This window comes from Arvicanthis niloticus, chromosome 29 (genome assembly GCF_011762505.2).
Source record: "Arvicanthis niloticus isolate mArvNil1 chromosome 29, mArvNil1.pat.X, whole genome shotgun sequence".
NCBI classification, from domain to species: domain Eukaryota; kingdom Metazoa; phylum Chordata; class Mammalia; order Rodentia; family Muridae; genus Arvicanthis; species Arvicanthis niloticus.
The window spans coordinates 10,625,319-10,697,407 of NC_133437.1; the positions used below are offsets into that span (position 1 = coordinate 10,625,319).

At 38.8% G+C, this 72,089-nt stretch overlaps 1 pseudogene; it reads left to right on the forward strand.

Annotated features, from left to right (window-relative positions):
* Positions 1 to 1,700: 1,700 nt before the first annotated feature.
* On the forward strand, positions 1,701 to 21,787 carry LOC143440240 (Y-box-binding protein 3 pseudogene; annotated as a pseudogene).
* Positions 21,788 to 72,089: the final 50,302 nt, after the last annotated feature.

Consider the following 72,089-nt stretch of genomic DNA (forward strand, 5'->3'; position numbering starts at 1 on the left):
GTAACAAGAAAACTTCACTGTCGTAACAACCCATGGTCCATCTTTTCTTCTAGCTCAGTTCTGCTTGCTGCTTTTAACAGAGCACCTTCCTTTAAAAACACAAACCCATATTACATCACTGCACACATTTGGAAATTAATTTTCGATCAGCAGGAAGGAACTAGTAAGTCTATTTGTAAAGTGTGGATATGTGTGTGTATGTGTGTATGATATATATTCCCATTTGAAGTGCCAGGCAAATCTGTCCTCTGTTCTTTAACTACTGCTTACATACTTTTAAAGTAATTTATTTGCATGAGTGTTTTACCTGTATGTATGTCTGTGTACCATGTGTGTGCATTGTCTGCGGAGTCCAGAAGACATTGTGTATTTTGCATAGAGGCCAGAAAAGGACTTAAGAAACTGGAGTTGCAAATGGTTGTTAGCTGCCATGTGGGTACTGGGGATTGAACCCAGGACCTCTAGAAGAAGAGCAAATGTCCTCACATGTTGAACCATCTCTAAGCCCCCCTCCCCACTTTATTGATCTCTGTTGTCTTCTATGTTTTGTGTCCTTTTAGTGTGCCCGAAACTAATGTTCCTACTTCATTTAGTTTTATCTTTGGCTTTTTTTCTTTTTCTACTTCACTTATTTTTTCCTGCTAATTTCTATTTCATGTCGTGCTTCTGTGTCTTCTTATAACCCCCTAAATTCTCTGATGCAAATATACTTGAAGCTTCATGAGTCAAAAACTGAAGGACAACTTTTATTTAAGAAATGGAATTATTTGTTTGGAGAGGGAAATGACAAGGATTCTGCAGGAACTGCTGTAAAGTGTGATCTTATGTAACATCGGTTAACAAAGGGAAGTAAACAGTCTTAATTAAATTCACAGATAGTATGAAACAGAGGGGTGCTGGAAGGCAGAGCAGCTTTTACATTCAGTAAAATAATCCATTACATTTGCGATTTACAAAAAATAGAGAGCCATTTAGTATTAGTAAATATATTTAATGATAAATCTTAAAAACCTAGGAAAAGACATCCATAAGGAGATATTGAAAGTTTGCTATCATACACATTTATTTATTCTCATTCCGTTGCCAACTTGGATATTACTGTAATTCACTCCATGTTACGCCCACTCTGTTCCGCAGGTCAGGGTTTAGCAAGAGAGAGAGTGCGAGGAAAAAGAGGAAGGGACTCGAAGAATAGAGACAAGCCAAGAGGATCTGTAGTCAAGTCTCCTTTACTGTCTCCCACAGACTATATTCACACCTCCTACTGACCACCACACACACACCACTACACCTACTAATACTACACCACACCCTTACAAGGAAATCCTGGGTATTTATAAGCACAAGCAGGAGAACACAGGTGAAGACATTTTACCACATGCACCATGCAGCTGGGGTCACTAAACAGCAAAAGAAGCTATGTGGGATAAACAAAATATTTATCAGAGTGTGCTTCAGCTGTTGTAGGCTATTGAAAAACAAGTCTCTCATCAGGGTATATGGCTCCAGATGGCTGCAAAGTTGATAGCTGCTTTCTAGCTGCTTTCTGATTAAAGTCGGCTCCCAACAACTCCAACCTATTTTTGCATCATCTGTATATCAAGTGGATAGAAAGCCATTGAACATAGCAGAGAACCTGAATGTGCTTAAGCAAATATAGGAAGAATTGACGGTGGGGCAATTAGGTAAGAAGCAGTACCATGCTTACATCTGTGGTGAAGAATTCCACAGTGTGTCCACGACTCAGCACATCCTCAGCTGTGCCAACTGGCTCCTATGTGGGTTTGATGTCAAAAGATTTCATCGGCTCAACTAATGTGAAGAAGGAGCCCTTACTTCTAATCCTAATATTTTTGGATGCATTTATTGACCTCGAGTACTGTCCCTCAGAGCACGTTTCCTAACCAGAAAGATCTTTGAAACAATCTCTTCATTGTAACCTCCTGTAAAAAAAAGCAAATTATATACTTCGAACATGCAATGACACAGAATATGCATTACTATTTCAAAAGCTGAGGAACCACAGCATAGTGAGACTTCCTGCCCCCTGAGCACATCTGGTGAGAGTGATGAGAATTATTCTGTATGTTAACCTGTATCCCTACAACATTATTGTTTCAAAGATCTTCCTGATTAGGAAACGTGCTTTGAGGGACAGTACTCGACTCGACGTCAACAAATGCATCCAAGGATATTAGGATTAGAAGTAAGGGCTTCTTCTTCACATTAGTTGAGCCAATGAAATCTTTTGACATCAAACCAACATAGGAGCCAGGTGGCACAACTGAGGATGTGCTGAGACACCAACACACTGTGGAATAAGCACTTTATTGCTTCTTGCTTAATTGTCTCACCATCAACAGCTTCACTGTTTCTGCTTTGAACTTCGAGCCATCTTGGTTCAGAGAAGCCCAGTAAAAGGCCCTTGAATAATATCACCTCTCAAATTCAACTTCAGTTCCTCACTGTTCAATGGTGGATCTTGCTATACCTTTACAAAGAAGAAGAAGAAGAAGAAGAAGAAGAAGAAGAAGAAGAAGAAGAAGAAGAAGAAGAAGAAGAAGAAGAAGAAGAAGAAGAAGAAAAAGAAGAAGAAGTCTGTTACTTTCAATTTAACCTCAAACAAATCCTTAGGATAAGAGCCAAAAAGCACATTCTTTGCCAGGTTATCACAGCACTAGTTTCCAACCCAATTTGAATATTGTTTCCCTGTAAAACCTCCTGATCTGGACCTCCACAGGCTGTCAGCCCCTACTATCTTCCATGGCCTGACTAGGATGTCCCACTAAGCCACACTTACCAGTTCAAATGTTTTCCTTGTACAAAGTCCCAAACTCTCCCACATTTCTTCAAAGGACCATACATACTACATGGTCAGATCTGCTACATCAATAACCCCACTTCCTGGTAACTAATTTTGTCTTAGTTATTTTTCTATTATGGTGACAAAGCACCATGACCAAGACAGCTTATAAAAGAAAGCATTTAATTGGACTCAGAGCTTTAAAGGGTGAGAGTTCATAATGTCTGAGCAAAGGTACGGCAGCAGGAACAGCTGGGAGCTGCAAGTAGGAGCCGGAGAGAAGACACACTGGGAATGGAGCCAGTCCCATGAAAACTCAAAGCTTTCCCCTAGTGACACACCTCTTTAACAAGCCCATACCCCTTAATCCTTCCCAAACAATACCACCACCTGGGGATCAAGTATTCAAATATATGAGTCTATGGGGGTCCTTCTATTTCAGAGATAATATATAACTTATTGACTATAAAGGATTTATAAAACACAAATGTCATGGAAAAAATAAAAGAATAGTTTGATCTCTGATGCAATTAAGCACACTTCAAAGAAATTAACACCCCTTTAGAGCATTCCTGTAAATATTTGCAATTCACATGTTCTCATAAAGACTTTAAACTTTAAACCCAAACACACACACACACACACACACACACACACACACACACACACACGTTTATTCAACATATACATGTAAGAAGAGGTGCTGATACTATGGTCCGGTTCCCTAATTGTTTCTTGACTTGTTAATAAAATAGGCCAGGAGCCAATTGCTGGGTGGAAGGGACAGGTGGAACTTCCAGGAAAAGGACACAGGGAGAAGGGGTGGGGTTTTCCTGCCATGCTTTGAAATGAGGAGCACACAACAATCATGTAAGATCTTGGGGCAGCCAGGACTTAAAGCTCTCCTGCAGGTGGTTTGTCAGAGATGTCTGGCAAGGGCTAATTGGGACAAGCCTTCAGGCTGAAGGAGAGATAGAGATAATTAATTGTTATGGAGATGCATTTCCAGGCAAGAGATATTTGCACCCAGCAATTGTGCCAGCAGGCAAGTTTTAAAATAATAAAGCTGAGTGTGTGTTTTTTATCAGGGGATTCAAAGATCTCGGGTGGGGCTGGTAACTGGACCCCTCCTCGGGCAAGGGTTTTGGGAGTGGGCTGGTGGAGTGGTCGACTCTGAAAGCAAGGTTGGAGGGGAGAGAGAAACCTGGTCAGTGCTGGTGCCTTGGAGCTAAGGGGAGGAACAAAGGGAGTCAGGAGGGGCTGGCAGCCCAGCTCCCAGGCTAAGGCAGTAGAGTGTGTGATTTTAAAATTACATGCAACATATACATGTGTACTGTTTTATTCTACATTAAGCTTTAGTTGAAGAGTATGAACTGTGATCAATGAAATAATTCTTTAAAAAAAAGACATCACATTAATGAATACTAAATTTCAAAGTTAATAATGTGAAATATAGTATATGAAACTAATAGCATTGTTGGGGACTTCCTTCGCTACAGGGAATCCATCTTGTATATAGCTGCATTCTAAGAAACAGTTGAATCTCTATAAATGGCATTGGGCCTTCCGTGTTCTGGATGAATCTAGGCCATAATATCCCACCCTGTGCTTTATTGGTTAGTTCCCAGCAGAGGACCTTTCTAACAGGACCCTCAAGGAAACCAACTAGGACACGTGTTATAAAGAAAACCAGATGAAATACCAGGTGTGAAGTACCCAACGTATGCATGAACTTGATTGAACGCCCCTTGCCCCTCCTCATCCAAGGTTTGGTTGGTTGGTTGGTTTTTGTTTGGTGTTTTGTTTGTTTTAAATGTTTGTTCTGTCCTGCCTGCCTGCTGACAAGGTTTGGATCCTAAATCTAACTGTCTCTCTGATATATCAGCTTTTCGAATAAAGATACTTTTGCTGGCTTGAACTTGGTTTTCATAATGGATTATTCCCAAATTCTCAAACCCTAACATTCATAATGAAATATAGCAAAAGATTGTGTTTTTCCATTTAATACACATGTCATTCAAAGTATATCTTTTTATTGAATATAGGTTTTCCCTTGGATCTCAACGTCTTCCCCATCCACAGCAGTAACACTCTCATGTCTGTCATAGCCTCTAATCCATCACCTTCAGTTCTGCCTATCTCCACCAAACCTCTCTTGCCTCTCAGACAGTGTCAATGCCCCCATACCATCCCCATGCTCCTATCTGCTGGGTCTCTAGTTTCACTAACTTCTGCTGTGTGCACGCACACTCACAACCTTACTTGGCCATTTTTTTTCCTACTTTCACGAGACCACTTTTTAAAAGGATATTCAGATGAGACCTGCTTTTTTATTTTATTTTTATTATGAGTATTATTGTTATTTTTTAGTTTTTTTGGAGATGCTTCAAGGTAAGCACACACATCTTCTGCCCACTGCATCTCACCTTGGAGCCTCTGTGGGTCTCTCAAACTCCTCAGAGATAATTAATTGAGATAATTAATTGTTATGGAATTGTTATGTAATTGTCTGCTGTCCTGCGGGTGACTGTGGGCACTGCCATCTTGAATAGACCACTTGACAGGGTGGTATGCAGCAGCCTGGAGCTTGGGCAGGCCCTGCCCTAAAACTCACTGTCCGTTCCCATAATTGCCCTGGTTCTGAGCACTGACAGGATGTCCATGATGGAAAATGGTTCATTTTCTAAATTGATCCTCCTCAAAAGACCTACATGGTCTATACTGTCACAAGAGGCCATGACTGTGTCTGTGATCTGCTCTGCTGCCAGGGTCTATATCTCAATGTCCATGGCACATGGATACCAAGTTGATGTTTGTGGTCTGTGATACCTCCTGAGAATGTGTTGATATCCGAGGTCCATGCCAACGTGGTCTGTGTTGATGCCCATCAGTGTCACTTTCAGTGAAGTGATGAGACAAAAAATTAACATAGGATTCAGTAGTCTTTCTATATACACACTGAGAAAAAGACAGGGGAAACGTAACCTAATAGACACAGTAGCCTAAAATTTATGTCTAACACAAGAGATAAAGGAGATTCACAATGAAAGCTTCAAATCTCTGAAGAAAGAAATTACAGAAGACTAGAAGATGGAAATACATATGCTCCCAGATGGGTAAAATTAATATTGTGAAAATAATCATACCAAAACCAACTTACAGATCCAACACAATCCAAATTAAAATCCCCGTGCCATTCTTCACAGAAGTAGAAAAGGCAAGTTTCAGTTTCACTTGGAAACACAAAGATCCAAGGCAGCTAAGAGATTCTGAAAAAAAAAAAAGAATAATATTATAGACATTTCTGAATCTGATCTCATTATACTGCACAGCTATAGTAATGAAAAAATTATGGTACTTGCACAAAAACAGACACATAGATCAACAGAAAAGAAGAAAAGAGACAGATTTCAGTTCATACAGCTAAAGCAACCTGAGCTTATAGCCATCAGAAATGCACATTAGGAGAAAACTGCATCATTAACAAAAGGTATTGAGAAAACTGGCTGTCTACATGTAGAGAAATTAAACTATATATTATATCTCACCTTGCAAATGTCAACTAAAAATAGATTAAAAAAAATATAAAACCTGAAACTCTGCAGTTGCTAGAAGAAGAAGGTGGGGTACACGGTATAATATAGTGGCCTTAAGTGAGACTTTCAAACTAGGGGTCTGGCAACTGGAGAAATGAACAGAGGACATTTCAATAAACCTCATGAAACTAAAAAGCTTCTGAAAATCAAAAGAAACAAAATAGCAAAAGAAGCTGTCAATCAAAGGAAGGTGCTGCCTACAAAATGAGAGAAAAGCATCAAACAGAGAGTATTAGAACACTTAAAGAATGTGGGAGGGGACATCAAGACAATAAACCCAGTAAAAAAAAAAAATAGACTATAGAGATGTCTCAATAGAGGAAGTCTGAATGCCTGATTGGTTAGCACTTTATAAAGTGCTTGATATCATTAGGTATCAAATTAAAACTATTTTGAAATTCCCTAAATCAGAATGGCTACCACCAAAAAATCAAACAGCATAAAATACTGTAGAGCATGTAGGAAAAGAAGAACACTTATTCAGGGGTTGTGGGAACTCAAGCTGCTGTAGTCACTATGGAAAACAGGGTGGAGATTCCTCACAAAGCTAGAAATAGAAATACCATATGACCCAGAGATTCTATTCCTGAGCCCATACCAAAGGACTCCATGACTTACTATAGAGATTCCCTTGCCCATGTTCATTGCCACTGTGTTAATGGTACATGGGAAATGGAGGCAGTCTAGACATCTATCCATTGTATCAACGGGCAATGAAAATGCAGTATGTAAATAAATAAAAATCTTACTCTCCTATGTAGAAAGGAGAAAATGTCAGGTGAGTGGATGAAACAAGAAAAAATCAGGTAAATTAAAAAAACAATATACAAAAACATTATACAAAAAAAATTTTACAAAAACAAGAAAAAATCAGGTAAAAAATTCTTGGTAAATCAGGCACAAAACAAAAACAAACAAAAAACTGCTCAATATTTTCATGTGTAGAACCTTTGTATCTCTAATTTTTTGTGTTCAATATGGGGTGCCTGTAGGAGCCTAGAAACTAGAAAGGGGTCACTGGCTGAGGGATGCCTTAGGGAACTGAGGGTAAAAGGACATACGTAATATGAAAACGGAAATGGAATTGGAAAGGTTCGAGCTGGTAGGGGATAAGAAGATGGGGGAGATGAGATTATTGAGAAGAGGTACCCACCGGTGACCCACCAGCCTCCAGTGGATAAGTTCTAATCCAATGCTCATTTATGGCTCTAGTTAAACAAAATGGGACATAAGACAAAAAACAGAAGGTCATGAATATTGAGGAGGGACAGGTAGGGTAGAATGGAGATTAACAGAGAATGGGGGCAGGGGAATCATGCTATACATACTATATATCTCAGAGACTGTCAAAGAAGTAAAACAACCAAAAAACATTTAAACGTTAAAATTTAAACTTTACTCCTGGTCAATGTATCCTTCCCTAGTTTTTGTTCAGTATCTTTTTATGCCCTTTTTAAGAAAACTTTGATTAATAATTCTATCATGACACTTTTTTTTCCAATTTGTTGACTGTTTTATTTAAATTCTATACTCACATTTATATTGTTTAATATTTTTATTTAAATTTAATTTAATTACATAATTCCCCTTCCCTTTCCTCCCTTCAATCCTTCTCATGAGCCTTTTTCCTCCTTCAAAAGTTTATAGCCTCTTTTTCTTTGTTACTGTTAAGTATACACATAAACATTTTATTAATAAATACACACACATATATATACACATATAGCCTATTGAATTCATTTTTGTTTATATATACATATACATGATTTCAGGATTAACCATCTGGTATTGGAAAATCCCAATTGGGGGTTCATCTCCACTTTCCTTAGCTACCTGTAGTTCATGGTTTAAGGGTGGTATTCCATAGGATTTTCCCCTTCACATTATTGGTGTTTTCTGGTTCAGGTTTTCACTAGGCAGCCATATTGTTGGGATATTATAGATGAAACTTATCTGTAATTTCTAGGAGACACAGTCTTACAGCAGGTTTCCTGGTCCTCTGTATCTTACAATTTTTCTGCATTCCCCATCCCCTTTCCATGATGTTCCATGAGCCTTAACTGTAGCAATTGTGTTGTAGTGTATCCACTGACGCTAGGAACCTCATTATCATGAGGTCTCTACGTTTTGACCAATTGTAGTCTCCTTTAATAGTCTCCAGCTGTTGCAAAGAGACGTTTCTTTCATGATGTGTGAGAGCAGCTGTGGATATAAGGATGAGTATTAGAACGCAATTAGGAATTATGCTGGTTTAGTAAAGAAGAGGTAGTGGGTTCTCTTCTAAGATCTATTACTTCACTAGCCTAGAAAAGTTGGCTATCTTACCAGTAGTGCCAGGCGTGATTTACCTCCTGCTGAGGCCATAAATTCAACTAAAGCAATAAAACCAATATCTGTTGTTCCTTCCAAGATATCTCTATTACACCTTTAGGGATGTCTTGCCATGCTACTCCTTGTAGTTCATAGATGTCACAGCTATGAAGCACTATTAGTTGCTTTGCTTTATGAAAGTCCTGTCACTCAACCTGTTCTGGAAAAGAAATGACGTAGGAAGAAATACTCTTATGATCAAAAATCAGCCAGGCATAGTGACACATTTCTATAATCCCAAGTCTCAGGAAACCGGGAGAGGATGATTGTACATTCCCAGGTCAGGCTAGGCTACATAGAAAGATCTTGTCTCAGTAACAAAAAGAAATGCCAAAGCTATCTTCCTGTTCAACTCTTAAGTCTAAGCATTATCACACAGTACACATCAGTCTTTTATGTGCACTCAGAAACCTCCAACCTTACTTCCTATGTGACAGGAAGACCATTTCTGGGCACTTACAGTCAAGCTTTTCTGAAGTTTTATAGAAGGGATTCCTGAGAGCACATATTGTTTAGATATTTAAGTCTTTTGAATTCTATATATTTAAATAAATGTAAGAAAAAAATTCTAGTATTGTGAGTCAACCATACACTTAATAGTATAGCTACTCTAAATGAAATAAACTGTGTCTCTTCAACTAAAATTTGTGTGTATACTATAGGTATACATATATTCAGAATAGATTTGAGGTAATCTTGTAGACCAATATGCCCTAAACTTACTTTCTTGAACTAAAATGTAAATGGAGATATACAGTCAGACTTACATATTTATAGGTTATTAATTTATATATTTAATGAACTATAAGTTGAAAGTATTTAAAAATTTCATCAAGGTTAAACATGAAGAATGAAATTTTTATTCCCTGCACATTATAGTATAAGTGTTTATGTAGCATAATAATGAATAGAGTATTACATATACTATTGAAAAATTTAAAGTATTTGGAAGTATTGCATAGGCTATATGCAAATATTACATTATTTTATATTGTCCATGAATTTTAATATCCATAGGAATATTGGAATCAATCTATATGAATTTTGAGAGACTACTATATAAATATCTTAATACATACATTTCCTTTTGCATTGCACTGTAGGGTGTGGTTCTGATGCTTTGATCAGGAGTCTGCGTGTGAACACTGAAGGTCCTGTTCTCCAGTTGGTTCTTGATTGATCAATAAAGATGCTAGCTGCTAATGACTGGGTGGAAGAGGCAGGACTTCCAGGTTGCCGCAGGCAAGCTAGAAAACACAAGAGGAGAAAAGGAATTTGCCACACTTCAGAGGAAGAATCAACAGCCATGTGAGATCTTGGGTGGTGTGGCCATTGGCTGCTTCCCCAGGCAGGAGATTAGAAACTCAATGAAGCTGAGGGCAGATGTATGGTGTTGAGCAAGGAGAGGGTGACTGGGCAACTAAGCTACGGACAGATTTAGAGTGTTGAGCAAGGAGGAAAGGAAAAGGCACGCTAGCCATGGGAGGAAGAGCCCAGGCTCTGGTCCATAAGGCAGATTAAAAATGAGCGCTCTCTCTCTCTCTCTCTCTCTCTCTCTCTCTCTCTCTCTCTCTCTGTGTGTGTGTGTGTGTGTGTGTCTTTTCATCCGAGGATCGAAGGAAACCAGGGTGGTGTCTGGTAGCACTGTCCCCCAAAGCTTAAATCAAGGTTGTAGAAACTACACACCATGCTACATTGCATCAATATTTTGTTTCTATTTTAAAACATACTAATGTCAAATTAATATCATTGAAGAGTAAAAATATGTGTTGTTATTAAAGCTTAGGTGTAAAACCACAAGAATTTTGTGTGTGGTAACCATCAGTTTGTGCGGATACAGCTGCATATAATGCCCTGAAAGTCTGGCAAAGGTAGTACATGGTAGAGTTAGTAGTGGTGAAACACATTCAGCTGAAAAGATAAAGAAAACCTGGAGAACGAGCAGTCTCCTCAGGTGCTGACACCGCCCTAAAGTGTGAATTTAGTTTCAGTCACTAATCTATTTTTCCACATGGTTTCATGATCTGTTCTCCTTATAAAAATATTTTAACTTTAGTATGCATCATAGTAAACTATCATTCATGTATCCACTCATTCTACAACTCTTTATTATATATATGATGTAAAATGGTATTTTATTGCTTTATCACACAGTATTGCTAATATTGCATCATAAAAGAATGCACATTTGTAAACTCACAGGAGTTTGTACTTAATTCTGTGCTCTGGGTCATAGCTAGATGGAATGTATTCACTGACTCTACTATCGGAGGAGGCTCCATTTCTTACCCAAGCTTGGTTATGTGTTGGCAAATTCCACTTTCTGTAGTTGTAGGACTAAGTCCCTGATGCCTTACTGGTTGTATACTGAGAACTGCTTTTAGCTCTTGTCCACTGCTTTCTGCTCCAAGGGCCATATTTACAATGTAGATGTTGCTTTCTATTAGGTAGTCAGTAATTGTTTTTGTGGTATCTTTTTACAATTATCAGAGAAAACTACATTTTTACAGATCCCTGTGATGATGTCAGACCAATGGTGATGATCTAATCATAAGGTTAATTATTTCAGGCATTAAATACACCTATAAAATGCCACTACACTAATTTATAAATTAGCATTTGTGTAAGTGGGAGGAGGTATGAATAACATAAGGAGTGGGGAATCTTTAACAACCATTTTATGTATGTATGTATGTATGTATTTAAAATAGAAATTATACAAGTTTTATTTTACAAAAATCTATTACCTTGAGTTTGTCTTAATAGGTTTGGCTTGACTACCTCATTGTTTTACAGAGTTATATCCAATCATCAATCATAGGGAACAAAAGATAGTTTTTAAGTGATCATAAAGACATCATTTTCTTTTTCATAAAATAATAAAATGCATTTTAGGGATTAAAACTATTCCCTACAATGTTGAAATATAAGAAGACTTCAATGAAAATATGTCTAATTTTGGAAAAAGATCCTCGCAAACACACCATGTTCTCTTATTGGCAAAGGAGAAGACTGTGATTCCTGGCCCATGATTTCCTCGATTGTTATTTTCATTAGAATCTTGTAGATCTTATTTAAAGGACTGTGTTATATTTGTAGGGTTGTCTTTGCATCTTTCATCAGTGGTGCTGTCTATATGGGATAACTTTTATCATTTTTTAATTGGATATCTTATTTATTTACATTTCAGATGTTCTCCCTTTTCCTCCCCTACCCCCAGAAACCCCTTATGCCATTCCAGCTCTTCCTGAGTCTATGAGGATGTGCCCCTACCCATCTACCAACTCTGCCTCCCTGCCTTCAAATTCCTCCACACTAGGGCATCCAGCCTTCATGGGAACAAGGATCTCTTCTCCCATTGATGCCCAACAAGGTCATCCTTCACTACATATACAGTTGGAGCCATGGGTCCCTCCTTGTGTATACCCATGCTGGATGTTTAGACCCTGGGAGCGCTGGTTGGTTGGTATTGTTGCTCTCCCCATGGGGCCTCAAACCCCTTCAGCTCCTTCAGTCTTCTCTTTAACTCCTCCATTGTGGACCCCATGATCAGTTCAATGGTCACCTAAGAGCATCCACCTCTGTATATGTCAGGCTCTGGCAGAGCCTCTCAGGAGAGAGCTACATCAGGCTCCTGTCAGCAAGCACTTTTTGACATCCACAATAGTGTCTTCATTTGTTTGTTTATATAGTGGATTACATTGATCAATTTCCATATATTGAACCATCCTTGCATTCCTGGGATAAAGCCTGCTTGATCATGATGGATGATTGTTTTGATGTGTTCTCAGATTCCTAAGAACCATTTTATAATTCTAATGTTAAAAGCTAGATTTTGCTATGTGTTTCAACACTCAAGACACAATGAAAAGGTGGGGGGAGATATAAATTCTCACCTATAGGGAGCATATGTTCTAGAAAGTTGAATAAAAAAACATTTGGGCCATTTTTTTTTTCAGGATTCTATTTCTGGTGTTTGAGATGTAGTTATTAGAACAGACCATACCTGTTGGGCCTTGGACGAGGTAACTCCATTTAACCTGCAGCCTTCAAGCACAGGTAGAGGTCTCTACCTCCAGAGATTTAAATATTAATGAGTTATCTAAAGGCCAGGGGCATAGCTAATTAACTTATTCCCTCCCCTTTTCCCCCTCCCTATAAAATTAGGCTCCCCTGGCCTTTGGGGGGGGGGGGAGAAGCGTGTACCACCTACATCCATTTACCATGCCATGAACAATAAAAGCTTTGGAAAACCAGACCCCACATGTCGCCTGATCTGCCTGATCTGCCACCACCAGGTTCCCAGCCTTTGGAAACTTGAGCCACCCACTGCCAGCCCATGGCGGCTGTACCAATGTGGGACCCTCCACTGGCGGCATGGGAAGCCCGGGACCCTGATGCCAGACCACTGTTGGATCTGGCCGCAGACTCCCTCTCCCCCCCCCCTTGAAATTTCTTCCCCACATCTGGTGCCCAACGTGGGGCCTTGGAAGCCACACCGAGGGAAGGGTAAGCCCCGAACTCTTGAAACAAGCAATCTGTTTTTTCCCCCTGTGTTTCAGTCGGAAGCCATCTCGAGGATTTAAGTAAGCCAAAGGAGCTTTTGCTACCTCCTGGCCAGAGCCACTCTCTGGTGTTAGTTCAAGGCTTCCCTGGCCTCTGCTTAAATCCCAACAGCCCACAATGGGCGTTGGTTGTAGCGCACAGCCTCGCCGATAAGGAGCATGCCACACTCAGGATTCTTCTGACAGCATTTATTGAACAGCTCTTCAAGATGGTGAGGTGGAGGGAAGGACGCCGAGCTCAGAAAGCCCGCTGCTTAAATAGAGCTTTGTGAGACGTGCAGATCCCTCATTGGCTCAAATCTTTCATCCAATTGTCATACTCGGTTTTCGAGCCATGCGCAGGCGCATTCTCAAGTAAAGCTTCCGTGAAGAACCAGGAAGCAGAAGCCTGCGCCATTTTTTAATGGCAAATGCGGCTCCTCACAGTTGGTAAAGACTCTATTTAGACTCTCTAAAACGAAAAGAAAACTAGTAATGCAGCAGCCATTTAAAAGCCATAAGGGCGGCTGCCAGTTCTTAAATCTGCAAGAAGGCTTGGAGCTCTTGGACCACTGTGGAATCCCCCAAAAGCCAATAGGCCAAGGGAACATTCCCATTGGACAAGGCGTTTCTCCTCTTTTTCTATCATGGGAAATTCCACCTCACGTAAATGTTCACCTTAGGCCAGGCAAATATATTCCCTACTAAAGATCCACGGAATAAGAATAGGCAAAAAGCAAGCCTCCTTGTTTTGGGAGGAAGTTCTTCAGATAGCACCATACATGGCAGAGGATAATATTTACAGTCCAGACTCATGGAGCAAAGTAGCTTCCCTTATCAAAAACAGAGATAAAAAACCCCCTTGTGAGTTTTTGCCGATCTTAGCTGCAATTCAGCAATGTATAGGACCATCGAAAATAGGACAGACTGAGAACAACACAGCTCCTGGGGCCCCTCAGTCAAATGAACCCAAAGATCAAGGTCCCAAAAATCACCTTGGTTCAGACCTTGAGGCCCTTACCCAACTAATAAGAGAGATAAAATTCATGTACCCACCCCTCCCCCCTTATGCCTTGGAGGAAATGAAACCATGTGCTCCTCCTGTCCCTCCCTTTCCCATCCAAAGTCAAGGCTCCATTAAAATACCAAAGGAGCTTTCCCCTGCCTCCCCACTTACTTCCCAACCAAAGAGAGATAAATCCCCTCCCCCTTCTCTTAGCCACAAAAGTAGCAGACCTTCAAAATCCTTAGATAAAACCCAAACTGCTAGAACATTCCTAGTTAATATCCACCCTACTCGAGCTAAACCACTTAACTAGTACCCAATCCAAGCCTCCGACCTAAAAGAACTCCGGCAGGCAGTGAAGGAAGATGGCATTCACGCACCGTGGACAAAATCCCTCCTGCAGAGCCATATTGTCAACTTAAACACCCCCCAAGATTGGAGAGATATTTGCCGTTCTGCCCTTCCTGACCCAATGTTCCTAGAGTGGGAAGCCTATTATCGTGATGAGTGTCTTCAACAAGTCAGGCAAAACCAGGGAAGGGGTGATGACACTCCATGGGGTTTTAAAGAACTCTTTGGCCAGGAAGATTTCTCTACTGGGGCACAACAGGCAAGTCAGGCAGCAGGCTACTATGACCAGGTCCACCTCTGTGCCATTCAAGCCTGGAATAGGCTTACTCCACCTTCAGGGTCACAAGACCCCGCCCACTCCCTGCTCTCCCTTCATCAGAAGCCTGGAGAATCCCTATCTGATTTTATCCTCAGAACTAAAATGAGCTTAGAAAGAAAAATCTCCAGCCCCACAGCTAGAGACCTTCTTCTTAAAACCATTGTTTGGGAAGGCATGACTTCTGAGTCTAGGCTAGCTTGCCAGGATCTCTGGGAAGAGCATCACGGTAGGTGGATTGTAGCAACCTGAGAAATAGGAACTGCATCGCACCAGGTCGCATCCATAGCTCAGGCATTTGTGGCAGCAATAAAAACAGAAAAAAAAATCTGCCTCAAATGTGGAGAGGCAAGACATTGGAAGGATGAAATACCATCCTTGGGGCCGGGAGACGCAGTGAGAATGTGTCCCCTGCAGCTACAAGAGCAAGGCGGGTGGGGCCACCACCAGCAGCACCACTCTCCCGCAGGCCGTGGCCAACACGGCGACATCTGTGGCACCCCAGACCCAGCGCCTAAGAGCCCTGCGGCAAGCGGTGTGCCCCAGTCCTGGCGCCCGCTAGGCTGCTCACGGGGAGCCCCGGCGGAGACGCAGCCCCGGCCCGCCGCGGCCTCATCAGCTTCCACAGGCGGCAAGGGTGCAGAAAAGAAAGTTCTTGCCACCAAAGTCCTTGGCACTGTCAAATGGTTCAATGTCAGAAACAGATATGGATTTATAAACCGAAATGACACCAAAGAAGATGTGTTTGTACACCAGACTGCCACCAAGAAGAATAACCCACGCAAATATCTGCGTAGTGTGGGGGATTGAGAAACTGTAGAGTTTGATGTGGTTGCAGGAAAAGGGGGTCCTAAAGCAACAAATGTGACTGGCCCAGATGGAGTTCCAGTAGAAGGGAGCCGCTATGCTGCTGATCGGTGCCAATGTGGCAGGTGCCATGGACCTCCCCATAATGCTGGTGAGATTGGAGAGATGAAAAATGGAGTCCCCGAGGGAACACAACTCCAGGTCCGTCGGAATCCAACCTACCTCCTGAGGTTCCGCAGGGGACCTGGTCACCCACGCACAAGCCCATATCGTTCCCTACAGGTGGTAGAGCACACGGAAAGAGCCAGCTCCAAGAGTGTCCTCCCCCCCCCCCCCGCCCCCAGTTGTTGCCCACAAAAAACCTCTCCAAGAAACTCCAGGACAGTGAGTAATCCCCAGCCTAGTTCACAAGACTAGGCAGGCTTCTTTCTGTCTCCCTCGTCTCTTTCTCCACGTGTTCCTTGTTAGCTTCTTCTGATTTTTAGCTACCACTAGCTCCTGCCTAGTTCAAAAGACTAGGTCCCACTCTTTCTCCATGTGTTCCTGGTCAGCTTCTCTACTTTAACTCCTCTTCCTCTTTCTCTCAGTCTCTCCCTCTCCACATGCTCTTCAGCTCAAGGGCAAGATGGCAGCTACTCCCTAGCCTCCACTTTGCCCATCCCCCAGCTCCACAGAGAGGGCTCCTTCACAGACAACAGCTGTCTTTCAAGTCACAGTGCCTGCTGTGACCTTCCTTCTAAGACTCTTTCCTTAGGTGAGAGATTCGTTTTAAGCTGTCAGGAACACCAACTTCAGTCTTTTGTGCTGCTTGCTAACATAGGCTTTTCCCCTTTTTCTCTGTCATTTGTGACCGACTGAGACCATTTACCCAGCCCTGTGTTCCTTAGCCAGCCTTCCTCACAGTTTCTTCCTCAAGTGGCTAAAAATGCCAGGCCGCCTGCTAGCTTACCCCAGGAGCTGCTGACTCCAATCCAGCTTCCATGTGTCTTTCCCATAGACACAGACTCTCACTCTGACTCTTAGCCCTCCTCAATGCTTCTTGCTTGCCTTAAACTTTTCTTCAAAGTTGGCCTTTCCTCTTCTCTACATTTAAATTTTACCAGCTAAGAAAAAGAAAAGGGAGAATACAGAACCTCTCTGCCAGAGCACCCAGACGCCACATGGCAGAGCAAGGCCCCTCCCCACTGCTTCTAAACCAGCCATTACTGCTCCTTCTCCCCAACAGGAGGACCTGCAACAAACATTCCTGTTTTTCAACCAAAAATTTTAAACCTTTCCTTTTCTTCCTAACAGAAACACCTAGAGCAACAATGCTTGTGCTTTTCAACCAAAAATTTTGTTATTTTTTTTTAATTTTAATGCTGCCTTTTCTCTCTAATACTCGTGATATATGTCCAACATTATTTTTTCAACCTTTATAATTTCTTCATGGTTTAAAAGCCATCTAATTTCCTTCCACAGTTTAAGTCAATGTGCTGATCACCATTTTTTGAGTCTTAATTAACAATTAATTTCTTTTATAGGCAAACTGTTGGCTGCCAATCCCAGATACAAAATTAACATTGTTTTTCTCCCTCAGCCATCTAAAAACAGACTCAAAGATACCTTCCAGGACTATACTTTCCTCAAACACCTTTGCTTTTCCAGGATCTTAATGACAGACCATGATGTGTTTGTTCCCAAGCAATTTAATGCTCAATATCCAGCCTTTACAGATAATCTCCCTGCTGGAGATGCTGCTTCCCTACTGTCATTATCCTACAGGTATACCCACAGATCCAACAGAGTCCACACCATCCTCTGGAACCTGCCTGAGATGCCAAGCTGCTTTCTCCCAGCCACCTCATCTGACTGCAGACTCCAGAGACATGCTGAGATCCAGAGACATCGCCACCTCCTGAAACCTGCCAAGCTGCCTTCTTCCAGCCATCTCTTCTGACTGAAGACCCCAGAGCATGCTGAGATCCAGAGACCCACACCCGACTCCAGAGATGCATGCCAGAACCCAGAGACGCTCACTACAGAAGACAGATCCAGACCTTCCAGCTACAAATGAACTCTTTTGCCAAAGTCACATAGCTAAAGTTACATGTTAGTGAGGAAAACATAATGTCTATTTAGATTAATCAGATGTCATTACCCTCAAACTGTACAATCTGTATTTAATTGTTTCAATGATCCCCTGCCTTCCAAACCCTACCTTCAATTCCCATTACCCTTGACTTAGTTATGCTACACCCTCTGGCCTACATAGTGTTTTCTTTTGACCACCTCATCCAAAATTTTCACTAAAAAAGAGTGAGATGTTGGGCCATGAAGAGATGGTTTAAAAATAGCCTGGTTGAACGAGCTTTGAACCCCGGAAACCCTTTAAGGGACAATAGGATGTTCAGCTCTGTTCCTAGGCCCCCTTGATAGAGCGCTGGGTTTAGGGGGGGGGGGGACCCAACAAGATATTGCCTGTCAGGGATGGCAATTATCTCCCCATGCTCCCAGATTCCAGACTACTCCACACAGTCCACATCTCTCATTAACCTACACCTTACAGACTACAGATGATGCAGAGTCGCCCCTCTTTTTATGAAAGAAAAAAGAGTGGGATGTTGGGCCTTGGACGAGGTAACTCCATTTAACCTGCAACCTTCAAGCACAGGTAGAGGTCTCCACCTCCAGAGATTTAAATATTAATGAGTTATCTAAAGGCCAGGGGCATAGCTAATTAACTTATTCCTTCCCCCTTTTCCCCTCCCTATAAAATTAGGCTCCCCTGGCCTTTGGGGGTGGGGGAAAGCGCAAACCACCTACATCCATTTACCATGCCATGAACAATAAAAGCTTTGGAAAACTGGACTCCACATGTCGCCTGATCTGCCTGATCTGCCACCACCAAGTTCCCAGCCTTTGGAAACTTGAGCCACCCACTGCCAGCCCATGGCGGCTGTACCAATGTGGGACCCTCCGCTGGCAGCATGGGAAGCCCGCCCGGGACCTTGATGCCAGACCGCCATGGGATCCGGCCGATGGACTCCCTCTCCCCGCCGCCTTGCGAAATTTCTTCCTCACACATACCTGTTTTACATTTCTTATTTCTTGTTAGCATTCAATTAACTTTATTTTTTAACAGATGGCATTTTTTCCTGTTTGTGTTTATAATGTATCTTTCACAAAAATGCCTACCTACACTGAGCATTTCTTACTTTAGATTCACAGAATTTCATGATTGGTAGCAGAGAGGGAAATTACAGATTATTTCATAGTTTATTAGCATTTAAAAGAAAGGGGGTTGAGTCTCCTACTTAGTAAAATACCAGGGTGCTAGTCTAGTTTTTTAAAATATATTGACTTCTCAAGTGATAACAGATGTGGCCATCTCTAACGAGTGCCTTTCTTGAAATAGAGCAGAAACTTAAATAGCAGAATGGGCAGGATACCAAGGAAATGGACTAATCAGGTAGACGGTGTTGTTCTGTGGAAAGTTTGAGTAACTCCTAACAGAGCAGTGAGCTGAATGGCCCCAGGAGCATGGGGAACTCAGCTGGCTTTTTTTTCGAATGTCTCATTATGTTACAATAAACCACCAGGTCTACATTCAGATCTTTCTGTAGATTATATTGTAAAATTGCTTTGTCTCCTTTGTTATAACATTCATTTTTCACAAAAGCAAGCTTTTGCCTAAAACCTAACTTTTTCATAATTAAGATGTCATAACAGATTTTCTTTTTCCTTCCAATACATTTTAGAGTCTCTGCCATCCTTCTGACATCTATTAAACCTAACATCGTTTAACCATTTTAATGTGGACTATTTTTAAATTTATTATTAATCGGTGTATAAATAACAGGGTTCTGCCTATGTAAAAATAAAAATTATGGTTAACTAAAATGTATTTGGTAAAGAGTAGAATTTTGCATGAAACATGGGCAAAAAAAATGCTAACAGGAAATGAGAAACGGAATAAAAACACAAAAGGTATCTCTGGCACAATGCCCTGGAGGTCAGCAGCCACGGCCAAGAGCATGAGGTAATGTCAGAAATAAGAAAACATTCTGGGTTGGATTTTTGGCACTCTGACCCTAAGATCATTAGTGTTTGTGTAAAATATGGTCTATATAGTGATTATAAAGATTTAAGTTGAATATTTCATCTTACCTCCATCTCACTATGCTCTACTAGGACATAATAAAAAATGTGTATCCTAGAGAAATTAGGTTCCTGGAATTCATGCAGTTTCTACTAAATAGCAAAGAAGCCACCAGAACTGACTCATCTTTTTCTTTTAACCAAAGACACTATGGCTGAATATTAGAAGTCAGAACAGAGTAATAGTGGACTTATTAAAAATTTGAATTTATTTTCATTCATTATCTTAATATATATGCAGACTGCAATCTGGCTGTATTCTTACCTCAGCAAGCAGCTTCTACTTTACAAGGTAATGCTTTGGGGTTAGCAGTACAAGATACCCATCCCACCCCCAAAACCTTGTTTTCAGTATCTTTTTAAATATTGTGATAAATTTTCATAGTTTTATTTAAAAAAAAAAAAACCCTAGTTTTGTCCTTCCTATATCAAGTGAAAGAAATCAAAATGTATAACCATGAAATAATGAATTCTTTACAAAGGTGGACCATTCATACTAAATCCCTGATGCTAAAATGTCTTCCTCAAACACTGAAGTAAATTGGCAAATGATAAGAGGAATGACTTTCAAAGGCAATTAAAAGGACACAAGTGTGGGGGCTGCACTGTGGTCTGCTCTGCTGTACTCCTCAAAGAGAGCAGCTGTGATAAGAGAGAGAGAGAGGAAGAGAGAGAGAGAGAGAGAGAGAGAGAGAGAGAGAGAGAGAGAGAGAGAGAGAGAAAGGAGGGAAAGAGGGAGGGAGGAAGGGATGGAGGGAGGGAGGGAGGAAAAGACAGGCAAAAAATAACCCTCCCAGAATTGTCTTCTTTGAGTCTTCCCTTTCTCTGTCACAAAATGAGAGCATTCTATATGGGCTGTGGGGACATAGCTCAGTTCAGAAAAGTACTTTCTGTGTAAGCATAAGTATGTGAGCCAAGATCCCCAACACCTATGGAAAAAGGCAAGTGCAGTAGTGAGGAGGTAGACTACTACTACTGAGGAGGTAGAAACAGGAGGATGCTCTGAAGTCCCTGGAGAGCCAATACAGCTTACTGTAGTATAGACAATGGCTGAGTTCTGTTGTCAATGAGAACCATTGTTTCAAAAGACAAAAATAAAGTGGAGAGACTTTGAGAAAGATACCAGACGACTACCTCTGGCTTCTATATGCACATGTATACAGGTGTACATACACACAAACATACAAATTATACTTTTGGAAGTACAAGTGAGAGTGAATGGAATGTGTTTGATGTTTGAATATTGATAATGTATCATATGCAATACATTCTACAGAACAAAGAGTCTGATACACACACATATTCTTGCATTTTTAGGGTAATTAGAAACACAAAAATATTTACCAAACACACACATATACTCCAACATATACATATTCCAACATATGTATTCCAACATACACACACACACTCACATATATATGTATATATATGTATATACATATGTATATATACATATACATATGTATATGTATGTGTGTATATATACGTATATATACACATATACATACATATCTATCTATCTATATCTATCTATCTATTTATCTATCTATCTCTATATATATTACAACATAAAGGAAAGTCTTTGATCTGGCCTAACACTTCTTTCTTATTTTTTTTTTAAATAATTTTTGAACAAACTTCTAAATGATAGCCAGCATTCCTTACAGTTAAGGTATACCCATGAGTCTGAATGTGGGCAATGAAAAGTTAGAGAAAGTGGTGCTGGCTGCTTCAACTTCAGGTGTATATGAGTCTCTGTGATTCTTCTCCTTTTAGATGCTAGATGTTGATTCTCAAGCTGTTCCTGGTAGGCATAGACCCTTTCACCTATATCAGCCTGTTGATGCATGAGAGAAATTTCCAGTGTATTTTGGGTGAAATTATTACAGTAGTTTAGGCACCTTAACAAAGTTAGTGTCCTGCATAAGATCTCCTATGAAAGAATACACCTCTGATGGCTATTCTTGATTGTCATCTTGACTACATAGAGAATTATGTGTATCCCAAACTGAGCACAACTATGAGGGGTATATTTTTTAATGAAATCATTTGAAGTGGGAAGATAGACTGTTAATTCAGATCTTTTTGAGGTGAGAAGATCCATCTTTAATCTGGACCACACTTTCTGTCAGCAGCCTATATATGTCATCTTTATAAGATTAAGGTCACTTTCTTATGCTTCAGTTGTGTTAAGATATCCAGGACTTGCTGTAGTAGGATAGCTGTTGCTCTGAAGGTGTCATATTGCTCTGGCTTTTGTCGATTACATTCTTTTTCTTTTTTTTTTTAACTTTTCTTTCCTTTTTTTTTTATTGGGTATTTTTTTAATTTACATTTCAAATGTTATCTCCATTCCTGGTTGTTATTCCCTTTCCTGGTTTTCCCTCTGGAAACGTCCTATCCTATGCCCCTTCCCCCTGCTTCTATGAAGGTGTTCTCCCACCCACCTACTCTCACCTCCCTGCCCTGGCATCCCCCTACACTGGTGCATCGAGCCTTCACAGGACCAAGGGCCTCTCCTCCCATTGATGCCCAACAAGGCCATCCTGTGCTACATATGCGACTGGAGCCATGGGTCCCTCCATGTGTACTCTTTGGTTAGTGGTTTAGTCCCTGGGAGCTCTGGGGTGTCTGGTTGGTTGATATTGTTGTTTTTCCTATGGGATTGCAAACCCCTTCAGCTCCTTCAGTCCTTTCTCTAACTCTTGCCTTGGGGACCTCATGCTCAGTCCAATGGTGGGTTGTGAGCCTCTGCCTCTGTATTTGTCAGGCTCTGGCAGAGCCTCTCAGGAGACAAGTATATCAGGCTCCTGTCAGCATGCACTTCTTGGCATCCACAATAGTGTCTGCATTTGGTGACTGCACATGGGATGGATCCCTAGGTAGGCCATCTGGATGGCCTTTCCTTAAGTCTCTGTTCCACACTTTGTCTTCATATTTGCTCCCGTGAGTATTTTGTTCACCCTTCTAAGAAGGATTGGAGCATTCACACCGTGGTCTTCCTTCTTGAGCTTCATGTGGTCTGTGAATTGTATCTTGGATATTCCAATATTTGGGCTAACATCTACTTAGCAGTGAGTGCATACCATGTGTGCTCTTTTATGACTGGGTTACCTCACTCAGGATGATATTTTCTAGTTGCATCCATTTGCATAAGAATTTCATGAAGTCATTGTTTTTAATAGCGGAGTAGTACTCCATTGTGTAAATGTACCACATTTTCTGTATCCATTCCTCTGTTGAAGGAATTCTGGGTTCTTTCCAGCTTCTGGCTATTATAAATAAGGCTGCTATGAACATAGTGGGGCATGTGTTCTTGTTATATGTTGGAGCACCCTTTGGGTATATGTCAAGGAGTCTTATAGCTGGGTTCTCAGGTAATACTATGTCCAATTTTCTGAGGAACCACAAAACTGATTTCTAGAATGGTTTTACCAGCTTGCAATCCCACCAATAGTGGAGGAGTGTTCCTCTTTCTCCACATCCTCGACAGCATCTGCTTTCACCTGAGATGTTGATCTTAGCCGTTCTGACTGGCATGAGGTGGAATCTCAGGGTTGTTTTGATTTGCATTTCCCTGATGACTAAGGATGTCTTTTGAACATTTCTTTAAGTGTTTCTCAGACATTTGAGATTCCTCAGTTGAGAATTCTTTGTTTAGATCTGTACCCCATTTTAAAATAGGTTTATTTAATTTTCTGGAGTCTAATTTCTTGAGTTCTTTGTACATATTGGTTATTAGCACTCTATTGGATGTAGAATTGGTAAAGATCTTTTTCCAATCTGTTGGTTGTAGTTTTGTCCTATTCACAGTGTTGATTATGTTCTTATGCTGGCCTTTAGACTTCTGGTTGTCCCCGGATGTTTCAGTTGTAGCAAGTATTGGGAGGGGGGGGGCTCACCTTGATGATCCTGGTTTGGCAAGTCTCTGGTGAGTGTCTTTGCGCTGGACAATAGAACTCAGGGGTGGTGTAAGTCTCCTAGCAGTTGGGTGTGTCCCTGGGAAAGCTAGCAAGAAGGGGGTTGGGGTGGAAAACTCAGGTAGAGAGCTGGATGGACAGTGGAGGTCCTGGGTTCAGCAGGCTGCTCAGGGTACCTAGGTGTGCCCTGAATGATAAATCTTAAATAATAATTTTATTCTTTAAAATCATTGGGTTTTTTAAAACATCAAACTTGATACAAAAATATCTGACTAAGGTCATCTGGAATTACAAAGTCTCTCAGATCATATTTTAAAAGCCAAGTCTTGAGTCATTGTTAGACTAAAGATGCTGATTGCAATGACAATGTCACTATGGACCATCAATATCTTTTTTTTTTTTTTTTTTTTTTTTTTTTGAGAACACAACTAAATACCTTTCTAAGTCTCTTACTGGTACTCTGTGACCCATTTTTAGGTTAAAAAAAGTTCATGTGACATTTCTAGGTTCTGGCAAGTTACTTCTTTAAATGCCTTATTTCTCTGTTCCTCTTTCCATTCTGGGGTGACTTTGTGATTTGAAGGTGGAGATGGGAACCTATAACGACACTTACAGACTTTCCATTGATTTCTTTACTGATTGGAGTAGGTAGGGTTTTTAAAATAGTTATTCTGCCTCTGACTCATTGTTGTATATTAGGTGGTGTGGTATGTGTTTAAGATCGATGGTAAACATAAGATATGTCTTTACCTTGTAGGATAATATTTCAGGAAAATGCAATCATTCATTCAAGTATTAGAAAAAACACACCAAAGCGTATCTTGATCTTTAAACTTTAAACTAGCAGCATTGGCTGGAAGGACTTATCTTCATTAAGTGGGAAGTGTATTCTCCAAGTAGAAATGATACCAAAAGTTCTCTATTTCTTTATAAACTCATTAACATACATGATTTCAAAATACAATGAAACCACAATAAGGTATTATTTAATATAGGTTTTTTTTTTTTTTTTTTTTTTTTTAATTTTGAGATTGGTTTGTATTCTACAGCCCAGACTGGCTTCACATTTGGGCTTCCCACTGGTGTGATTGTTATGTATCACAGTGACTGCCTTATTTTAAAGTTTTATTTAAAAAAAAAAACCAAAAAACTTAAAAGCAAACTCAAATAATATTAATTTGATAAAAATGTAAATTTTTCTCATTACATAAGAAGAGTAAGCTTGTGTTTGAAGAGATGGCCATCAGAGAAACTGATTTCACGGATAAAAATCTACTGGAAATACAGTCAGCAGGTCCAGAAAATTTTATATAGATTTACCATTGCTTCAAAACAAATAAAATATATTTTTGTACAATATATAATAAATATACTATTAATAATAGAAAAAGAAGGAAAATTTCTATTTAACTATATGAGGTTAACATGTTCAGTTCACCTAAAGTAGAAAAAAATTCGAGAAAATTTGCATACATTTTCCTATTTTTTTAAAAAAAATCAACTAAGATGAAATATCACAAAAATTATTTTAACAATTGTAAATTTTTTCTATTTCTATTAGGAACAGGCATGAATGTCTTTCATCCTCACTAGTAATCATTATTGATAGAGAGTTTCTTTCTTTTTTGTTTGTTTTTTCTTTTTTTTTTTTTTTGAAATAGAATATCATTATGTAACTCTGGCTAGCCTGCAAATCATTATATTGTCCAGGCTGGACTTCAGCTTACAAAGAAGTCAAGCTGCATCTATTTTTCAAGTGCTGGAATTAGAGGTGTGTGCCAATATTACTGGCTTCTGTATAATTTCTAACAAATGAAATAAAAATAAGTAGGAAACAATGGCTATCTAGTTTAGGGAAAATGAATGCACTTAGACAATGTAATTGTATATACATGAAACAAACTAGAATAAGATGGTTAAACAAAGTTTCTCTATGTAAGAAAGTAAGCAAGAAAACGATTGCATGGCAGATGTGTAAACCAGCTGCTAATTACACTAACATGATGTTGGAATATTTCCCCACGAAGTGTATGGTTTTCTTTCATGAATACTGCTTCATTACATGTTCTTTTTTTTCAATTGGATATTTTATTTACATTTCAGATTTTATCCCCTTACCCCATCTCTGCCCAGCCCAGGAACCCCCATTCCATCACCACTCCGGCTTCTATGAGGATGTGCCCCCTCCTACCCCCACCTCTCCCACCTCCCCACCTTCAAATTCCCCCAATTCAGCGTCCAGCTTTCATGGGACCAAGGATCTCTTCTGTCACCTATGTCTAACAAGGCCATCCTCCCCTACATTTACAGCTGGACCCATGGGCCCCTGCCTATGTGCACCCAGGCTGGTGGTTTAGACCCTGGGAGCTCTGGTTGGTTGATATTGTTGCTCTCCTCATGGGACTGCAAACCCTTTCAGCTCCTTCAGCTCCTTCTCTCTAACTTCTCCATTGGGAACCCTTTGATCAGCTGTGAACATCTGCCTCTGAATATGTCAGACTCTGGCAGACCTCTAAGGAGACAGCTATATCAGGCTCTTGTCAGCATGCACTTCCTGACATCCACATCAGTGTCTACGGTGCACACACCGTAGTGTCTTCACTTCCTGACATCCACATCAGTGTCTACGGTGACTGCACACAGGATGGATACCCAGGTGGACTGGTCTCCATACTGCCCCTCCTTCAGTTTCTGTCCCACACTTTGTCTCCCTAGTTGCTCCCTTGAATATTTTGTTACTCGTTCTAAAAAAGACTGAAGCACCCAAACTTGGTCTTCCTTCTTCATGAGCTTCATGTGGTCTGTGAGTTGAATCTTGGGTATTGTGAGCGTCTGGGCTAAAATCCACTTATCAGTGAGTGAATACCATGTGTGTTCTTTTGTGATTGGGTTACCTCACTCAGGATGATATTTTCTAGTTCCATCCATTTACCTAAGAATTTCTTGAATTCATTGTTTTTAATACCTGAGTAATAATCCATTGTGTAAATGCACCACATTTTTGTATCCATTCCTCTGTTGAAGGACATCTGGGTTCTTTCCAGCTTCTGGCTATTATAAATAAGGCTGCAATAAACATAGTGGAGCATATGTCCTTGTTATATATTGGAGTATCTTCTGGGTATATACCCAGGAGTGGTATAGCTGGGTTCTCAGGTCATGCTATGTCCAATTTTCTGAGGAACTACCAGACTGATTTCCAGAGTGGTTGTACCAGTTTGCAATCCCACCAACAATGGAAGAGTGTTCCTCTTTTTCCATATCCTCACCAGCATCTGCTATCACCTGAGTTTTTGATCTTAGCCATTCTGACTGGTGTGAGGTAAAATCTCAAGCTTGTTTTGATTTGCATTTTCCTGATGACTAAGGATGCTGAACATTTCTTAAAGTGCTTCTCGGCCATTCAAGTTTCCTCAGTTGAGAATTCTTTGTTTAGCTTTGTTTAACCCCATTTTTAAAAAATAGGCTTATTTCGTTGTCTGGAGTCTAATTTCTTGAGTTCTTTATATATATTGGATATTAGCCCTCTATCGGATGTGGGATTAGTAAAGATCCTTTTCCAATCTGTTGGTTGCCATTTTGTACTATTGAAAGTTGCCTTAAAGGAACTTTGCAGTTTTATGAGGTCGCATTTGTCAATTCTTGATCTTAGAGCATAAGCCATTGGTGTTCTGTTCAGGAACTTTTCCTCTGTGCCCAAGTATTCAAGGTTCTTCCCCACCTTCTCTTCTATTAGTTTCAGTGTATCTGGTTTTATGTGAAGGTCCTTTATCCACTTGGACTTGAGCTTTGTACAAGGAGATAAGAATGGATCAATTTGCATTCTTCTACATGTTATTCTCCAGTTGAAACAGCACCATTTGTTGAAATGCACCATTTGTTCTTTATCCATTGGAAAGTTTTAGCTCCTTTGTCAAATATCAAGTGGCTGTGGGTGTGTGGGTTCATTTCTGGGTCTTTAATGCTATTCCATTGATCTTCCTGCCTGTCTCTGTACCAATACCATGCAGTTTTTATCACTACTGCTCTGTAGTACAGCTTGAGGTTAGGGATGGTGATTACCCCAGAAGTTCTTTTATTGTTGAGAATGGTTTTCGCTATCCTGGGTTTTTTGTTATTCCAAATGAATTTGAGAATTTCTCTTTCTAACTCCGTGAAAAATTGAGTTGGGATTTTAATGGGGATTGCACTGAATCTGGAGATTGCTCTCAATAGTAACTATTGAAATAATTAATATTTCAATATTTATTCAATAGTAACTATTGAAATAAATAAATAGTAACTATTACAATAATACTATAGTAACAAGATGGCCATTGTTACTATAGTAATCCTGCCAATCCATGAGCATGGGAGATCTTTCCATCTTCTGAGATCTTCTTCTATTTCTTTCTTCAGAGGCTTGAAGTTCTTGTCATACAGATCTTTCACTTGTGTGGTTAGATCACACCAAGGAATTTTATATTATTTTTGACTATTGTGAAGGGTGTCATTTCCCTAATTTCTTTCTCAGCCTGATTATCTTTTGAGTAGAGAAAGGCTACTGATTTGTTTGAGTTGATTTTATAACCAGCCACTTCGATGAAGTTGTTATCAGGTTTAGCAGTTCTCTGTCGGAAGTTTTGGGGTCACTTAAGTATACTATCATATCATATCATACTATCATATCATCTGCAAATAGTGATATTTTGACTTCTTTCTTTATTATTTGTATTCCTTTGACTTCTTTTTGTTGTCTAATTGCTCTAGCTAGGACTTCCAGTACTACATTGAATAGATAGGGTGAGAGTGGGCCTTGTCTTGCCCTGATTCTAGTGGAATTGCTTCAAGTTTCTCTCCTTTTAGTTTGATATTGGTTGCTTTTACTATGTTTAGGTATGGGCTTTGAATTCCTGATCTTTCCAAGACATTTACCATGAAGGGATGTTGAATTCTGTCAAATGCTTTCTCAGCATCTAGTGAGATGATCATGTGTTTTTTTCTTTGTTTGTTTATATAGTGGATTACATTGATGGATTTTCAAAAATTAAACCATCCCTGCATTCCTAGAATAAAGCCTACTTGATCATGATGGATGATTGTTTTGATGTGTTCTTGGATTCGGTTTCAGAGAATTTTATTGAGTATTTTTGCATTGGTATTCATAAGGGAGATTGATCTGAAGTTCTCTTTCTTTGTTGGGTCTTTGTGAGGTTTAGGTATGAGCATGATTGTAACTTCATAGAAGGAATTGGGTAGTGTTTCTTCTGTTTCTATTTGCGGAATAGTTTGAAGAGAATAGGTATTAGGTCTTTCTGGAAAGTCTGATAGAATTCTGCACTAAAACCATCTGGTCCTGGGCTTTATTTGTTGAGGAGACTTTCAATGACTGCTGCTATTTCTTTCGGGGTTATGGGACTGTTTAGATGGTTTATCTGCTCCTCATTTAACTTTGGTACCTCGTATCTGTCTAAAAAATTGTCCACTTCATCCAGATTTTCCAGTTTTGTTGAGTATAGGCCTTTGTAGTAGGATCTGACGATTTTTAAAATTTCCTCAGTTTCTGTTGTTATGGCTCCCTTTTCAGTTCTAATTTTATTAATTTGGATACTGTCTCTGTGCCCTTTGGTTAGTCTGGCTAAGGGTTTGTCTATCTTGTTGATTTTCTCAAAGAACCAGCTCCTGGTTTTGTTGATATTTTGTATAGTTCTTTCTGTTTTGACTTGGTTGATTTCAGCCCTGAGTTTGATTATTTCCTGCCGTCTACTCCTCTTGGGTATATTTGCTTCTTTTTGTTCTAACGCTTTCAGGTGTGCTGTCAATTTATTAATGTACGTTCTTTCCATTTTCTTTTTGTGGGCACTTAGAGCTATGATTTTTCCTCTTAGTACTGCTTTCATGGAGCCCCACAAATTTTGATATGATGTGTTCTCATTTTCATTTAAATCTAAAAAGTCTTTAATTTCTTTCTTTATTTCTTTCTTGACCAAGCTATCATTGAGTAGAGTGTTGTTCAGTTTCCACGTGTATGTGGGCTTTCCAATGTTTTTGTTATTATTGAAGACCAGCCTTAGTCAGTGGTGATCTGATAGGATGCAAGGGATTATTTCAATCTTTTTGTGTCTGTTGAGGCCTGCTTTGTGACCAATTATATAATCTATTTTGGAGAAGGTACTATGAGTTGCTGAGAAAAGGGTATATTCCTTTGTTTTAGGATGAAATGTTCTATAGATATTAAACCCATTTGGTCCATAACTTCTGTTAGTTTTACTGTGTCTCTGTTTCGTCTGTGTTTCCATGATATGTCCATTGCTGAGAGTGTGGTGTTGAAGTCTCCCATTATTATTGTGTGAGGTGCAATGTGTGCTTTGAGTTTTAGTAGATTTCTTTTATGAATGTGAATGCCCTTCCATTTGGAGCATAGATGTTCAGAATTGAGAATTCATCTTGGTAGATTTTTCCTTTGACTAGTATGAAGTGTCCTTCCTTATCTTTTTTGATAACTTGGTTGAAAATAGATTTTATTTGAAATTAGAATGGCTACTCTAGCTTTTCTCTTGGAACCATTTGCTTGGAAAATTGTTTTCCAGCCTTTTACCCTTAGGTAGTATCTGTCTTTGCCACTGAGGTGCGTTTATTGTATGCAGCAAAATTCTGGATCCTGTTTATGTATCCAGTCTGTTAGTCTATGCCTTTTTATTGGAGAATTGAGTCCATTGATGTTAAGAGATATTAAGGAAAAGTGATTGTTCCTTCCTGTTATTTTAGTTATTAGAGGTGTAATTATGTTTGTGTAGTTATCTTCTTTTGGGGTTGTTGGAAGATTACTTTCTTGCTTTTTCTATGTTGTAGTTTCTCTTCTTGTGTTGGAATTTTCCATCAAGTATCCTTTGTAAGGCTGAATTTGTGGAAAGATATTGTACAAATTTGGTTTTGTCATGGAATATCTTGGTTTCTCCATCTATAGTGATTAAGAGTTTTGCTGAGTATAGTAGTCTGGGCTGGTGTTTGTGTTCTCTTAGGGTCTGTATAATATTACTCCAGGATCTTCTGGTTTTTATAGTCTCTGGTGAGAAGTCTGATATAATTCTTATAGGTCTGCCTTTGTATGTTACTTGACCTTTTTCCCTTATTGCTTTTAGTATTTTTTCTTTGTTTGGTGCATTTGATATTTTGATTGTTATGTGATGGGAGGAATTTCTTTTCTGGTCATATTTGAAGTTCTGTAGGCTTCTTGTATGTTCATTGGCATTGATTTCTTTATGTTAGGAAAGTTTTCCTCTATAATTTTGTTGAAGAAATTTACTGGCCCTTTAAGTTGGGAATCTTCACTGTCATCTATACCTATTATCCTTGGGTTTGATCTTCTCATTGTGTCCTGGATGTTTTGGGTTAGGAGCTTTTTGCATTTTGCATTTTCTTTGTGTTTTCCATGGTATCTTCTGCACATGAGATTCTCTCCTCTGTCTCTTATAATCAGTTGGTGATGCTTGCATCTATGACTCTTGATTTCTTTCCTAGGTTTCCTATCTCCAGGGTAGTCTCCCTTTGAGATTTCTTTATTGTTTCTACTTCCATTTTTAGATCCTGTATGGTTTTGTTTAATTCCTTCACCTGTTTGGTTGTGTTTTCCTGCAATTCTTTAAGGGATTTTTGTGTTTCCTCTTTAAGGGCTTCTACCTGTTTACCTGTGTTCCCCTGTATTTCTTTAAAATAATTGTTTATGTTCTTCTTAAAGTCCTCTATCATCCTCATGAGAAGTGATTTTAAATCTGAATCCTGCATTTCTGGTGTGATGGGGTGTCTAGGACTTGCTATGGTGGGAGAACTAGGTTCTGATGATGCCAAGTAACTTTGGTTCTGTTGCTTATATTCTTGCACTTGCCTTTTACCATCTGGTTAACTCTAGTGCTACCTGCACTCGATGTCTCTGACTCAAGATTCTCTTTCCAGTTATCTTGCTTGTGTCAGAACTCCTCAGAGTCCAGATGTGTCTGTGATCCTATGATCCTGAGCTCCTGGGTGGAAGAGCTCCTGGGATGCAGGCTTCCTCTGGGATCCTGAAATTCTGCTGCTCTCAGTGCAGTGGTTCTTCCCCTCCAAGTGCAGTGGTTCCTCTAGGAAGGTTTAGGATACCGTGTCTTCATGGGAGCAGACCTACTAGGTGTCTCTCCATTACATATTCACAGTATAAAGCTATGTTCATAGATGTGTTTTATGTCAGGAACAAATTAATAGGTACACAAAAAGACTCAGAGACAGAAACAGACTCGCATCATATAACAGGAACTTGATGCATTACAAGTTAGACATTTTAAGTTAGAGATAAAGTACACGCACACGCACACACACACACACACACACACACACACAAATAATGCTGGAACAATTGAACAGCCATATGATAAAAAACAAAAAGTAAAGCAAATTTCTATTTCATACTGATTACAATACTATATTCCAGATGAATAAAACTTAAGTGTAAAGAGAAAAACTCTAGAAATGTTAGAGCAAGAAAACTTATTACTACAGGATAGAGAATTTCTCCCTTTCTTCTCCCTCTCCACATTCTGACTAAGCTACAGGTTTCTTATTCTGGACACAACAGAACAAGCCAATGCTTAGATTACTTACAATAACAAAGTAAAATGTACATTATTTAAAATAATACTATAGATTCAGCTGAAAGTGTGAACTAGATCTACATACATTGGCATAGCTGCTTCCCAAATATATATTTTGAATTCAGAAGATCAGTAGTACAATAACGGTACACCACTTATATAAATTCAAATGCATATAAATATAAATATAAATATAAATATAAATATAAATATAAATATAAATATAAATGTGTGAGTAGAAAATCACAGTTGCAAAAAAGTAGTAACTAAAAGAAATTTTATGTAGTAATTTTTTTTCTTCCTGACTTGTGACTCAACCTGTCACATGGAGCCAGATGTGGAATTTTCCACTGTGATTTTATGTTGGTGCACATAAATTAGTAAGTGAAAACCAAGTCATGGTAGAAAATGCTGAGGACTGAAACCAGGGCCATTCTCATGTTGGATAATCACTCTTCCTCTGAGTTATACCCTGAACTTATGAATTGGATCTATAATTGGAAATTATATTATTCCCAAGTCTATTTCAGAAGAAAGAAAAATTGATAACATCAACAGCAGTGTTACCAAGTCATGTTTCACTGTCTACAGATTATGAAGGAATGAAGAGATAATTAGAAGGTAGAAAACCTTGAGAATAAAAAACTCCTTCAAAAACTTTCAAGATTCCAGTTGGAAGCTGTTTTCTCTTTGGGCTTCAGAATAAATTGACATCTAAAAAAAGGAAATTAAAATCTGAAAATGTTATATCAAATGCTGTTGAAGTTAAAGTACAGCTGCCAGAGATCTGTATGTAAGTAATTTGTAAGATCCCATAGAATAGAGTGGCAGTTCCTGGGTGGCAACTCTGCCCCCAATCTCACAGAACCCAGAGGAGGCAGGCCTCCCAGGAGCTCTAGCCTGGGAAGTATCTTAGGTAAGCAGACAGCAATGCCTGCCCCAAACAGGGAGTAACTGGGACCCACTAGGACCCAGGAAGTCACTCCTGGCCCGGAGCATTTGTTCCTTCCTGTCTGTACCTGAGCACTGAGCAGATTATGGGCCCCAGCTCTAACCCCAGTAGTAACACCCACTCCACATAGTTCTGATACAACCAAGATAATAGAAAAGACAGGCTCCAGTCAGAGACAGGGCAGGTAGCACTAAGAAGATACAGATGGCAAAAGGCAAGTGCAAGAACAAAAGCATCAGCAACCCAGGTCTAAGACAAATGGTTTCTCTCTGTACACCAACATTGGAAGCCTTATTGTCAAAGACAACACCCACACAAATCATGGAACATGGAGAAATTAAGTTGGTGCCTATATGGAGTCGTTACCCCTAAGTTCTAGTCGCTTTAATATGGGAAGGTACTATGCAGGCTACCTGAAGAATGTGGACACCAAGCCAGCCACAGAACCTTTGGCCTGCAATCTGTCCTGCCTGAAAAGTATGCTAGGGCAATGGTGGCACAGAACTTGTGTGAGTAGCCAACCAATGTCTGATTTGACTTAAGGTCCTTTCAATGAAAGGGAACCCAAGGTAGATACTGCTTGGTTAACTAAGAAACTAGAGACTAGATGTCCCAGAGACAGGTAAAACCAAACACCAATGGTTTAAAAATAAAATGTCGATTAAATGACTCCTAATGATAGTCTGCTATATTCATAGATTAGTGCCTTATCCAGTCATCATCCAGCTTCCTCAGGCAGCAGATGGAAAAGTATTCAGAGACCGACAGTCAGACATTCTGTAGAGAGAATGTCCAAATTGGCTGCTTTCATCAAATCCCTTGGGAATCCTGTGGAAGAGGAGGTGGAAAGATTATAAGAGCCAGAGGGGATTGGAGGACACAAGGATTACAAGAACCCCTGAATCAACTAAGCAAGGCACTTAGGAGCTCACAGAGTCTGAAACAGTAAAGATGAGGACTACATGGGTCTTCACCAGGTATTCAGCATGAATATTATAGCAATTAGCTTGGAATTTACATGGGACTCCTGACTGTGAGAGCAAGTGTGTCCACACTCCTGTCTGTTCTTGGGACCGTTTTCCTCCTGTTAGGTTGCCTCGTCCAATTTTAATATGATAGTTTTTGTCTCATTATATATTTTATTTTGTCATGTTTGGTCGTTGCCTTTTAGGGTCTTTTTTGAGAGAGAGAGAGAGAGAGAGAGAGAGAGAGAGAGAGAGAGAGAGAGAGAGAAGGAATGGATATGCAGAGGAGGGTAGGTGGGCTGAACTGGGAGGAGGAGAGGGAAAGGAAAGTATAACAGGGATATACTGTATGAGAAAGAAAAAGTTATGTGTGTACATGTATGTACATGAACATTTGGACACATTTATATGTGTGTGGGAGGTTGGGGATGTGTACACATACATACGGAGGCCAGAGCAGGATCACTCTTCAGCTAATTTTTAAAGACAGTTTCTCCCTGAATGTGGAGAGAACCTATTTGACTTTACTAGGTGCTCATCAAGCCCCAGGGATCCTTACATCTCCACCTGCCTTCTGTTGGGATCACTAAACACCAGTGATTTCAGCTCCTTATGTGGATGCCAGGGATTCAAATGCAGTTCCACATGCTTGCATACCTAGCACTCTATGCCAGAGCTCTTAAGGCAGTTTTCATTTGCATTACTCTGATGGCTATGAATATTGGCCACTTTCAGAAACATTTATCTGGCCACTTATACTTTTTCTTTTGAAAAAAAGTCTGCTCAGGTCATTAACCCATTATTGATTGGAAATTGTATTTTGTCTTTTTTTTTTTTAAATGGTTGCAGTTCTTTCTGTCTAGAGATATTACCTTCCTATCTGATGTTTAGTTGGCCACATGTTTTTGAACTCTGTCATTTGTTGGTGGTAATTTCCTTTCTGGGCAGAAGGTCTAAACTTTCTCATGGTCACATTGCTGTCTTGTGAGTGGCAGTGATGGCATGGACTGGGGTCATGAGTTTGTCCACAGGCCAAAATTGTCATGGATGACCTTGTCCTGGGGACTAGGCAGTTGGTGGTGAAGGAAGCATTGCTGACAATCTTGATCAAGTTGTCATACTTCTCATGGCTCTCACGAATAACAAACATGGGGACATCAGTAGAACAGACAGAGATGATAACTTTTTTGGCTCCATCATTCAAGTGTGGCCCAGCCTTCTCCAGGATGACGAATACATGTAAACTCCACAACATACTCAGCAGCAGCATCATTCCATTTGATGTTGGTGGAATCTCACTCCTGGAAGATGGTGACAGCCTTCCTATTGATGACAAGTTTCCCATTGTGGTGGTTTGTATATGCTTGGCCCAGGGTGCGGCAATATTGGAAGGTGTGGCTCTGTTGGAGTAGGTGTGACACTATGGGTGTGGGCGATAACACCCTCATCCTAGCTGCCTGGAAGTCTGTCTTCTGCTAGCAGCCTTCAGATGAAGATGTAGAACTCTCAACTCAGCCTGTACCATGACTGCCTGGATGCTGTCATGCTCCCTCCTTGATGATACTGGACTGAATCTCTCTGAACCTGTAAACCAGCCCCAATTAAATGTTATTTTTATAAGAGGTGCCTTGGTCATGGTATCTTTTCACAGTAGTAAAGCCCTAACTAAGACACCCATTCTCAGCTTTGACTGTGTGATGGAACTTGCCATGGGAAGAATCATTCCGAAACTTGTAGTTGAAATCAAGAATGGGTTGGCAACAATACCCATTTTGCTAGAATTGAAGGAAGCCATGATAATCAGGTACCCAATATGGCCAAATCCATTCACTCCGGTCTTAACTGTCATGTCTTAGGAATGAGATTGGTGCTGCTGACAAAATTTGTCTGTCTCTGAAACTGAAAGGAACACAGAACCTCATAATAGTCTTAATATCTTTTGGAGTGTGGTTTCCACATAATTTGTTGAAAAACATTGAACGTTATTAGGGGATTAAGACATAATTTCCTTTTATCCATTATTTATTTTCCATGTTGTTGGTAAAGACTGTTTTTCTTTAGAATGACTCTGATACTCTTCCTTCCCATGCTTTTCTAGAACATTGTGAGAAGTACTGATGTTACTGTTCCTTAAACATTTGGTAGTATTTATTAGTCAATCCAGTCCTCAGATTTCCTTTGTGGGGGGATTTTTTTTTAATTACTTTTTTTTATAGTCCTGACATTATCTTCTTCCTGGTTCACTCTCCCACATTCCATATCCCATTCCTCCTCTCCCTGTCTCTAAGAGAATATCTCCATCTACACCCCACCCTGCTGTTAGGCCTCCCTACTTCCTGGGGCCTCAAGTCTCACTAGGGTTAGGTTCATCTTCACTCACTGAGGCCAGACCAGGAAGTTCTCTGATGTATATGTGTTGGGGCTTCATATCAGCTGGTATATGCTTCCTGGTTGGTGGATCAGTGTCTGAGAGATCTCAGGGGTCTGGGTTAGTAGAGACTTCTGGTCTTCTTATGGGGTTGCCCTCCTCCTCAGCTTCTACCAGTCTTCCCATAACTTCAATCCAATGGTTGGGTATTAGTATCTGCATCAGTCTCACTCAGCTACTTTTTTGGGCCTCTCAGAGGACAGCTATGTTAGGCACCTGTCTGTAAGCACACCATAACATCAGTAAAAATGCCAGGCCTTGGAGCCTTCCCTTGAGATGGATCCCAAGTTAGATCGGTCACTGGACCTCCTTTCCCTCAGTCTCTTCTCTGTTTTTTTTGTCCCTGTAATTCATTTAGACAGGAACAATTCTGGGTCAGTGTTTTTGACTGTGGGATGGCAACACCACCCTTCACTTGATGCACTGACTTTTTACTGGAGGTGGACTCTACAAGTTCCCTGTCCCCACTGTTGGGCATTTTATCTAAGGTCCCCTTTGAGTTCTGAGAGTTCTCACCTTCCAGGTCTCTGGTACATTCTAGAGGGTACCCCCACCTCCCACTTCCTGATGTTGCCTGTTTCCATTCTTTCTGTTGGCCTTCAGGGCTTCTCTCTTACCCCCCAACCCCCAATACCTAATAATGTTCCTATTTTCTCCTCCATTTCCCCTCTCCCACTCTGGTCCCTCCCTTTCTCTGCCTCCCATAATTGCTTTCTTCTCCCTCCCAAGTAGAATTGAAACATCCTCACCTGGGCCCTTCTGCTTGTTAACCCTCTTGAGTTCTGTGGATTGTATCCTGGGCATTCTGTACTTTTTTTTTTTTTTTTTTTTTTTTTTGGCTAATATCTACTTATTAGTGAGTACACACCATGTATGTCCTTTTGGGTCTGAGTTACCTCACTCAGGATGATATTTTCTAGTGCCATCCATTTGCCTACAAAACTCATGTTGTCCTCATTCTTGATAGATGAATAGTATTCCATTGTGTAAGTGAACCACATCTTCAGTATCTATTCTTCCATTGTGGGACATCTTGGTTGTTTCTAGTTTCTGGCTATCACAGATAATGTTGCTATGAACACAGTGGAGCACATGTCCCTGTGGTATGGTGGGATATCTTTTAGTTATATGCCCAAAAATGGTATAGCTAGGTCTTCAGGTAGATCTATTTCCAATTTTCTGAGGAACCTCCAGATTGATTTCTGGAATGGTTGTAGCAGCTTGCAATCCCACCAGCAATAGAGGAGTGTTCCCCTTTCTCCACATCCTCACCAACACCTGTCACCTGAATTTTTGATCTTAGCCATTGTGATTGGTGTAAGGTGGAATCTCAGGGTCATTTTGATTTGCATTTTCTTGATCACGAAAGACTTTGTACATTTTTTTAAAGTGCTTCTTGAATTTGAGATTCCTCTGTTGTGAATTCTCTGTTTAACTCTATACCCCATTTTTGGATTGGGTTGTTTGGGAGTTTTGAGGTTAGCTTTCTCAGTTCTTTATGTATTTTGAATATTCATGCTTTATTGGGTGTGGGGCTAGTGAAGATTTTTGCCCAGACTGTAGGCTGCCTATTTTTTTTCTATTGACTATGCCTTACAGAAGCCGTTCAGTTTCATGAGGTCCCATTTATCAATTATTTATAATAGAGCCTGAGCCATTGGAATTCTTTTTAGGAAATCTGCCCTCCAACCGTTGTGCCACTTTCCTTGTATCTATTCAATATAGTACTTGAAGTTCTAGCTAGAGCAATAAGACAACAAAAGGAGATAAAAGGGAATACAAATTGGCATAGAAAAAGTCAAGGCATCACTATTTGCAGAAGATATGATAGTTTACATAAGCGACCCCCAAAATTCTACCAGAGAACTGCTATAGCTGACAAGCAACTTCAGCAAAGTGGCTGGACATAAAATAAACTCAAACAAATCAGTAGTCTTCCTCTACACAAAGCATAAACAGGCTGAGTAAGAAAATAAAGGGATACAACACCCTTCACAATAGTCACAAATAATATAAAATATGTTGACGTAACTCTAGCCAAACAAGTGAAAGATCTGTATGACAAGAACTCCAAGTCTCTCAAGAAGAAAATTGAAGAAGACCTCAGAAAATGGAGAAATCTCCCATGCTCATGGATTGGTAGGATTAATATAGTAAAAATAGCCATCCCACCAAGCACAATCTACAGATTCAATGCAATCCCCATCAAAATTCCAACACAATTATTCAAAGACTTGGAAAGAGCAATTTTCAATTTTATATGAAAAAAAAAGCCAGAATAGTAAAAACAATTCTTAACAAGAAAAGAAGTGGGGGAATCATCATCCCTGACCTCAAGTTGTCCTACAAAGCAATAGTGATAAAAAACTGCATAGTATTGGTACAAAGACAGACAGGTTGATCAATGGAGTAGAATTGAAGACCCAGAAAAAAAACCCCACACACTTATGGACACTTAATCTTTGAAAAAGAAGCCAAAAATATACAATGGAAAAAAGAAAGCATCTTCACTTTGGCAATCAGAATGTAGAAAAATGAAAATAGATCCATATTTGTTACTTTGCACAAAGTGTAGAGACTTAATTACTGCTTCAATCCCATTGCTTGTTAAGTGTCTTTTGTTGATAACCTCTTTAGTTGATTTGGTAATTCCTGTGTGTTCATAGACACCCATTTCTTCTCAAATCTCCAGCTTTTGGATCACCACTCTACACTTGGGACCTTATTTCACCCTAATTACTTCCTCAGAAGCACCATATCCAGATGCAGCAATATTGGTAATTAATCCATTTCATGAAATTTTGAAGAGCATACCACCTATTTCTCAGAGGTTCTATTCATCCTTGTAAGCACTCAGATTGCTGCTTTTTTTTGTAATGAGCTCCTTTCTATGTCTTGTTTAAGTTTATTCTGTGTTTTACGTTGTCTTTATAGAAAGAAATGCCTCTGTCCACATTTTAGTAGATATCCCCTTGCCTTTCTCCAGATAGGGCCTTAAAAGTAGTAGTTTCATGTATATTTACTGGCTAACTAACTTCACTTCCACATTGTCAATAATAAACTTTCAACCAACATCACATTCTTTATCTCCAGCTGCTAATTATATTTTCACTTGACTCCTCTATTTTAGTCCCAAATTCAGTGTACCAAACCCATCATTTGCTGACTTCCCAGGGAGATTCCTTTCCTTTTCCTTCCTTCTCACTGTGGTGCAGTCTTCTGATCCGTCAGGCCTAAAACTTGGCTGCAATCTGTGAGTCATTCTCTACATTTTAACCTCCTAGGTCTAACCAGTCACTAAACAAGTCACTTTTTACTTTGATCTTGCATGAAATCTTTCCTGAACATTTGTATGTTGTTTTAAAATTTAACTTTCTTTTCAGACAGGCTTTAAATCTGTAGAAAATTGCAAAGACAGTTCAGAATATTCTCTTATTTTTTTTACACCCATCCTCCTGCCATCAGTATGTTGAACATCACTACAGTTCATTTAACATACATGACTAATGAAACACTATCAATGTACCATTATCAGGTGAAGTTCAGACTTTGATAGTTTTGAATGTTTTAAATTTTGTCCAGAATGCTATATTATAGTTATCATGTTGTAGTGACATATTATTTTTATGCTGCCTTAGCTTCTTTTTGAGTCATTTGAGTAGTCATGTCAGAAACATGCTCCCTGACACATCACCCTGACATCAGCTTTATATATTGTCTGCTCTTTGTGGAACAGCTATACAGAGACTGTTTAACTGTCCTGCTGCCCCTCAGACCCTGCCTGGTCACTATAAATGTCCATATTAAATACTTGTCAGTCACATGGAACCTAATGGACCTCCTGTATGTCTGCTTTAATCCCAACAGTTAAAATTCTCCACTCAAAACTGAGGTAGGGAATCTGTAACCACAATGAGGACTTAGGTGGGTATATATGCCCTCTTTTTACTTTTTTTAAAATTTATTGAATATTTTATTTACATTTCAGATGTTATTTCCTCACCCCATTTCCCTGCTGCCCCCTGCCCAGGAAACCCCTACCCCACCCTTCTCCTCCTGCTTCAATGAGGATGTGTCCCCACCTACCCCAGACTCCCACCTCCCCATCCTCAAATTCCCCCACACTCGGCACCCAGCCTGCATGGGACCAAGGATCTCCTCTTCCACCTATGCCTAACAAGGCCATCCTCCCCTATATATACAGCTGAAGCCATGGGCCCCTGCCTCTGTGCTTCCAGGCTGGTGGTTTAGACCCTGGGAGCTCTGGTTGGTTGGTATTGTTCCTCTCCTCATGGGGCTGCAAACCCTTTCAGCTCCTTTAGTCTTCTCTCTAACTCCTCCATTGAGAACCCTCTTGATCATTTTAATGGTTAGCTGTGAGCATCTGCCTCTGAATATGTCAGACTCTGGCAGACCTCTATGGAGACAGCTATATCAGGCTCCTGTCAACATGCACTTCCTGACATCCACATCAGTGTCTACCTTCAGTGACTGCACACGGGATGGATACCCAGGTGGACTGGTCTCCATACTGCCCCTCCTTCAGTTTCTGTCCTACACTTTGTCTCCCTATTTGCTCCATTGAGTATTTTGTTACTCTTTCTAAGAAGGACCGAAGGACCCATATTGGTCTTCCTTCCTCATGAGCTTCATGTGGTCTGTGAGTTGAATCTTGGGTATTGCGAGCTTCTGGGCTAATATCCAACTATCAGTGAGTAAATACCATGTGTGCTCTTTTGGGATTGGGTTACCTCACTCAGGATAATATTTTCTAGTTCCATCCATTTATCTAAGAATTTCTTGAATTCATTGTTTTTAATAGCTGAGTAATATTCCATTGTGTAAATGTACCACATTTTTGTATCCATTCCTCTGTTGAAGGACATCTGGATTCTTTCCAGCTCCTGGCTATTATAAATAAGGCTGCTATGAACATAGTGGAGCATATGTCCTTGTTATATATTGGAGCATCTTCTGTGTATATGCCCAGGAGTGGTATAGCTGGGTCCTCAGGTAGTGCTATGTCTAATTTTCTGAGGAACTGCCAGACCGATTTCCAAAGTGTTGTACCAGCTTGCAATCCCACCAACAATGGAGGAGTGTTTCTCTTTCTCCACATCCTCACCAGCATCTTCTATCATGAGTTTTTGATCTTAGCCATTCTGACTGGCATGAGGTGGAATCTCAGGGTTGTTTTGATTTGCATTTCCCTGATGACTAAGGATGCTGAACGTTTATTTAGGTGCTTCTTGGCCATTCAAGTTTCCCCGGTTGAGAATTCTTTGTTTAGCTCTATACCCCATTTTTAATAGGGTTATTTGGTTGTCTGAGTTTAATTTCTTGAGTTTTTTTTTATATATTGGATATTAGCCCTCTATCGGATGTGGTATTGGTAAAGATCTTTTCCCATTTGGTTGGTTGTCATTTTGTAGTAAAAATGGCCATCTTGCCAAAAGCAATCTACAGATTCAGTGCAATCCCCATTAAAATCCCAACTCAATTCTTCACAGAGTTAGAAAGAGAAATTCTCAAATTCATTTGGAATAACAAAAAACACAGGATAGCGAAAACCATTCTCAACAATAAAAGAACTTCTGGAGGAATCACCATCCCTAACCTCAAGCTGTACTACAGAGCAGTAGTGATAAAAACTGCATGGTATTGGTACAGAGACAGGCAGGAAGATCAATAAAATAGAATTGAAGATCCGGAAATGAACCCACACACCTATGGTCACTTGATCTTTGACAAAGGAGCTAAAACCATCCAGTGGATAAAGGAGAGCATTTTCAACAAATGGTGCTGTTTCAACTGGAGAATGACATGTAGAAGAATGCAAATTGATCCATTCTTATCTCGTTGTACATAGCTCAAGTCCAAGTGGATAAAGGACCTCCCATAAAACCAGATACACTGAAACTAATAGAAGAGAAGGTGGGGAAGAACCTTGAATACTTGGGCACAGGGGAAAAGTTCCAATGGCTTATGCTCTAAGATCAGGAATTGACAAATTAGAACTCAAAAAGTTGCAAAGTTTTTGTAAGGCAAAGGACACTGTTTATAGGACAAAATGGCAACCAACAGATTGGGGAAAGATCTCTTTTTACTTTTAATTTTTACTGTTGAAGTAGTTATAGGTGCTGTTCTACAATAGCTTGACCACATAGATTATAAGGAATTTCAGGAATATGATTAATGTTTTAGAAACTGTAAAATTCCTTACATGATTTGCTAGTGTAAGCAGGACCATTATCAGTCATAACGGGAATCCTAGAAAGGAAATGCATAAAGAGGTATTGGATAAAGACAAGTTCCAGATATGACACAATGGTATTTTTTTGGAGGATGCTCATACAGGAGCCCAAAAGCTATCCAGTGTGACTAAAAGATTCTGATTTCTCCCCACTCCATCCAATAAACTGTCCTCCAAATTTAAAGAAACAGCAGAGTCTGGTTTTTGAGAACCCATTTCTGTCTTTTGCATTTTGCAGTTCTCTTGAGGTCAGGGTTCTTGACCATGGTGGCTATGCCCAGTGTCTTCAGCCTGTCTGCCAAGTTCATCTTCAGCTGGCCACCAGCAGGAAATACATAAATGGACAAAGCAGTCGTTAAAGTCAAGTATAATAATCAATGTCCTTAAGGAATCACAGTAGAGCAGGGAAATCTGCATAACGTGGCCCTTCATTTTCATAACAGCATTTATGTCCCTAAGATCATGTAACAGTCAAAATTAATTTTTCTCTCATGTGAGTACAAAAACAGGAGTTCCCAGGACTAATTGAAGTTCTATATATCTTAGTTGTAATTGTCCCTATACTATAAGATGGGCATGTTTTACTTTTTTTCATGAAGGGAGCTTTGATCAATCTATACTGGCTCACTCCCTGTTGGGAGGAAAAAAAAAAAAAAGCTAAGCACCGGAGCAGCAAAGCCCTGTTCCTGAGGCAGCTGTGGAGTCCTGCCTGCTCTTTCCAACTCAGGCAATGATGTCAGACCCCTCTCAGTGTTGGGTGAACTCGGGTGTCAGAAAGGGGCCAGAGAGCTCTGAGTTGCAGTCAGATAAGCAAGCCTTGAACACAGCTGGCTCAGTTACTACCTGGGAGCCAGAGAGGATGCAGAATCTGCTTGTCTTGTCTTGCGAAGACCTGCCAAAATGTGTCTGGCAGACATTTTTAAAAACCTTTTTATTTTAATGATTCTCCTGAGATGGTCCAAGTAATGCATTACTGTAGTCCAGAACGCAAAATAATTGACAGGAACTTTACTATGGGCTCCTTTTACATTAGATCTATGTGTTTTCAATTTTCAACATCAATGGTTTCTTGTTAAGGATTCAAAGCATTTAGAATGGAATTTTACAGTCGCGTGTACAAAGTTGCAGAGCTGTTGCTCTGAATAGTTTGCTCCTCTGGATCTTAAAAAACAGCTCAATAATCGTTTAAAATTTAAAATGCTTTTGCCTCAGAGGACAGAGAGGAACCCAATGTTATTGCACTCTCTCACTTTTGGATAAAACCCCTTGGGTGAAAGGACCAAATTTCTACCCTTCTATTTAGAGAAAGGTTTTATTTATTTATTTATTTATTTATTTATTTATTTATTTTTTTTTTTTTTACCGTCTCTGAAGTTGTAACTCCATACGTTGCCCACCAGTTTTGGTGGTCTCCTAATAATAATCTGTAAGAGTCAAGAAGGTAGTTGGGTATAACATGACTCAATAGCTGTTGTTGGTTCAAACTTTGGGCATTTGACCATGAATAATTTATTTTAGGCATATTTAAGCATAACAAAATTTGTTGAAAATTTTACTGGTGATAATAAATGTAGTCCTGCATGCACAGTGAAACTTGAGACATGGTTTTGTTGAAATTCTTTGTAAACTATATGTAACATGTTCCACAAAGATAAATTCTATAGATTGAATAAGGGTCTCACAATAAGGGTTTGGGAGAGGATTTGATGTGGTCTTGGCCACACAGATACTGTAAACATAAACACAATATTGACCAAATACCTCCTAGCCTCTGGAAAGAAAACAGTTTATACATTTTTTGAAGTAACAACCCTGTGTACTTTAACATACCTGGTTCAACTATGCTTATAGGTGAACACAAGGTCCTCCATGCCTCCCACAGGAAACCTGTTTGGGCCTAATAAAGGTATTGGCCTGGTCTGTCTCTCTGTGTTTCTGTCTCTGTGTCTTTGTCTCTCTCTGTGTTTCTCTCTGTCTTACTGTGTCTCTGTCTCTGTGTGTCTATGTTTCTCTGTCTCTCTCTCTCTCTCTTTCTCTCTCATCTGCATTATCTCTTTATTTCTTTAATGTGAGGCTTTGAAGATTTGGTCTCCAATTGGTAATCCTTCAATTCACTTCAGGAGGCCTTGGAAACTCAGTGATGAGCCTTCTAGAGGAGGTAGGCTACTTGGACCATGCTCTTAAAGTTTATGGCAGCTCTCACACTCACTCTGCTCTGTGTTTGGCTCTGCCATATATTGTGCGGTCTCTAGGCTTTCTTTGGAAATGTCTCTTACCTCACAATTCTTTTTTTTTTTTTTAATTTTAATTTGATATTTTATTTATTTACATTTCAGATGCTAACCCCTTTCTCCATTCCCCCACCCCATTACGTCCCTCATTTATTATTATTTATTAAAACACCAACAGATCCCTGCCACTTGTTAGTTAAGTTAGTTTTAGACCTTTGGCTCTTACTTATTTAGGTGATATTTTTTTCTTCACCTTCAGTGCTGGGGCCTGAACTCTGGACCTGTCCATGGTAGGTAGTCACTTTGTAATTGAGTTATAGTCCAAGCCCCTGCCTTTAATATTATATTTTGTTTTCTCCAAATATCATCTACCTTAATCCTTCATATGTGTCCAATTCTATTCAGTTTTGAAAATTCATTTATTACAACCATTGTTAATACATTCTAGGCAATGTGAACCTTTCCCATCCTTAAATCCTATAGTTTTGTACATAAATATCTATAATACTTTATGCTTAAAATCTCTAAAAATCCGAGTAAGGAGGGCTCAGTGGGAATCACTGAACGTATTTCTAAACTTTAATTTTAATTTTTAAATGTTTCGTGGTGCTAGGGTAAAATTTACCTTTTTGTTTCTTTGTTTAAGCCCTGGGCTGTTTCAAACCAAAGTCTAATTACTCTTTTTCCTCTTGCTTTTCCTGTATCTTTAAGATATCATTAGTGTTTAAGAAAGGAAAACTTAGATTAGTGAATTTTTAAAAGATTTATTTCTCTCTCTCTCTCTCTCTCTCTCTCTCTCTCTCTCTCTCTCTCTCTCTCTCTGTGTGTGTGTGTGGGGTGTGTGTGTGTGTGTGTGCATTTACTTAGAAATCAGGAGAGGGTTACAAGTGATTAGGAGCCACTTGTCAGAGGCGTTAGGAACTGAAATGTGGTCCTATATAAGAGCAGCAAGCACTTTTAACCCCCAAGCTTTCTCTATATCTCCAAGATTAGTACTTTAAAAAAATATTAGCATTCAAACGTGTCTTCTGGGAAACTAACAAAGACAAATTCCCAGATCTCTCACATCCCCAAATCGTGATTTGTCATGAGTTCTTGTTTCCTATGGCTGTTGAAATAATTACCACAAGCTTAGTGGCTTTAACAAAAATGTGTAACCTTCCTTTTCTTTAAACGAGAAGGTAATATGTCTCTTTTGAGTTAAGTTGGTTCCTTTTGGGGATTTACAGGATAATTCATCTCCTTACCATTGGCAGCCTCTGCTAGGTACAGTCAGTCTGCTCACGACTGCTTCCTACATCTTACCAGCAGACAACAATTCATCTCTGGGACTTTCTTCTGTAGTCACATTTTCTTCTTTGGCTTCTTATTCTATTTTTACATAGCATCTACTTTTACATGCTCTCCATATTTTAAGGTCAGCAGACTGGCAACCTTAATTCCATTTGCAACCTTCTCATTTGTCATCACAAATAGTCAACATATTTGGGGAGTTTGACATGGGAATCATTATTCTGTCTACTAAAACCTTGGGATGCTGAAGCACAGAAAATTACTTCATTAACATTATTCCAGCTGATTCTAATGAAAATAGCCAAAACAGGACAGAGAGAAAGCCTTCTCTAAGTATTCACACATCATAGCGACATGTGTTCACTTTTGAATCCAAGCACAGAGGATTTGGTTTAAGTACCACATTAGATGCAAGGAGACAATAGAAATCAGACTCTGGAAAGATGACAGACAGAGCTGCTTACACATGTGTTGGCGCTGGAACATTTGCCATGTTGGTAAGGCTTCACTTTTAGCTTGTTTCACATGATAGCTTCAAAATCAAATTTAAGAAACATTTGGAAACCTGAATGTGGAATATCAAGAAAGATGACAAGGATAAAACTTATGACATTAGACCAGAGAGATGGCTTGTAAAACCATTTGTTATGTAAGCTGGTGAAAGCCTGGGGACTTTTGTTCAATCCTTAGAACCCAACATGGGTGAAGTGAACAGACTCCTGAAACTGTGCACACATACACAATCTTCATACACGTGCATGTACACTAATAATAAATTATTTTTAAACTTAGCTCATAATTCATGAAATCAAATCTTCACTTGGTTTTAATGCTATGGTTTACAAAGTGCCCTTTATTATTTCCTTGGATATATTAACATTTGTATTTGTATTACTTATATTTATTTATGTAACATTCATACTTTATATTGGGAATGTGTCTTTGATCTACTCATAGTAGCAGCAATGTTAAGAATCATGTTAAGCAATGTTAAGAATCATACATCACTAAAAAGATTGTGGGCTGAGATTTTACTTTATGAAGACAAATTAAACTATTTAATTGTATAATTTATTCTCAATGTATTTTAAAACATCATCTACTTTTTAAAAATTTATATTTATCAAATGTGTGTGTATGTGCCATAGTATATGTGTGAAAGTTAGAAGACAATAATGGGGGAGTTAGTTCTCTCTACTGTATATATCCTGGGCATCAAACTCAAGTTGTCAGGCTTGTCAGCATGGAATCTTCACTGGCTGAGCCATCTCACCAGCCAGTCCCAGACATCATTTACTTGTTCATAGCTTCGATTTTGATTTGTTGTTCACAGTTTATATTATATGAAAGCTCAATAAATATTTATTACAATTTTTTCTTTGAAAAAGTAATCATAAAATTTAGTTACAGATGGATGTTGTGCTAGCCAGGGGTCTCAAGAAGAATACAACCTAGATGGGTGATACATATTATATTACCAGGAGGCTTTATTAGACTGGTTTACAGAATAAGGCCTTGGTTCTTCAGGATGGCTGTTGGTACACTGGAAAGCTTCTAATCTGTGAGCTGTTCAGATGCTGAGGTCAGATTCCTCAGTGGTCTCAACTGGAGATAAAGATCTAGAGGATTCTGGAGAGTCGGAAGAGCTGGTTCTGATGTCAGGAGAGCGAATCTGCAGTTGTAGTGTTTAGGGTAAATGTACTCATGGAGAAGGAGTGAAGGCCAATAGGGGAAGTCAGGACTCATTTCCTCACAGACTTCTTTATTCCTGGGCCCCACTCTGTGAGGAAGCCCCTCCTCCCTCAAGTAACCTTTCAGATTTGTGTTTTCTAGTTAATCCAAGATCCCTTCAAGTTGACAAACAACAACAACATCCACAGATGTTAATACTTAGCAGAACATTTCTGACGAACCAGTTTCATCAGATTAGTTTCTGCTATTTTAAAAAGAAGACGGTTAACCATATTTTTATTATTAAATTTCTAAAGTATTTTTTTAGAGCTGAAGCATGGAAAATCCATTTAGAGTATTATTTTAGAAGATTAGAGAAGAAAACAGTTAGGCAATCGTGAAATTTTAACGAACAAAATAATTAAGGCAGTATTTTGTCTGTCTCAACTAACCTAAAATATTAATTCAACTTAATTCTCATTACAGTCCAGAAGGAAAGAATAATTATCCTTCATTTCTGAGACAGGAAACACACTATGTTGTCTGATTTCTCTCCTAGCTATTATGTTTGAATTTAGAGTTAATTAGCTATTCAAACTTGAGTCTCTGACTCCAAGGTAAATGTTCTTCATTGCATAAGCAGGCTACACTATGTTTTACTCAGTATGATACTTGCGTTTAGTGGAGGTGGGGTGAGGACACAAAGTTTTACTTTATTTATAACTCACTAATCCACAAGAGTAGAAGGCAGGCACACGCAAGCCAAGCTAGTTAGGATTTGCCCTGCACTTAGGAGGTGCTACATTTTGTGGCTGACTCTATTATATATACAACCAAAAGGCCATTCTATGGAATTTACTCACTGGTGGAGAGTGCTTACTAGAGTGTGTCTGAGAACATTTGGGCCATTTATAAAGTATAAAAGTTTATTATTTTTCAGATTAGAAGTTATGATGTCAGAACGTAAAGGGCGGTCCTTTGGTGAGGATCTTCTTCCTGTTTCCTGTAATAGGAAAAGGGGGATGGATAGAAAGAGTGGAGCTCTCCCTAACAAACCCTTGATAACAGTGTTAAATCTTTTCACTGAAACTCAGCTCTCATGACCAAAACACCACTCCATAGGTGCTACTTCTGAAACAGCTTGGTTGGAAATTTGGTTCCCCAGGCATGAATTCGGAGAACCCATTCCAACCACAGCATTCCATAGCTTCACATAGTTCAGTATCTTTCAGGGTTTTCAATGAGTGTGTCACCAACATGAGTGATCTTCCCTGAGTCAGAACTCTCTGTACTTCTGTAAGAGACACCAATCAATTGAGACACAATTCTGTTCCTAAGTGCAGAGGCGATCACAAGCTAAACAAGGCAGCTATGGTTGCTACATCTTGCTAAGGGTATAATTAAGAAAGTTTTAAATAGGCACTAAGTTACCCAAATCAAATCATCCTGTTTTGTACCTGAAATTCAGTCTGCAATATCAGAATGAATTTTTCCTAGGTTGCTTTCTTGTTATCTAGGAAGAGGAATCTAAACTGAGAAACTTTAATTTCTGTTGGCCTACTATGTGCAAGTCTGTAGGGCATTTTCTTAATTCATTATTGGTGTGGGAGGGTCCAGCACACATGGACAGTACCACTGCTGGGTAGTTGGTCCCACATTATATAAGAAAAGAGGATGACCAGGCCATGATCAACAGATATAAGAAGCAAGCCAGTAAGCAGTAGAGTTTGGCTTTAGTTCCTGCTCTGACTCTCCTCACTGATGTGACCTAAGAGTTGAAAGATGGAATAAACCTTGCCCTTTCCAAATTGCTCTTGGTCATTGTATTTTTTTTTTTCTTCACGGCAACAGAAACTCTAACTAGAACAAAAGTATTTATCTGCAGCTTAAAATTTAAGGACAACATGAAAGTGGTCAGCAGACATGGCAGCTGAGGCTGGAAGCTGAGAGCTGAGGGCTCACATCTTGAATCCAGCAAACAGAGGCTACAACAGCAACATCTTTAAGAAAATGTCAGCCCCCTAGGGGAAAAATTTTTTTTTTCTTGATACAGAAATGTCAAGTAGCTTTTGAAACCTCAAAGTCCACCCCCAATGACATACTTACTTCAGCCAGGTGATACCTCCTAATCCTACCTAATCAGTGGCACAAACTGGGGACCAACTACTCAAATGCCTTAGACTGTGGGGGGACATCTCATTCGAACCACCAGAGTTTAAACAAAAAATAAAAAATTGAAATATAATCAATAATCAGTAATAAAAATCAAGTGATTCAGTTATCAATTCTAGATGGTACCACTGAACAGTGTTTTCTAGAAATATGTGGTAGGCAGCACTGCTCATATCATGCTGATATTATTACGCTCTCATATGGTTCATGGATATGGCATTAGTTGTTAGTGAACCACTTAAAGACAAAGTTACTTTTGACTTTTTTCTATCCCAGAAATTATATTAAAAGGACAGTTTCAGGTTGTGAAAGGGGGTCTCTAAATTTTCTTATCAACTTTAAGAAAGATTAGACATATGTTTTCATTAGGTAGCATGTAATTTTCATTAGGTAAAGATTGGCTATTATATAATATAGAGTTAACACTCCTTTTATAAAATGCATAGGATCATATGGATTTGAAATTTTTCTTTTGCTTGCCTAGATAAATGGATATATCTGGAACAGACATATCATAATTGAACAGGCTTAAGTCTTTTCCACCCTGAGGGTATCAAATAAAATGTGTGGTGTTAATGTTTTGACTGCGATCCATCACGTGAAGTCAGGTGTAGGATTTTCCACGTATAACATCATTCCAGTATTCAAAAGATTTTGAATCTCAGAATATTTCAAATTTCAGGCCTTTGGGTAGGGATTTTCAAACTATATCATATTTTAAAATACTAAATTTTATATCTAATTTAGTATTTTTAACTATGTTTGTAAATAATAAAAACACTGTAGTATATTACACACCCCCTGATTTCAGAGGGATATTAGAAGTTACAGATTTTTCTTTATGTAAGTTTGTTATGCAAAAACAAAATAATACAAATCAAATTAATTTAGAAGAAAAATCACACTGATAGTGCTGAGTCCCAAGGTGAAGACATAGAGAAACCATCAGAGTGATAGACACTGGCGGAGAACAAGAAGAAGAAAGCTGATCTAGTTGTTTGAAGGGGATTCTGCAACTCCCTGTCAGGTGAATTTCTGTACTTTATTTAATGTTTCCAGCTCTCATCTACATTATCCAATTGAATGCTTTCAGACAGATACTTTCGAACTGCCTGAATGAAATATGCGATATAATTATAGGTGGTGCGGAGGGTGAGATTAAGATAACTTTGTTGGCTAGAAATAGATTTTCAACACAATCAGGAAGTCATTCCTGGAGTCTCTCCATGAGCAGAGAGGGGAGGTCAAGCTTTTGAATGGTACTTCCCATCTCCATTTCTTTGTTCTTCCTTACAAGTGGCTAATTTCTACTTGATTCTCTATAGTAGAAAAGAAGCCCAGGGATACAACAGCAAGACTAAACTGACCTTCCTATAGTGGGTCTGACTTATGTCCTTCTTACTCTTGTTTTGAATCATATTTGCTTGAGTATTACTGCCACCCTTGTCAAGATTTCTCCTTGACAGATATTACAGTGGAATGCCATCTGGTATGCATGTCATCAATGAAAGGTTCTGCCACATAACAGACCTAGAAAATATTCCCCACTGAACTAGTAGATGCATTTTGGTTGCACAGACAAGGAAAGGGTCTGTCATAGCAGAATATTAGGATCGTCTGAGAAACTTAAGGGGTTCCTTGCAAATCAAGAAGAAAACCGATAAAATTAACAGTATCTTGTCTTTTAAGCAATAGAAAGATCATAGATCGTAAACTCTGAATTGTTTCAACAATACAATTTTAAAAATGAAGGCAGGAAGTATATTTTATTAATTGCTATATTGTCATGATTTTAGAATTTATATTTGTATCAATATATCTTTGAGTTTTCTAGGTGGCTCAAGCTCCTTGGATGACTGTTTAAATGTATTGCAAAGGTTCCATGTGCTGACAGTTATTAGAAAGTGAATATGAGACAATTTGTTTTCTTCTTGCCTTAATTGTGGTCTAGACTCTCCAGTGCTGGTATTACTTTTACTTCCACATTAATAGATTTCAAAGTAAAGAAAATGTCTCTGTTCAAGGCTAATCCCAATAAAGTTTCATCACAGAGGTACACCAGCACTTAGATATGGCATGGAAAAATACTTTGTAGGTGTCACTAGTCAATCAACAGTAAGAGCAAACTCTTGTTCTTATTTTTTTTCCCTGCTGTTCATCAACGGTTCATTTTGTGCTGAGTAGTTGCACATCTCTGCCTGTCCTGGCCCAAGATCAATGTCACTTTCTTAAAGCATACTTCTGTCTGGCTGACTATACGTATGTGATGCTATTTCTACTGCACTGGGCAGTTTTTTTTTTCTTGTTGGCTGGATGCCCAGTAGATCCTGATACTGAAAAATCAGGTTGGGTTGGTATGGTCCACATGTGCCAAGTTCAGGTTCTTTGGGTGGAGGAAATGATTTAACACCCACTTTCAAACACCTCCATTAAGCACTGCTTACAAAATAAGGCATATAGATTATGAAAGCACAGCCTTAAATGCCTGCCATAACAAAATCTATGGCCAATTTTCAAATTTTCCTTTAAGTGCCTCTTTGCAAGCACAATTTACAGGTTTCTCCCACCATTTAGTTGCCTAAATCTAGGAGGAAAGTTAAAATAGAAAGACAAGGGAATATCTGCACTGCATCTACCTTATCCTAATATACTGGAATACCGGAAAAGTGAAGTTATTTACTTTGCTGCAGTAATGCAATGATAAATGTGTTCCATGCATTTTATACTTCGAGTTATAGGCTTGATCGAGTAGAAGTGATGAACTGAATGCAGAGCAGCACACTTGGAGACAAATGGTACAGAACTCAAAACTGCACTTTTTGTATACTGTTATATATATACATATACTGTTATATATATTATATATATAATATATATAACTAATATATAAATATTATATATATGATATATATAATATATACATATTATATATATACATATTATATATATACATTATTATATACATATTATATATATACATATTATATATTATATATATCATATATATAATATTTATATATTATATATACATATATATAATATATAATATATATATAATATATATGTATATATATAATATAATATATATACATATATATAAAATATGTATATATTATATATATATTATATATATATAATATTTATATATTATTTATATATATATAAATGTAGGTTACTTCACACCCTGTAGGCTCAGTTCCTATACCAGCAAAATGTGAAAATGTCCTCTTGTAGAGGCATTCTGTGAAGACTGACAATCACCTTACACACCTGACACGTGCAGGTGTGTGAAGTTTGAAAAACTTCAGAAAAAATTTTAAGTAAGAATAATTCATAGACCTGTGCCATTTCTCGATGTATTATCGAATGCCGTTGAGAGCATAATCGTCATTGTTGATGTCAAAGCCAGTTTCTTGCTTTAGCTCTGTAATTGAACACTTCCTGCTACTGTAATAGTGTCAGAGCCACAAATCCTCAATGGGTTAATCAAAGAGAATATTAGTTATACATTTGTAAAATGAACCAATTGAATAGACAAACCTTTCATATCCACTTTTGTTTGTACATGATTCATTCTAAGGTTCATAATGTAATTTCATTTCTGTGCAAACAAATAAATGACTTCTAATGAAGTTTCAGATTTATAATTGTAGAACTGCAGTACTGTGTATGGTTTGTAAAATAGAAGACTTTCTTTTTATGACTTTGAATTCTTAGTAGTTTCTAACAGCATGTGGCGTATTTGATATAATAGGCACATGGCAAGATGTAGCACTCACAGTCGTAAGATATGATACACATAAAGAAAACTGCAAGACAGAACCTCTGCATTGTGTCATAGTGTAGGAAAACATAAAAGTCAGGGGCTCTGTTTCATTATTTCCCAGAGCTTATAACAACCAATGAATACTTGTCAAGTAAATAGGCTTACAGTTATGGTATTCAAAGCAGTTCTACTTCTCTGTTTTATTTGTTAAAGATAAACCAATATGAAACAAATTTAAAATCATCACTCAGAGAAGCATTCATCAAACATAATAATTCTGTGATGGAAACATAAGAATATTCATGTATAAAGAAAGATACTCTCAGCTGTAGTTACTTGTATGCATTACTGTAATAAAATACCATGACTAAAAGCCACTCGGGGAATGAAAGGGTTAATAATGATTACACTTTCTCATTACATCCATCATTGATGGAAGTCAGGGTAAGAACTCAAAGCAGAAACTTAGAGGCAAGAGTTGGAGGAGAAAACATGAACAACTGCTGCTTATTGGCTTGCTCAGCTTGCTTTCTTATACAACCCAAGACCAACTGCTTAAGAGAAGCACTGCTCCCAGTAGGCTAGGCTGCCTATATCATCTACTAATTAAGAAAACGCTCCACAGACCAATATTATCATCTCAGTTCCTCAGTAGAGGTTCCCTTTTCCTAGGTGACTAGTTTGTGTCAAGGTAGTAAAAACTAACCAGCACACTCTCCAAATAAGTATCTGTCGGGGAGATCTATCATTATGCTTAGCATGTGGTAGATGCTCAGTGATTATTTATTAGGTGCATCTAATTTAATCAAACATTTTCCTCCATATATGCATAAATATTTTCCCACTTTCTGTCATTTCTGTTTGTAAAATACATGAAAATTTAAGTGTATGCTGGAAGTACAAAGCAAATAAAATAATTACACATACACACACAGTCACACACACATAATTGAAGAATACTATTTAAACACTCTAGACATATTCTATTCCTCAAAATTATTTAAAGGTTTTTAGACTTTAGGATCTAGAATACAGGTTTATAGGTTTCTTTTGAGGGTAAAGTTTCACTTTCACACCTCAAAAGCATTAGTAATCTATTCATTCCCATCTGCTACTTAAGTACAGATTTTTTTTTTTACCTGCTCAAAATCCATCTTATTTAAGCATATTTTTTCTCATGTTTGAAAATATCCTGCCTATTGTTTCATCTGAACTGTAGGGATCAGTTTAGATTCCTTTCATCTGACATATTCTTTGCTCCTATACTGACAACAAGATTGTAGAACTCTTCAAGTCTTTGGTACAAGTCAGGGCATTGAACCTGTTGTAATATACCAATTTGAACTGAAGCAACTGGCAACATTCATCAGTAAGTTGGTATAATTATTATTGTGCCTCTGATACTCTAAGCCATGTGCAGTTTAGATGTAAGTCAAATTATAATTATGAAAAGTGCGGTAATTTCAGGTTTAGAAAATTATTCCCTAGATGTGGCATAGAGTGGAGTATCAGGTGTTGAAGCAAGACAGAGGCATAGTTTCCTAAGCATCTGATAATAACAAAATGTCATGGAAAAAGTAAAATGATAATATTATACCTAGTTTCTCTTTACCTATTTATGTTCTTCTTTTCATGTTAAAAATAGCTGATACTTTTGAAGGAAAAAATTTATATAGGACTGTACTGGCTGGGTTTGCTTGTCAACTTGACACAGGCTGGAGTTATCACAGAGAAAGAATCCTCCCTTGAGGAAATGCCTCCATGAGATCCAGCTGTTAAGTCCTTTTCTTAATTAGTTATAGAGGGTGGAAGGGCCCACTGTGGGTGTGCCATCCCTAGGCTGGTAGTCCTGGGTTCTATAAAAAGCAAGCTGAGCAAGGCAGGGGAAGCAGTCCAGTAGCAGCACCCCTCCATGGTTTCTGCATCAACTCCTACCTCCAAGTTCCTGCCCTGTGTGAGTTCCTGTCTTGACTTCCTTTAGTGATAAACAGCAATGCAGAAGTATAAGTTGAATAAACCTTGTTCTCCCTTGCTTCTTGGTCATGATGTTTATGCAAGAATAGAGACTTGACTAAGACAAGGCCTAAATTTGCATTAAAAATGGGAGGGTGGCTTTAATACATAAAAGTCTCCCAGAAAGTAGATTTTGATAATCCATCATAATTAGCTCCTTCAGGATCACTATTGAGAGTGAAAAAATATCTTGATGTGGCAAAAATTAATGTATCAGTTTCCAACTTAACCACCTTTTTTTATTTTCCCACTGATTTTAATATAAACAGTTATTGGCAAACTTGATATCTGAAGATTTCACAAAATTCATATTTTATCAGATTTTTTTAACTGTGAAGGTCAAGAAAAGTTACATTTAGAAGGTAGAAGTCTTCAGTGAGAGCCGAAATTCCTGGGATAACAATTTCTAGGTGAGACTGACAGCTGGAAACCTTCAACACAGCCTGCAGTGCTGGCTTCTTAGTGGAGCACCTGCAAGTTTCCCTGACTCAGCAGGACTGAGCCTGGGAGCTAGAATTTCCCATTGCTTGAAGAATATTCCTCACAATCTGCTTTTGTCCCAACATTTCCTCCTGAAGTAGTGTCACAGAGAATTCAAATTCACTTCCTTTAACATTCTTTCTTTATATGTTTCTTTTAGTCACAAGGATATTTTCGGATTTGGAAGGACTCAACTATTCAGAGAACAGTAGGTACCAAGGATGTAATAGATTGTAATAGATTGTAATAGATTGTAATAGATTGTGAGAGATTGTGCACATTGCTACAGATTTTCTCAGTTATTCTGTCATTTTCTTTTGTTAATGACTAGAAAACACTCCAGTTAACTGTGATTACAACCTTATTTATTGATAATGTGTTCACTATCAACATTAAAAAACATGTGAAGACTCCAGGAGAAACATAGGCCTTAGACTGAGGGATGATTTATGTACATACGTTTGTGGATGGGTTCTGAGCCAAATATTTTCTCAGAGGGACATTTCTACAGGATGTTTTTCCACTGTGTGCACTGGATCCAAAGACAGTGTCTATCTGTGTTTATATTCTGGGCACACTTGTTCTCTATTGTCCCATCTCTAGCAAACTCTCAGCCTTAATATTTTTTTACACAGTGTTTAGTAAAGTTTATATAGTTTCAATTTTGTAATACATAGAGAACAGATTCCAACTATAATTTACCCAGAGCATTGAAGCTGACTGAATTGATTATAGTAACTGGACATCCCCAAAAAGCTCAGTAAGCTAATATACGATGCTGTAGTCAATATATCATCTATAAATTTTGAGTTGCATATGAAAGTACACAGACATTGACCTTGAAATACTGCAACTATTCTAGAAAAATCTAGAATTATAGGCAACTTACAATATTATCATAAATTGTTCCCAAGATGATGTTTGCACATGTTTTAACTACTAACGTCCAGCACCCTGCCCTTGTAGTTTATTTCAGGATAATTAGAAGTCAATAATAAACAGTAAACAGAAATTTTTTTTCCAGTTGCTGACTACTTGATAGGCAGAAAGTCTGTTCATGAACAGCCAGCCAGCTCAATAAACTTCCACAGGTGAAGCAATGGACAGTAAGTAATTGTAAGGTAAATTCTTAAGTTTTACAAGCAGGATTACTCTATGCTATTTTCTCCATGCCAACATTTGGTGGACCAAGTTCTTATTATTTACTGTTCATCTTGTGTATTTTGAATTTTCCTTTAAATTTGTGCATTTACTCTTTAGAGATGAAAATATATACATCTTAAGGTAAGAGTCTAGTATAATCAGAACATACCCTTAGAGATTCATTTATATCAGGAGCAATTTAATTTATTCATGATAGTCAAACCTTTTTGTATGCTGGGGATTCACACACATACACAATCAAACCACATATATACAAACACACACTGCCTTTAGTTGCCTGAGAGAATAGTAAATGCAGTACCCTTTCAACATCCATGTATGTTAAGAACAACAGCCAGGCTTTTGGAAACAGTCTTAATGAGATGAGCAGTGGTTGGGTAAGGCCTATAGGCTTGTATTTGATTCTACCTTCTGGCCACCCAGAGGGTCATGTGCAGTGCTGGTCATGTGGTTGCTGTACTTATCTTGAACACCTGTCTCACCACCCTGAGCCCTGCATTAGCATCTTCTCTGGTTACGTAGAAGATGGCTGTGTCTGCACATAGTCAAGGCAAGAGTGACTTTTAGTCAATCTTCCAGAGAGTTCTCAACACGATTTGAGCATGTTTTCACAGCAGGAATCTTCTCATCATTCCTTTTCACTCTCTTTCATTTCTCTCTGGAAAACCATGTAGAAAGTACCAGTGAATGTCACATTGTAATAAAGCTATATAAATCTGTCCACCCTCCATATTGAGGGCTGCTCCAGAGAGTAGGATGGAAGATTGACACATAGCTTGCCAAAAGATTGTTTGTATCTAAACACCCGTGTCAGTGTCAGAGTAGTCTTTCTTAAATGGAATGTAATCTAAGGGTTTATACTATATATAGTTTCTGGAAGCCCAGGGTAGAATGTGTGTGTCTGTAAAACTCTAGATTTTCTGAAACTTAACACTACATTATATGTGTAAATAAAGTACCTTTTCTATGTTTCATTTAGATCTTAATTTAGTAGGTAGGAGTTCTGTAGTAAGTACCTCTACAGAACAAGGTACATTGGATTCATTTCTACAAGACACACGATGAAAATGCTCTGGCACACAGGCACTGATATAAATCTGAGGAACTTTGAGTGCTTCAATGAAGAGGTGGTATTAGATCAGTGGTTTGAAAGATATCAAGGATTATTGCAAGCGGAGATAAAAGAATGAAATGTTGTTTTCAGTCCATGATAAATTAATCACAAGGTGACAGAGGTGTGAAGGAATGCGAATTATTCAAAGAGAACACTATTTCCTGAGCTCAAGAATGTCTGAAGCAAGAGAGCTGACAGCAAAGTGGGTCTGAGTCAGTGAGCGGCCGGCTGAACATTTGCGGAAGCCCTGGTCAGAGTGGGGGAAGGATGCTTCACAAGTGGACATGCTGAACTATTTTTTTTTCTCATGTGACTTCTAAAAAAAAAAGCCTCTCACCCACGCATCATCAGTCACTTCCTTAGCCATCATTATTCTGAAAGTATGACTCACTGATAGACCATTCTCTGAAACTCAAGACATTTAGAATTTGTGTATATTTTCTTATGTTCACTGAATGAGACAAGATTGCCTGGGATCTCAAAGTCTGTTTCTATCTTAATGATGTCTGTCTTATTGTAATTTGTTTGAGATTTGTTCTACTTTAAGGTATGGTGTATGTTTCTTGTATCCTGGAGGAGATTGTGATTGGTTCTGTCCTACATAAAGAAACTTAGGAATAAGGGGAAAAAGCATAGAATCCAAAATAATGCTCACATAGGGACCGGGCAAACACTACTTCGGAATTCAGGACTTTAGGACTCTAGCTCTGGATCTCCCATGCCTGGTTTGATGAGGGCTGAAGTTTTCACCATCTGTTTTTCAATGAAGATCTGAGTTGGACCATCTCCCAGATTTCTTCTAGTCATAACTACTTGTGTTCAAGTCAGGATCAGAGGATAAAACTGAATATTTCTTGTGCCTAATTCTAAAATTTAGCAAAAAGATGATTTGAAAATTTATATTCCTTTCCAAAAAAAATATAATGCAAATATCACTGCCACTAGTTCCTATAAAATATCCATTTTTAATTTCATGTAAGTTCCATCAATTAAAAATATAACCATGCTCATGTAAAATAATATTCTAAAATACCTTGGAGTATGTTTCACTGGCTGCTGGAAAGATGATAATTTGATTTGTTATGATATGATTCATAACCACAGGACTAGACATTCTGAATGCACTCTCCACTGAAACGCAGACATTATAGATGACAGATAATAGCCCATTTTGAGAGTTAGTATTCCTTAAGGCATTGTTATATCATAAAACAAGAGGATCAAAAAATTGCCTGTTCCTTCAGCCATGCACCATACTCTCTGCATAAACAACAGCTTTAGCCACCAGCATGGCTTCATTTCTACACTATTTACTCTCGTGTGTTCTAAATTAGTGCTGTTGCTTCTATTTCATGCTGGAAAATGTTAGATTGTCAATGAGTGATTTATCTCTCCTCACATAATCATGATAGGTTTTTTTTTTTTTTTTTTTTTTTTTTTGTATAGGGAAGGAGACTAGTTGAACACAGGTACTATGAGGGGGAAAGAGGGATGGATGGAAAGGTATCATCTTACAGGGAAATAAATGTGGAAGTGGTAACTTGAGGCCCAGTGAGCTCAGAGGCAGTAGAAGCTGAGGAAGTGTGCCCAAGGGTAGCTCATGACTGAGAGCACTGTCATCTTCTTCCTCCTTCTCCTCTTCTTCCTCTTCTTCCTCTTCTTCCTCTTCTTCCTCTTCTTCCTCTTCTTCCTCTACCTCCTCTTCTTCTTCCTCCCTCCTCCTCCTTCTCCTCCTCCTCACAATAAGTCTCTTTTTATTTAGAAATCTGAAGTGGAGTATCATCTAGGAAGCTGAGAGGAAGCTATGTTTTGAAATTTTTTCTTAGACTTTAGAAATCTTCAGCCTGCTTGTTTACTTTCTTGACAACAAACAGTTCTGGGAAATATAATATAAACTACACTTTGAACATAATATTACATTGGCAGAGTAACTGTCTTTATTTTTTTCTAAAACATTTATAAATGTGTCCAAGGTATCTGTTAGTACACCAAACTAGATTTGCCAATGTAAGGGTCTGAGAATTGGTTTTGATGAGAAGGGTTAAGGACTTTCGGGGAGCCCATACCCTGAAAACGTTGGTTTAAATCCTTCCTGTGCTAATAAATCCTATCACCGTCATCATCATTTACTTTACTATCCTTATGGATCCCATAATTACGATAGCCAGCACCAACCTAATACTAATATGAGTAGGCCTAGAAATAAACTTCCTAGCAATTATGCCACTGTTAATTAACAAACAGACAAACAAACAAAAAACCACGATCAACTAAGCTGCAACAAAATATTTTATCACACAGGCAAGAGCCTCAATAATGATTTTACTCGCTATCGAGTAAACAAACAGCAGCAATAGAGAGACAGGCATTCATGGGATCCTGCTGTAAGACAAGCGCCCTAATATAGACTGTATTTAAGCAATGTATATAATCTTCACAAATGTATGTAGTATTGTTACCTTACAGTCAATAGAAGTCAAGTTCAGTAAAATTAACATGACCAGACATCAATAATTGTTAATACCAATGATCTCAATCTATTTCAAAAGCTGCGCTTTCTAAAATGATGCTGTTTTCTTCATCAGATTATAAATGTCTGCTGGAGTCTGAGACATGTGCTGCACATTTATTTTTCATGAATCAAATCACCATCGTTTGATTTTAAAGTAAGCACAGCAAAGGTCCCACAGTGAGAGCCCATCATTGTCAAACTGACTTGGATTTGAGACTCACTGGGCATACCTAGCAGTTAAGTTTGATTAGGGGTTTGGTGTACTAGGCGAAAATGAAGAGGGAGCTGTTACAGGCTGCTAGTTGGCCACCAGAAGTCCCAGGAGCTTATTGCTTTATGAGAGCTAGAGTAGGCAAGGCAAATGAACCAACCCTCTGTCACAGGTGGAAAATTTAGAGGTGTGTCTAACTCAGAAAATAGAGAGGTGTCTAACTCAGTAGTAAAATAATATTTTAGTGTCATTTAAGAACTCAACAAATTATAGACCAAACTTCATCCTATGAGATATTTCTGTCTCTCAGTGGTCTAAGGAAAAAGCATGCACTCTGAATAAAATGAGAGGCTACCCCTACTAGGTCCAGGTACCATGATTCGGGAGGATGGGGATAATATAGACTGTAGTTTCACCCTAGCAGGAATCTCTGATTTGACTTTAGAAACGTGACTCAGTGTGGCCAACTATCCAGCTTTGCTCCCACTATCTGGGTGTTAGTGCTGAGAGGGTTGCATCCTTGAGGAAAGCTTTCTCCGTTAAGCTGTCAATCATTCTAGCAGAGAGATAGTTGAAAAAAACCTACTCAGGTGTAGATGGTTTTATACTAAATTTGAGTATTACAGTATGCTAAACTGTGTGAGGCCATAGGTCTTGCAATTTCCACACTGAGGCATCTCAGCTGGGTCCTGATACCTGCTAGACAAGTGTTCTGCCATCCCACATCTCAGTAAGTTTGGTCACCTGCTGCCATGGGCCCTTAAGTCACTTCCAAATCTGTTTTCCCTGACACTAAAATCCACAGGGGGCATTGAGGAAGTCCACGCCGCCTCCACTGTCGCACATGGACAATAGTGACTATCTGTGTGACCGACGGTTTGGAATTTTCAAAACAGACAGACCAGCTGTTGTCCGTGCTTCCTGCAGGGGTGGCTTTATTCAGTTATGCTCATTCAACTAAGAATTGTTTTCCCAGTTCTTTTTTTTTTTTTTTAAATTCCCTGTAGCTATTATTTCCTCTGTTTAGACATAAATAAAATCTAATGAACCCCCACTGCGAAACTAAGGCAGAATCCCAGTTAAGTCAGAGAAACTGAAGTTCAATGGTTCTTGAATAGATTTGTATTAAATTTTAGTATTTTTTCTTAATTGCTAAAATGCTGTGGGCCGAATTGTGTACCATGCTCATTCAAATACAAAACTCTAACATAGACTGTATTTGGAGATAAGGATTCAGATTCTAGTAGCGCTGCTCTAATCGCAGAGTACCGGTGACCTCTTAGGACAGAAGGACATCACTCTCACAACCTCTCCTTCATTCTTTCCTCTTCTGTCCTCTCTCTATCTATCATACAAGGACTTAGTGAAATGCCAGACTGTCTGTGAGACAGAGAGAAAGCCCGTTGCAGACACTCACACTGAAATTTCCATTTTGAGCTTCCAGTCTCCCAACTGTGAGAAAAGTGTTTTCTATTGTTGAAGCCTTGATCATCACTGATTACAGAAGTCAAATCAGGAAACATGGTTCATCTGCATATCAGGCACACAAATTGGAATCAACATCTCTCTCTCCCCACACCCACCTCGGACCATATTACATCGATAATTTATCATTCACAGGAGCAGACTGAAATACTTTCTGGGCTGGAGACTGATCATTTGACTTATAGAAAGATACTGCAAACGTCGGAGGTGATAAAAGAACAGAATACAATCTAGAGTGATAAAAAAGTTCCTTCTTGGGTAACTCAAGTTAGTGAAATTTGGGAACGTGACATTGGGAACAATTTCTGAATGTGAATGAGAGAGGTCCGGGTGGGTGAGAGCACTGATGAGGGGGCGGGTGAGGAGACAGTGAGGGGATGGGTAAAGAGCACAGTGAGCACGTGGGTGAGAGCACTGATGAGGGGCTGGGTGAGGAGCACAGTTTTAACATTTATGTTAAAACATACATGCACACATTAAAGCAAACATGTTTTCTGTTGCCCACAAGGCCAGGAAGTCCTCAGGATTCTGCACGCATGTTCCAGCCCTCTCTTGTTTTATTCCTTCTTTGCCATTGCCTCCTAGAGAAATTGCTTGAGTTGCCTAAGACGAGTCTGTTCTCTATTACTTACCACTACATTGTTGATACTTACATGTACAGTTTATTGATAGGCAATCCAGAGTTGCAGGACATTAAGAGAAACTCAAGAATAAACTGGGTTGAATTCTTTATGCTTTTAAAAGCCCCAATAGTGTTTACATTCTCTTATAATGAGTTTGCTTTCCACACTGTCCCATTCCAGACCATAAAGAGTTGCACATGCCTGCACTTCAGTCTTCCACAAATGAACCCTCCCATTTACTCATTGTTTAATTTCACTTCTACAGGAAGGCAGGAATATATTACAATCTGCATAAATGATGATTACATTATTCCCCTCTATGTAATTTACTGAAGACTGGCAAATCTTAGAGTGAATTGCAAGGAGCAGGATTGCACTAAAATGAGATATAGCTGTTGTGTTCCTGTGTACAAACACTTTGCATGTCACAGTCTGAGATAACCTCCCAGCAGTGTTCAGTGAGAGTACCAACAACTGTTCTCATTGCTCTGGGAGGTATTCAACTGAGCTAGGGTGCTTAAATCTAATAAAGTATTTTTTGAAGCAGCTTTGTTAAAATTATTTTTAAGTACAAAATAAAATTGGCCTGAAGCTATGTGTGCATCTATGTTTTAACACAAATTTATTTTGAGCTGATATATAAAAATGCAAAATTGTGTCTGTTAGTGGGATATGATGTGACATTTCAATATATGTATGCATACATTATATGATATTTAAATTACATTACTATTTTAAAATATTAACCTTCTTACATGAACATGCTGTTGAATTAATATTTATAATTAATAAATCCTGGTGTGGGGTTGCCTGTGTTCCCGAATGAAAGACATACACACAGCCTTAATATTTTAATCTGCCTTAAGCAGCACAATAGCTGGGCAGCTGCCTAACTTCCATGCTGCTAGAATCTACCTCCTGCTGATAATTCTGAGTTACTACTTACTAAATTCTATGTTCCATCTTGGCTGCTTCAGACCCAGTTGAACAGTCCTTTGGGCCACGTCCTCCCCGCCCCCTTACATGGTGGCTCTGCTTTTCTCTCCTACCTACAACTCAGGCATGGTGTCTCTCCTCTCTACATTCTTCTAAGGCATGGCAGATTTCCCTCCTCTTGCTTTCTGGAGTATCAAGCATGGGAACCCTAAATCCTGCCTTGCCAGATGCTATCTGCAAAGATCTGTGTGAACTCTGGCTAGGCTGGAGCAGCCAAAGAGTTTCATTCTCTGAAGGGGAGAGGGGAGCCCACAGATGCTGCTACTCTAGAGATGCTGCTATGTGACTGGTGGGCTGGCATGAGTAGGGAGGAGAAGTGTAATCACCCAGGCAGGGAGGTGGAGCTTGGCAGTGAGGTTTGGAGGCTGGGAAGCCAGGTTGGGGCCACTAGGCAGGAAGTGACTGCAGTGGGCTGGGGCAGCTTCCAGTGGTATAAGCTTTGAGAGAGAACTCTCTTCCCCCAAAGGCATTACAGCTCTTATATGACAGAAGCTCTCAGATGATCCTTGGTGAAGTCATGCTCACACCTTTATTCCTTCCGCACAGTCTTATATACATTTCAAGATAGATTGGGGATCTGACAGCAGATGCTTTGTATTGGCTTGCTCTGAGATGTTCAGGGATGCCTCATGTGCATGTGGAGGTACTTTGGGGCACTGACTCTATGTGACTGATTGTCATGATTCTCTCCATGGGGTGCTGTGGTCACATGATAGAGGCCTACTTGAGAGTAGGTGAAGTGCCTACTGTTCTCTGGTATGAGGTGCTGGGGTTTCTGAACCCACTCAATCTTACCAAGTTTTCTGGTAACTCTCTCTCTCCTCCCCAGCTATTGGCTGTTGGCATTGGCATCTTTATTTACCAATCAGAATTAACTGGGGGCAGGTCCCTAGAAGCTATGTGCAGACTCTCCTGTGCAAACTAATTTGGGGGACAGAAATTATCATTAGAATACAAGCAGCTACAATGTGTTTGTTTGTGTGTGTGTGTGTGTCTGTGTGTGTGTGTATACATGTCTGTGAGTGTGCTATGAAGTCAACAATAAGGGCCTTCCTCAGTCTCTCTCCACCTTATTTTTGGAGACAAAGTTTCTCACCAAACCTTGAAGTGACTGTTTTGGCTAGCTGGCTAGCTATAGAAGATAAGAGATCCTCTTATCTCTGTTTCTAGTCCCTTCAACAGCACTGGGATTACAGACACCTACTACCTTCCTCAGCTTTTCCAAGGGTGTTGGGGATCTGTCTTCAGGTTCACCTGCTTGGATGGCAAGTCTTAACTAGTTAAGCCATCTCTCTGCCCCACAGTACCTGATTAACTCTGACTTTAATCCTCATTGTACTAGTCCCACATATCCTCTGGAGTACTTCTGAAATGGAGGGTTTTTTTTTTTTTTTTTTTAACTTTCCACTAAGATTTTCCATTGAAAATCCTGTAACTGACCAAAACTCCTTTCCTTGTCTTGCTGATTATTTCTATATTTCTATAGATCCTGTTGCTGTACTGACATTATTCATTTAATTATGACACTGCCAATAGATTCATCTATAATACATACAGAAATAGTGAAATGCTGTTTATTTTAAAAACTTGTTTTTTTTTAAATTTAAGTGAACTATTATTTTACTTGTAGGATATAAAATGTGGAGAGAAATTACTGATATTAGTAATTATTATGAACCACATGTTAATGAATTAAAATAAACTTGCACTGCTTTAACGAATTAACCAGTAGTATAACGTGACTCAGTCCAATACACCCATGCGTTAAGTAATACTTAGAGAATTTAGTATTTTGAATGTTATAATCAGTATGTATAAAACCATTATCTAGTTACAGATAGAAGAATATTGATTATTTTAGATATTATAGATGGGTCATCATTTCAGGATTGTATGAGCAAGAAAGTAACAGGAGAGTCCTGGAAGCTCAGGCCCAAATCAAAGTGGAAGGACTTCTCATGAAGAGAGTAAAGTAGGGTTATCTGACATAAATGTCATCTGACAGTAGCGTGGAGAGTGGACTGGAAAATGACAATATTTGGAATCATAACAACCTGTCAGGAAGCTATTGCATTCATGTAGCTATGACATTTTATAAGCCTCTGACCTGGAGAAGACTCATGGAAGTTGATGGAAAGGAGTTAGGAGATGCTTTTAAGTCAAGGGAATGGATCCTCTCGGTAAGTGAGTTCAAATGGCATGATGAGGTTAATCGGAAAGAAAGAGGCACAGATCTAAAGGTGTGAGGTTTTGTCTTTGGAATGATATGGATATATTAGGCATATTAGGTGTGAGGAGTATTAAGGTAAATTTCAAATAGAATAGATACATAAAACACCATCAATAACTACAAAAAATGAGTGAGTGAATTTCTAGCTGTGATGTAGAGTATGCTGTTGAATATAGGGTCCTGGACGTACACAGGAACTGAAGTGCTGTGACAAAATATCATAGTCTTGGTGTTGTTTATTAAGAGATAAAATTTTTATGTCCTCCAGGCTGGCCTCAAACTGGCTATATACTGGATGAGGATCTGGAACTTCTGCTCCACTTGCCTCCACTTCCTGATCTCTGAGACTGAAGGCGTGAACTCAGTGCTTGAGAGCAGGTAGAAAGGGGGATGGCAGCAGATGAAGTGATGCAGGCAGTAGACACTTGCAGGCAGGCTTCTAAAGTGATATCTTTCCATGTCTTGGATTGCAGCCTCTGTTACATAGGTTGGAGACTTGTAGTGAAGAGAAACATTTCTTAAATCTCCATTTTTACTTTTCCACTTTATCTCCAATCCTTTTTCTTGGGAGTAATTTTTAAAATTTATTCTTTTAAAGAAAACAACTCACAATCCTATCCGCCAAGATCATCACTGTTGAATTCTCAGTGCATTTGCCTCAAATCTTTCTTAAAGATCATTCCATAAATTAAGATGCTTCTGTCACTTATTTTTGCCAATTTTCCATTATTAAATTTATGATTAGATAAACTTTTACCATGTGTTTGAACTATACTATATTATCACCATTCCCTTAACTTAAGATTTTTAAAATTTTGTTACCATTTCCCTTTGTATCACTTTTGTGAGAGAGTATCTCATTTTTTTTTTTTTTGTGCCCTATTTGACTTCAAACTCATCATTAGCCCACTTCAGCCTCTCAAGCAGTTGGGATCACTGGTGTATATCATTAAACCTGACTTGATTTTTAATTCTATAAGGTATTCTTTAACTACATGCTTTATATTTTTCAAAATTGATTACTTTGTGTGTGTGGTATATTTACATGTGTTTGCAGCTGCCTGTGTATCCATAAGCCAAGGCTAGAGTTCCACATCAGGAGGTGTGGTAATTTGAATGAAAATGACGCTAGAGGCCCACAGGGAGTGACACTATTAAGAGGTAAGACCTTGCTGGAGTAGGTGTGGCTTTGTTGGAGGAAATGGGTAGAGATCTCAGAGGCTAGGTCCAGTGTGGCATTCGCTTTCTGCTGCCTGTGGATCAAGAATGCTCAGCTCCTTCTCCAGCACCATGTCTGTCTGCCCACCACCGTGTTTCCTGCCATGACAATAACTGGACAATAACATTGACTACACCTCTGAACTGTAAGCCAGCTCCAATTAAATGTTTTGTTGTTGTTTAAGAGTTGCTGTGGTTGTGGTGTCTCTTCACAGCAATAAAAACCTTAACTAAGACAGGTTGCTTCCTCCGTTGCTCTCTTATTTTATCGTTTGGAGACAGGGTTTCTCACCGAATTTGAAGCTCACCATTTTAGTTAAGCTACATGGCCAGTCTCTGTGAGGTAATGTAGGGTGACAGGCATATTGTGCCGTGCTCAGTTTTTTGGGTTTTGGGTGTTTTTTTGTTTGTTTATTTTGTCTTGTAGGTTTTGGGTTTTTTGGTTTTTTTGTTTTGTTTTTTATCTGGACGATAGAGATTTCAACTCTGGTCCCCACTGTGCCATCTCTCTAGCCTGAGCAACACATTTTCCAAAATATATAAATATATATATTTATATAAATATATATATATATATATATATATATATATATATATATATATATATATTTGAATTATTTTCGTGACAAAATTCTCAAAACTTCAATTAATAGAAAAAAGTCATGAAATTAAAAAATACTTGGTAGATGGTAATGTCCCAGAAACCTGGAGCAAATGGCAAACTGAGGTACCTATTAACATATCAAAGTGGCCTCTTCCAGCATGCCTCAGTACCTGTGGCTCCTCCCAGGACTTCTCACCCTTTCTTACCTAAACCTCTCCCTCCCATGGGCTGGGCTTCTGCTTCCCTTCCTATTAGCTTTTATAACTCAGGCATTTTAGCTACACCAGTGTCTTGGTCTCTTGTTCTGGACTACCTCTCCTGGTTAGCGATTCCTTTTTTTAACTATCCCTCCCCCTATTTCCTCTTAAGGTCCTGGTTAGTCTGCTGGCCAGGTTCAGCCAGGACTCTTCCCTCTGCCTGCTTTCTCCTTTATATCAAAAATAAAAACCTTCTCAATCCCTTAGGAATAGCTGTGGCCTCTTTTTATTTCATATTTTTATTCAGTAAATATTGCTTTGTGTGTGTGTATGTGTGTGTGTGTGTGTTTGTGAGAGAGAGAGAGAGAGAGAGAGAGAGAGAGAGAGAGAGAGAGAGAGAGATAGGAGGTGCTGTTTACGATTTGTTATGATTTCCCAAGGTTCTCAAGACACCTCAGTTTTATTTTCTTCTCTCTTTTATTTTCGATTGATTACTTAGTCTAATTACTTTGATTACTTTTTTCTTGATAACTGGCAGGAAACTTTGTAAAGTGTTTGCTGGACCATTTCCTTCTTCTCAGGGGAGCCAGGGGAATCACTCACACACATGCCTTGCTTTTTTGATTAGAGTCGTCGAAAATAACAGCTTGACCTCCTGTGAGGAATGGGTATCTGAAACAGTATTTTACCAATGCCAAACCATTTGGGGAGTGCCTCCCTTCTGGATGACCCTGACTCATCTTTTTTAATCATAAACATCTCTCTCATGTTTCCAAACATGCCAGGAAAGCTGTACCTTGGGGCTTTGGAACTAGATTTTCCTCTCACAGAAGGTTGCTCATTAGATAATTATGGAGGCAATTATTTTATCCTCTAAGTCTCTGCTCAAAAGCTATCTTCCCATTGAGATGAGACCCTCTCATTATAGAATGTAACGAGCTTCCTACTTACCAAATAAAAATTCTTGAAGCCCTCTGTCCACTTTACTTTTTCTATTCCTTTTTCCATGGCTCTTCTGATCTTGAGCTATAGAGTGAATTTAACTTTATTTTCAAAATGTTTTGTTTGTGATCTACTTCCTCCTATGTCACTCTCCTTCTCCGGAATATAAATTGCTAATCTCTGGAAAGTAATCTTGCTGTCCCTGCACCCTCTTAAGGAGCCTAACGTGTAAAAGGTTCAAACAAGACTCAAGTAGTATTTGTTATGTGAACAAATTAAGATTTACGCAACCCACAGGTGCCTGGAAGTATGTACTAGCTAAGGAAGTCAACAGAGAAATTTTCAAATGCATTTGCCTTAACTATGTGTGGGAGGTACAGAAACAGGAAGCCAAGCAGACTGAGGGTTTGTTTTGCTTCCTGGGAGAACTATTTAGAAATTAGTCCTTTTGCTTTCCAGTTCATAGTGTTTTGTGAGGTTAGCATCTTGCATTTGGATGATGATGTCTTGGATATTTTCTCAATGATTTGAGTCCGAGTCAGCTTTTAGTTTATTTCAGTTTCTACCTTACAACAAAATAAAAGCTTTGGGAGGCTACAGCTTGCCACTGTTTCACAAGAGGTGTGACATTCCAGAATGGTATCCAGGTTTCTCTACTTCTTGTGCTCCATCTCTCCAGGGAAAACAGAGGCATCATGTCAACGATTGTGCGTGTGTGTAAAGATCAGAGGACAAGAACAAGAGGAGATGGTTAGGAACAAAGAATGCTGTCGCCATTCTCATGACATATATTTAGTGTTCTTTATTCAAATCAGGTTTAAAAATTTAAAGTGAAGTCTAAAGTACATTTCACAGCTCTCCCTTATACCTTGACATGAATGAATTGACCTTTGTAAATGGCACAAGTACCACATTCTCTGTTTCTCTCCATGGAATCTATTTTCTCTAGGAAAAATCATCAACATTAATATTTTGTCATTACTTTCCAACAGCTCTTAGCTTTCCAGCTACAAATTTTCAGTATTAGAAGCCCCCTTTATCCCATTGTAATCATGTGGTTTTCAGATAATTATTTCAGGGACCCACAGCTGTTAACTGTAAAACTATTCTTTTAAGCTTCAATCTTTAATCATTGAGCTATTTTATTTCTATTTTTTCCCCCTAGCAGCTGTTCTGTTGATTATCTAACATTTTTTTCATGCTTGAAATTAAAATAGCATGTACAAAATAAAAAGATTATATGTAAAAAAAAAGGTGATGGAATCATAAGAACACAAATGCTGTGCTCCAAGATACTATGATGCATGAATCCTCTGTGTACATGCACACATTTGGAATGCATTTATATATACACACCTATATATGAATAATTAATGTTTATTAATTTATGAATGATATAAAACCTATTGTGATCATACTGTGTGCTAGCTATTGCCAGTGCTAAGCCAAATCACCATCATCCCTATTATGCAGATGAGCAACTGAGGATTAGGAAAGGAAAACTATTGGGCCCAGGTCCCTGCACTGAGTGGAGTGAATAAGAGACTGGAGTGAGTTTTGTTCTAAGATCGAAACTCTTGTCTTTTCTCCTTCTCTTATCGTTTTTATTTTTCTGAGATATTTCAGACTTGGAAAACATTTATTGAGAGAATGAAAACTAACATCACCTTCCTTTAAAGATAGGATTTGATAAATTATAATTGGATACCTGATTATGGCCTAACCCATTTTCTCCTCCTGAATCCAGAATTTGCATTTATTATTCACATTATTTACATGTTATTACATGTATATGCATCTCAAAAAGGCACATAGTGTTACTTGGTACCTTTCTGAATTGTGTAACTGTTGGGAGAATTCACACTGTACCTACTTTTTACAGCTGTACAGTGCTCCTGGGGACTTAGCACAGTTTCTGATGCCCTGTTTGCTGTTCAGGTTATTTGTGACTACTAGCACTATTTGAAAATTGGACAGCTTAGTTGGGTATAAAACACATCCCTGTTTTAATTGGCATGTTCTTTGTCAATACCAAAATGAAATATATTTTGTGTTGGCATTTCATACATGTGAATTGCCATTTAAGTACTTTGCCACCCCTTTCTTATTC